Here is a 71,178-nt window from a genome sequence, read left to right on the forward strand (position 1 = left end):
TCACTCCACAGTTGTGCTTCTCCTCTGAGTCCCTTGTAAGGGTGGCTGGCCCTAAACTTGTCCTTCTTTTCACCCCGAGACTCCACATTTGGTCTCATCTTCACTGCAGCCTAGAAAACCTTATAGGGCAGTTCTACTCTGTCCCATAGAGTCGCTATGAGCCAAAACAAGCTCAATGGCACCCGATAACAACCACCGACACCCAGCAAGGTGGTGGGGATTCTCCTTAAACCACCAGCAACAGCTCAACCCGGGGCTGGGCAGGAAACTGCAAACTCAGAGTCGGAGGGCTTTGGAAGGGATTTTCAGGTCCAGCTCCATCATTTCATAGATGAGAAAACTGAGGACACACAGAGAGGAAGAAACATCTACCGTTAAAGTACAGTGGATGAGGAAGACATACTCCCTTCCCACTCCACCCCAGGAAAAAAAAAAAAAAAGTATTTATACAGAGTTTTATATTTTTATATTCATCCATGTTGCCTTTTTATGTGATATTTTCCTTTTTTTTAGAGAACTGAGAATCCCTGTGAAGGGCTCTTTCTAGAAAGGGCGTTTTACTTATCAGATTTTGCCTCTATTGCTGTCAGTCACAAACAGCTGCCCTTCTGTTCTTGAACATGGAAACAAAGGAGCCCCAAGAAGCCTCACCTCTTGCTTGGGAGGGAGGGGTGTAGGTAAAGAATGAAGGGCGAAGGGCCCTGGTCTCCCATAGGAGGAAGTTTGGGTCCTTTGACTGCTTGTGCTCTTTTCCTACCTCATAAACCTGGAACCTATGCAAAACTGAAGCATGTAAAACCTGAGATGCTGACTCAGTACCAGTTAGAGGCAGAGGCTCATTTACTTAATATGTCTAGGGTAATTTAGATGTGGTTGCTTGACGGTAACAAGAGCGGCCCTTGTTTCTGACCCATACCTCCTATGTCTTTCCTTCCAGTGGCCCCAGCCTTTGCTTGTGCACTGTCAAACTTGTAATGATGATATTACTTTGTGCTGGGTATCTATGCTAAGCATGAGTAATTCAAAGATGAAGCCAACCTGTAGCTCCTGGGAAGTCAGGCCTGTGGCTTGCAGGCAGGTGAGTGTTTGGAGGGGATCACTCAAAGTTAAACCTATTGGTGCCCCTAATTCGGATAGAGAGCCCCACAGCCTAGGCCCATCTTACTGTGCCTGCTTGGATGACCAATTTTCTACCTACAAACAGCTAGAATTACCTGTTCTAAACATCTGGCATTACCTGCCTCCTTAGTCATCTCCCCTCTGGCTTCAAACAGCTGTAGGGCCCCACCTCCTCCCACCTCCTATCCATCTGGGGTCCCTCCCTCCCCTTTTTCCTTCCTGAAAGGATGTGGAGGTACCAGATCTACAAGCTCTGATGTCTTTAAAAGGATTAGCCTAGGAAATAAGGCTCATTTGAGAGCTGCGGCTTTCACCTTGACTCCAGTGAAAGTCCAAGGCCAACACCTCTTTGGCCTCCAGTTGAGCACCATGAGGGCCTGTGTCCCCCTGATAGTGGCCATGCTCTGTGGCTTGGCCTGGGCTGGTAAGTCACTGTCTGGTGGGGATGGGAGAAGGGATGGCAGGGGCTCTTGCATAAAGAATGGGAGAGTTGGAGAACTTGGTGGAGGGTGAGGGCAATAGGGTAAGGGGTCAGTTCTGTCCCACAGCTGTGGAATATCTTAGGCCTGTCCTTGTCTGAGGCTGCAGGAGTTGTCTCTGTAGTGGATTGTACTGTGTGAAGGCAGTTCCAGGGCTGATGGACCAATGTCATGGAAGCCCCTTCTCGACCCCTTGGAGGACCACCCCAAACATCCCTTCATCCAACCTGACTTTTGATCTAACCAAGGTTTTGTTTTCCTGGACCATTTATACTGTGAAGCTGGGACTGTGGTCTGTTGGGTTTGAGTGGCGTGGTTGTCCTTGGTCACTCCCTGTACTGCCTGGTGATGGGTGAGGTTGTCTGAGGTGGTGATCTTTCTCTGGATAATGCCTCAGAAGATGGGCAGTCTTAGGAGGAAACCAGAAGTTTCCCTGGCCTGGAGGTGGGCAACATCCTATCTGGGGCTATACAAGTGGTCAGAAGAATTGGTCTTAGTCCCAATGTCAGGTTAACTAAAGAACAAAGAAGGGACCTGGCTCACAGTCAGTGGTAGTACTGGGAATGGGAGCAGCAGAAAATTCATTTTCCTGTTTAGTTATTGTGCAAAATACTGATGCTGATGTGTTCATTGGTGGCTAGCAGGTGGGTAGGGATGAGTACCAAGGGGGAGGGCTGAACTGAGGGATGTGGGAAGAATCTTCTTCTACCCCAGGGGAGAAAGAATCAGAGCCTGATGCTCATTCCACCCACCCAGGTTGTTCCTCCATAGGACTGTCAGCATGAGAAGCACCCTGCAGGGAGTGAGAACTCAATGAATTGGACCTTTGATTAGCACTGTGATTAGAAATATTCCTGGGAGAAACTTGGGGTCATTTCCAATTAGCTTGTGGATAAGGAGACCCATGGTGCAAATGGTTTGATCTCAGCTACTAACTGAAAGGTTGGTAGTTCAAACTCATCCAGGGCACCATGAAAGAAAGAACTGGTGATCTGTTTCCATAAAGATTACAGCCAAGAAAACCCTATGAGCTCATTTCTCCTGTATAGCACACAGGGTTGCTATGAGATGAAATCAGCTCAACAGCAGTGGGTTTGGTTTTCTTCTTTTTGGTTAAGGGGATTCCTTAAGGGGAAACTGTTGGAGTTAGGAAGCTATCCTGAGGCCTCCCAATACTGGATGGGATGGTGTACCTCCACCCCGGCACCCAGCACCAGTAGCCAGCTCTGCCTAGGCCCTGGGTGGTGAGAGGCAATGGCAGAGAGTGAGGGAGGGTGTGGGACACTCTGGTCTCAGGCCTGCTGGTGTGGAGGAAAGGGAGAGCACTTCAGGGCCTTGTATGGAGGAGAGACCGGAGTGTCAGCACATCCCAGTCTCAGGAGAGGAATGCAACTCAGGACACCTGACCCCTACAGCGGCCATCCCTGAAGGCAGAGGCAGCAGTAGTATCACAAATACAGCTGGAGTCCTTGCAGCTGGATAGGAAGAGCAGCTGTCTGATTGGCTGTGAGACTAGTGGGGAAGCAAGGGTCAAGTGGGTGATGTTGCCTTCTTTCCTCAGGTGGGAGAGCGGAGACTCTTCCCTTGTCTATACTATTCCCAATATTTCAGAACTTTATTTTTTTTTTAATTTTTATTATGTTTTAAGTGAAAGTTTACAAATCCAGTCAGACTCCCATACAAAAATTTATATACACCTTGCTATATACTCCTAGTTGCTGTCCCACTAATAAGACAGCACACTCCTTCTCTCCACCCTGTATTCCCATGTCCATTCAGCCAGCTTCTGTCCCCCTCTGCCTTTTTATTTCCCCTCCAGACAGGAGCTGCGCACATAGTCTCTTGTGTCTGCTTAAGCCAAGAAGCTCACTCCTCACCAGTATCATCTTCTATCTTATCCGACATTTTAGAGGCTTTGATGCAAGCATCTGAATCATAATGGGGAGTCACTGCCAGCCTCAGGTACTCATTTATGAGCTTGGCACTAAAAGCCTTCCTGTTTTAAGTGGACTGAGGCAGAAAGCCGGTCCTGGAAATGAATCTTTTTGGTTGACTAGGTCTCCAGGGAAACAGCATCTTGGGTCCCTGGATGGCACAGATGTAGGATACCCAAACCATCAGAGGGGCTGATGGGTTGGCGTATAGGGAAACTATAACCACCCAGACTTGGGGCCAATCTTTCTTGGTGGGCAAGATAAGGAGTAGACATTCTGGAATATTGATGTCTTCGAGGGCACAGAGAAATTTTGCACTTCATGGGAGGCTCTAAGCTTTTCATGGGGCGAATGGAGGGAGACTATGAGACCAAGACAGGAAAAGGCAAAATAAAGAAAGGTAGAAGGAGAGAGTCAGAGAGAGGAGGCAGAGGAGGAGGAGCAGAGGGGAGCTAGAGCTGTGATTCAGGCCCCTGGCTTGGTGAGGGAGGTATGAATAGAGCGTTTGTGTGATGGGAGGGACAGGGTGGGGGCGCTGGAGTGAGTAGTCAGGCTGTCTTGTCCTCTGAGTGTCCCCAGAGCAGCACAGGGAGGTGCCAACGAGGAAAAGTTCCTCCCCCTCCTGCCCTTTACGATCAACTCCCAAGGTTGTCTTGAAGCACACCAAGTTCACAGAGAAATGTGAAGAACCCTGGGCAGGAGGCTCCTACTGGGACAGAGTACTTGAAGAGAGATGAAAAAGTCTACTCAGCTTGGGCCAGTGGGGGGTATTCCCCATCCTACAGAGCTGACTATTCACTTGCAGCCCTTCTCAACTGGTGCCAGTTGCTGGAATGGAGTGAATTCGTTCCTTGGACTCGTTGATCTGGCCCATTAAAAACACTGACCTGATTTGCCTGAATCCCCTCTCTTTGGATTCTGAGTGCAGGCTGACTGAGCGAGCAGGCTGTAGACGCAGCCTTCCTCCTGGGCTGGAAATTTTTCCTTAAGATCTTTGTATTTGGGTTCCAAGGGAGCATCACTTTAAGATTCAAGAGGGTTTCTGGTGGACTTGAAGGGAAAATGGACTTGGGCTTGGTCTTTTCTTAGGGACAATCCACTGGATCAGAAAGTCCCTGAGTGGCACAAACGGTTTGCACTCAACTACTAACTGAAAGGTTGGTGGTTGGCGGTTCAAGCCCACTCAGTGGTGTCAGGAAAGAAAGGCCTGGTGACCTGCTTCCATTAAGATTACAGCCAAGAAAACCTTACAGGGCAGTTCTACTCTGTAACGCCTGGGGTTGCCAGGAGTTGGAATTGACTCTATGGCATTTTTTTTCCCCACTGGATCAAAGGCTTGCCTGCATGGAGGCCTGTACACACGTGAAGTTGCCTCAGGACCTGGTTAACCTTGACCTGACGTGCCTTGATGTAAAGAACACATGCCCATAGTGATGCTGTCAGTCAGGAAAGCGTCGGCAACCACACGTGTGCTGTTACCCCAGCCTAAGGGCGTCAGCTAGATTGAGTATGTCAGCAGGGCGACTGCACAGGGAGGACTGCTCCACCCGGTCTGGGCACTTGTCACCTTGCAGGCAGGCACGGACTACTGCCACCATTTATTTATTTAACAAACACTTGTATGGCACCACTGTGTGCCACACACAGGCTTAAGTGATTTACAAAATTGACTCATTAAATTTTCATAAATATTCTACGAGGTGAGTTCCATTATTACCTCATTTTATAGATAAGGAAACTGAGGCACAGAAGTTCAAGGAACTTGCCCAAGATCACATAGTTCAAAAGCAGCAGAACCAGAATTCCAGCCCCAAGCGGGTTGGTGCCAGAGTCCAGGCTCTTCATCTTCTGCTAAACCACTCCTCATTATAAACCCTAATCCCAGAATCTAAACCCGTAGCTAAACGCAAATCCCTAATATTCACCTCCAGTCCAATCCAAGTTTAAACTGAGATTCTATACCTGTATCTAATAGCAACCAGAATCAAATTCCAAATCCAATTTGAAGCAAAACTGGGATTATTTCTCTTCTTGTAATCCTGACACATTTGTCAACCCTGAATGTCACCTTAAACTTAACCCTATCCCTTACCCAAACATCAATACAAAATTCTTACATACCAAAGAATGTAACTCAAACCCAAATCTTAACTATAGCTCTTAATCTAAACTTAACTAACCCCAACCCTGGTACAAATTAGGTTTCTGTTTCCTCATTGATACAAATTCTGATGCTAATGGTAACTCTGTCTGTGATCTTGATGTTCTCTGTAACCCACAGCCTGACCCCTAAACCCAGCATTAGCCAAATCCAAACCTCAGGAACCTCAAATGGAAACAAAGACTCTGTTATCGCGCTTAAAGCCCACGGTGGAAGGAAATGGCCCCCAGGCTAGCTGTCACCCTGGCATGCACTCTCTGCTGCCCTTGGCTGTCTTCACTGTGGTGGGAATGAGGGCTGACCTGGCCTCGACAGGGAGGGTTGGGAGCTTGTTTTTTCAGGAGTGGTAGTGGGTTCATACTCTTTCTTTCAAAAATTTCATGTCTTATGCCCCTTGTAACCAAAAGCTTACTTCTGCAAACCATTTGGCTCGAGTCAGGGATGTGGTCTGTGGTTACACAAAAGAATCCCAAAGCCCATTTCTCACCCACAGCCGCCTCCTTCCCCACCCTGAGCACAAACTAATCCGAATGCATTCCAAAGACTGGAAGGAACAGAAGGCTGTGACACAGGGGAAAAGGGGTGCAGAGGAGACAGGATGAAGGGGAGGGAACAAAAATGCTGAAAACATAAAAGGGACAGGGTGGAAAGAGAAGAAGGGTGGTCAGCGGGGAGAGGCCAGGACAGCACCGCAGTGTGACTGACCTTCCTACACCACAGGTGTCCTGTCCAACCCACAAACCTCTCTCTCTCTCGCTTTGAGTTTTTAAATATTGGGAAATTTTACATAAAAATGGAAGTTTCTCTTAGAAAATTGGAGGCTTTGGTGACACTGAGCCTGGTGCCAGCACGGCAACAATGAATTGGAGCGGAGTGGTGGCTGCCAATTGTAGACAGGTCATTTGCTCTCAAATTTGCCAGAGTCCCACTTCTTCCTAGTGTCTTCCTACTGTCCTGCCCCTTGACTCGTCTGTTACCTGCCTGGCCCCGATTAGCACTGGAGTTGTGATCCTGTTTTATATTAACCCGTCGCCATAGAATCAGTTCTGATTCATGGAGACCATGTGTGTCAAGGTAGAACTGCGCTCCATAAGGTTTTCAATGGCTAATTTTTCCAGAATTAGATCGCCAGGTTTTTCTTCTGAGGCACTTCTGGTGGACTTGAACTGCCAAACTTTTGGTTAGCTGCTGAGATCAAACTCCTGTTCTATATTAACCCGTTGGCCATCAAGTTGATTCCAACTCCTAGCTGCCCTGTAAGGCAGGGTAGAACTGCCCCCACAGGGTTTCCAAGGCTGTAAATCTTTGTGGAAGCAGACTGCCACATCTTTCTCTCATGGAACGACTGATGGGTTAGAATCACAGGCCTTTCGGTTAGCAGCTGAGCGCTTAACCACTGTGCCGCAAGGGCTCCCTGTTCTATATTAAAAAAAAAAAAATTTTTTTTTTTTTTTATTAGGAGCCCGGAAATATTTGGTTGATGGCGGGTCGTGGGGAGGAGGCTTATGTGGTATATGGGTGGCTGTGGATGTTCCTGACAGGTGGGGCCTTTGCCCTGTCAGTGAAGGCTCCTATAGAAGGAGACTTTATGAGAAAAATCGGATCTTCATAGGGCTGAATCTGTGACCTTTACTGTCCATAGGAACAACAGAGTCATGTGCATCTCGCTGTAATGAGAAATTTGACCGGGATGCTGCCTGCCAGTGTGACCGCCGGTGCCCTCGGCATGGGGACTGCTGTGAAGACTATGAACAGCTGTGTACTGGTGAGGATCTTGGTGGGATGAAGGGTCACTGGCTTGGGTGTGCAGCTGGCCAGAGGAGGGTCCGGGACTGATGGGAAGGGCTTCAAGGGCACAGAAGGGCACACCGAGGGGCAGAAACCGGGATTAGGGATTTGATGACCACTTGTCCCAGATCTTCTAGGCTGTCACCAATTTAAAACCCCCAACTTTAAATACAATAGAAGGAATATCTGTCTGAACTCTTGGGATTAAAAACATCTTGAAAGTTTAAGTAATTCCCCAGCAACAAAATGCTAAAAATGTATTTTAGCATCTATTAGGTTACCAATTATTATTCAACACCTTAAATCACAAAAACATAACAATGGCAAGGGATTTTCACAACTTACGTGGCACCAGGAACACTGCCACGGTGCACAGTGACTGTCACAGCTCACACTGTCTTCTTATATTGAGTGGACAGAATGGCCCAACATCTCCTACCAGTCATTCCCTGCCCAGCAATTAAAACAAAACATGCACCGCCCTTTAAAACAGACCATTGGAAAAAAAATAATTTTTGAATAGTCTTCTTGTTTGGATGCCTCCAATGTTTCAGACTCCCAGAAAAATCATCTTCTTCTGCAGCATGACACAAAGCCTTGCTAAGTTTACTGACAAACCATGTGCCCCGGCTCCCAGGTTGGAAAACATGGTCGCTGAAGCCCTAATTGACCAGCAAGATGACTGCATATGGTTGTGCAGGTTGGGCACCGCACAGAGGTACCTGGCTGAGAGGGCAAGTGATGTCCAGCCCTTCTCGCCAAGCCATGGGCCCTGGTGCAGCGCTGTGCCTGCTGAGAGAAAGCAGTGCCTTCCCCTCATTCACCCAAAGACGCTGACTCGGCTCTGTGCCCACAAAGCTGCTTCCATCCAAAGGAAACTTTTCCTAATTTACGCAAAAGCCCCGCATATACTGGAAGAGGCCTGGGTGATCAGGCCCAGGCAGGGAGGCCTAGGCCCAGAGCTCCATGCCCAGAATCACAGCCCACTCCTCTTCCACTGCTCCTGTGCCTCTGCTTTTTACCATTCAGCAGACACAGGAAGGCCCGTTCACCTTGGGCCACCAGGCTAGCATTTAATGATAGAGACGATGCCCTGCTTAAGAGCCATTTCATCTTTAAGTCTCTACACACTTGTACCTGAGGCGTGGAGTGCTGAGAACTAGAGAAAAAGGGGAGGAGAAACTTTGGGTCTGGCTGGTGACTTTATTTTTCTGACCAACAGCTGAGGAGAACCCCAAAGAGCCGAAGGCATTCCTGGAGCTGGAGGAGGAGACAGAGGAGGCTCCTGCTAGCAGTGAGTCTACCTTACCGACGGGGGACTTCAGGATAAAGAAGGAGGGATGTGAGGGGGTGACAAGGAGGGAATGGCCATAGCAGCAGCAACAGGCCCAGGCCTAAGCCAGACAGACCCCAAAGCCAGAGCTGGGAGGTGGAGAGAGAGGCTCCTGCAGACCTAGGGCCTGGCCCAGGAGGGAAGAAGCCTCAGGGGCTCCCCAGCCTAGAGGTATCCAGAGAAGAACATCTGAGGCCTGGACAGAGGCCAGGAGCGGGAAGTGGAAGAGGTTTTATTTTTAGCTGGGGAGATTATAAAAACAACAGGCCAGAAAGTAAAGTTGGGCATCAGAAAGGACTTCCTGCCTGTGAAGGGTGTGCACGAACTAAGCTTGTTTATTTTCCTCCCCTGGGGACCTTTAGTATGAAGAGTGACAAGAGGAAGGCTAAGGGTGGGACTGAGGGAGGGAGCCTGTGGGACATTGAGAGCGACCCCTAGAGGTCTCCTTGAGACACACCAGCCCCTTGTTCCCTCAGACCTGTACTCGGCACCCAGCTCCTGCCAGGGCCGCTGCTATGAAGCTGTTGACAAGCACCACCCATGCCACTGTGATGCCCGCTGCCAAGAGTTTGGAAACTGCTGTGATGATTTTGAGATCCTGTGTGGCCACGGTCAGTCCCTACTCCCTGTAGCATAGACCCTGAGAGACAGAGGGGCTCACTAGAGCAGTGGTTCTCAAAATGTAGTCTCTGGCTAGCAGCACCAGGTCATCTGAGAATTTATTAGGAATGCAAAATCTAGGCCTTTATCCTAGACCTGCAGAATCAGAAACACTAGGATGCGGCTCAGCAATCCGTTTTTAACAAGCCCTAAACGAGATGGAGATGCATGCCAAGGTTCGAGAACCTTCCTAGAGGGAAGAGGCAGTGTGGACAATTTGTGGACATTCTGCAGCAATGCCTTGTAATGTTTTTAAGGGTCCTTTAGACCCTACTGCTCTGCCCTCCAACCCCAGGGTGTCTGACTGTGACCCCTCTCCCGTATGACCCTACCCTCGCTGCTAGCTTCTAGAAGGTGCCCAGGAGCGGATGCACACAGGGAGCTGCCCTATCCTGGTCTTTCCTCCAGCTCTGAGACCATCCTTCCCCCAATTCCTTCCAGAGGGCTTCTCCCACAGCAGTGATGCCATAACCAAGGAGGAGCTTCGGAGCATCTCTGAGAAGATCTACAAAGCAGACACCAACAAGGCCCAGAAGGCAGACATTGTCCTCAATAGCCAAAAGCGCATCCCCCGTTCCGAGACCAGAGACCGAGTGGATTGCTGCCCAGAGCCGTGAGTTTCCCTCATTCCTCTTCCTGCCCCCACCCCCCAGCCGAAGTCTCTCCCTCATCCTTGACGCTTTTTCTGCCTTATTTCTTTTCTCTTTTGGAGCCCTGGTGGTACAGTGGTTAAGAGCTTGGCTGCCAACCAAAAGGTTGGCTGTTCAAATCCACCAGTCACTCCTTGGAAACCCTATGCGGCAGTTCTATTCTGTCCTACGGGATCGCTATGAGTCAGAACCGACTCGACAGCAACAAGTTTGGTTTAAGTTTTTTCTTTTCTCTTCGAATCAGGCAGAATCAAAGGAAGAGGAAAAAATAGGCCCCCAGAGATAAATAAAGTCATCTCGAGGGATTGAGGGTATACAGTTGGGAGGGTTTCTGTGATTGGCCAGGCTGATGATAGAAGTGACCTTCCAAGGGACGAAATAGAAGAAAAGAATGACCTCATGAGTAGCCATCAAGAGTATCTAAAGCCCTCAGCTTTGCTCCTGAAGCTACCCTGGCCCACCCAGAAGTTCTTGGAGTAGTTTCTGTTCCATATTCAGGTGTGTCAGTGAGTCTCCCTCCACCTCCCCCAGGCTTTTCACCTATGTCAATGAGAAGCTGTTTTCTAAACCAACTTATGCTGCCTTCATCAACCTCCTCAACAACTACCAGCGGGCGACAGGCCATGGGGAGCACTTCAGTGCCCAGCAGCTGGCTGAGCAGGATGCCTTCCTCAGGGAGATCATGAAGACGGCCGTCATGAAGGAACTCTATGGCTTTCTCCACCACCAGAGTGAGTGAGACATCCCAGGTGCCATGAGGCAGCATGGAGGGCTCAGGTCTATCTGCAGGAGAGCCAGGCACCCCTGGCATCTCCATGGTGGGGGGGAGGTTAAGACAGCTGGTGGGGAAACAGTAGGGACTACCTGGAGGTCAGTGTACCTCTGGGAAGGATCAGGGAGGAGGTCAGAGAGGAGCCCAGAGGAGGTTATGGACCCAATTAGGAGTTGAAAAATTGTCTGCCTGGCTTGGAAATCACTCCATCTTTTGCCTTGATCTTAGCTGTCCCATTTAACCCTGCCCCCTCCCTTTTTTTTTTTTTTTTTTCCTCCCTACTTAGTAGACTCCAGCTTCTGTCTCAGGATCCTCCCCATGGTCCTGAACCACGCCCACTCCCATCCCAGGGCACTTCTCCACCCCCTCGCTGATCCCAGTGTCAGCACCACTTTAGGCAGGTAGAGTCTCTGATTTTACTCCCTCTTCCTGCACTAAGTTCAGGAAGGTGGTTGGTTGACTCCACATTTTTACTAGGGAAGCAGCAACAGAAAATCAACAAAGGTTCAGAGGGGGAAGTTCTACCGGTAAGGGTTCTGGCTGGAGCAACTCCAGATACATTCAAATCAGACCAAAAAAGGTTTTGGCCATGGGACTTCTTGGCACCGGGTTGTGTTTGTTAGTGTCCTCCGGATTCCTTTCCCGAACTCCAGGCCGCTGGGCTGTGTTTCAGGGCTGCGCTCTGCAGGTCTTCAGTCACTGGCAGTGGGATCGCCTCTGCTCAGAGCTGCTGCAGGCCTTCCTTAGAGTTGCTAACAAGGCTCTGTTTGTACGTGAAGCAGGGGGCACACAGCCGGCCCTATGAAAAGGATGCAATCCTGTACTGCCCCCTGGTGTTCTCTTTGGAGTAAAACCAGGAGAGAATCTTGGAGGTCTAGAGTGAGCCCTTCAATTTTTCTTTTTCCTTTTGTGTGTGCCACTTATTTTTTTAAATATAGTTTTATAAATTGTTGTAAAAAATACATAACACAACACTTACCAAGTCAACATTTTCCAGGTGTACAATTTAGTGATAGCAATTATATTAATCATGTTGTGGCACCCATCACCCACAATCATTGCCAAATATCCTATCGCCATAAGTGAACACTCACTGTTTACTAAACAGTGGCTCCCCCTCTTCTCCTCCCTCTCACCCCTGGTAACCACTAACATACTTTGGTCTCTATACATTTTGGACCCCTGGCTGTGTAGTCTAGTTGTTAAGAGCTTGGCTGCTAACCAAAAGGTCGGCAGTTCAAATCCACCAGCTACTCCTTGGAAACCCTATGGGGCAGTTCTACAACTGGCTTGACAGCAACAGGTTTGATGTTTTATACATTTCCCTTCACTTTTCAAATCACAAAAATGGAGACAGGCTAAGGTGACTTGTGTGAGGCCACAAAGGAGGTTGGAAGCAGAGCCGGGGCTGGAACCCAGGGTTCCCACACTATTGTTGCACCCTCTTCTCGACTCTCTCATTGCTCAAATACCATTTAGTACACATCCCACCACATTTATGAAAGCTGTCCCCTTACCCCAGCTCACAGCTAGCTTTCAGCAGGCTGAGGGTTTGGGATGTGGCCTTGGGCCAAAGAGACTTGGTTTGACTCCTGGCTCTGCCACCTACCATTAGTGTGACCCTGGACAAGCTATTTTACCTTTCTGAGTCTTATCTGTGAAATGTGGTTTTTTAGGATTAATCCATGTAAAGCACCCAGAAGAAAGCCTGGCACACAGTTAAGTGTCTAGTAAGTGGTAACTATTCAGTTTGTGAAATCACTCTCCATTCTGTTGCATATATTTAGTCTTGTTTTCCAGTTGTATTTTAAGTTTTTGAAAGGAGGGAGTATATGTGGTATTTCTTTTGTGCCTTCCACACATTATTCTGGGCCTCCTTTCCTACTACTCTCCCCTCCTGTTCACTATGCTCCAGCTACACTGACCTTCTTTCAGTTATTTGAACACCAAGCTCATTCCTACCTCAAAGCCTTTGTGCTTGCCGTTCTGTCTACGTGAAAGAATCTTTCCCAAGATCTTTGCGTGGCTGACTTCTTATCATTCAGGTCTCAGAAAGAGAAGACTTTCTGATCTTCTTCTCTAGAAGAACCCTGTCATTATGGGCTAAAAAACCAAACCCACTGCCATTGAGTCGATTCTGACTCATAGCAACCCTATACAGACCCTATAGGACAGAGTAGAACTGCCCCATAGAGTTTCCAAGGAGCACCTGGCAGATTTGAACTGCCGACCTCTTGGTTAGCAGCCATAGCACTTAAACACTATACCACCAGGGCTTCCCATTATGGACTAGTCCGATTTATTTTCTTCATAGCAATTATCTGATATCATATTATTTATGCATTGCTTGTTTATTATCTGTCTCCTCCACTGGAATGTAAACTACAAAGACAGGAACTTTGTCTTTGTTATCCCCTGCTCAATTCCCGGCCTTTAGATCTGGGCCTGGCACAAAATAGATGCCCTGTAGGTCATTGTTGAATGAATAATTGAATACATTTGTTGATTGAACCCATATGTCTCTCGATGTACCGGAGCAGATAGCTCTTCCTTGCTTCCCAGGACCTGGGGTAGGTGTCCCCTCTCCTAAGTCCTCTGTGTTCCCCTCCCCAGATCGCTACAGCTCGGAGCAAGAGTTTGTCAATGACTTGAAGAACATGTGGTTTGGACTTTATTCAAGAGGCAATGAAGAAGGAGACTCAAGTGGCTTTGAACACGTCTTCTCAGGTGGGATCACTCTGCTTGGAAGGAGAGAGTTGGAGGTAGAGGGATGAAGAGAAACCACTTCAGTCAGGAGCAGGGCAGCATTGGGCACTGATGTATCAGCAGCCAAACCCGCTGGCAGGGAAGGACACTTCCGTTCTCAGACTAAGAGGGAGGCGTTTGAGCAGCCATTCCGAGGAACAGTGTCTTCTGGAGTATGTAAAGAGAAAGAATACCAGATACTGGGGCTCCCAACTGATCTGTCTAGGACAGGAGAAGTTTTAGGGGCGAGGTTGTCTGCCTCTGAATAGTCCTCTGCCTCCAGTGCTTGGTAAGCTGCTTCCCAGAAGGGCCAAGGTCTTTCTTCCCACCATCCCACCCCATAAAGCTCCCACCAACTCTGGCTGGCTCCTAGAGAAATGGTTGAGAGGAGTATCCCAGTGTGGTCAACACGGTTAGCAGAGAGTAAACTATAAACTACGCAAACTATAAAGACAGGAATTCTCCCAAGGGCTTGAGATGAGAAGTGTGAGAGACAGGAATGGGAGGTACTCTGGGGAGTCAGAGGCGGGATTCCTACCTATGAAGGTTAGGTGGTCATTCTAGGAGTCAGAGGCTTGGAGAATGGAGACAGCCTTGGTGTAGGGTGGGAGGGATTAGAGGGTAAGCGTAGAGAAGGAAGCACCGATCACCCACCTTGGACTTCTTTGTTGTTATAGGTGAAGTCAAAAAAGGCAAGGTCACTGGCTTCCACAACTGGATCCGCTTCTACCTGCAGGAGAAGGAAGGCCTGGTTGACTACTACAGTCACATCTATGATGGGCCCGTGAGTGCTGAACCCTGACCTCTTGGCCTGGGAAAACCTTCTTAGTGCCCGGACTTTCTGCCCTCCTCCCATGTTCCAAACAGTCGTGGAACTGACAAGTAAGGCTTGTCTCTCACCCAACTCTCATCGGTAGCCTAATGGGGATTGTGACTCCGACTTCCCCATCTCTGGAGAGTAGGCTTAACCAGCCAAGACACTGGGATTCCCTTCCAAATAGTGAAGGCTGGAGAACTGCAGGGGGCAGGGGCAGAGGGCAGCATTTCTGGGTGGGAGGGCAGGGGCAGGGTAGGACTCTCAGAGGGGAGAATCTGTTACCCTGTCTGAGTTTCCTTAGTATGGTCAGTCATCCGGAAGCTTCAGCCTGGCTACTCTGAGTTAAACACCATACAGTTAATAAAAAAGAAACCTTTGCTGCCTTGTGCTAAGAAATGAGTTGGGGGCAAGAAATTGTCCTTGCCTTCCAATGTGAGGCGCCCCCTGGGATGGGTTGTGTGGATGCTGACTCTGGCCTCTCTGGTGGATGTGCACCAGCAGCTCCAGTCACAGGGTCCACCGAGCGGGGCTCAGACACTTTAGCCGGGCAGACCATTTCCTCTATTGAAAGAATCCAGTCACCTCAGAGAGCCCACGCAAACCCCCTGTGGGCCCTCAACAAAGAGTGGCTGACTGTTATATTTGGCACCTGCCTGCCTGACTCCACCTTGTGGGAGTCACCAGACCCCCTCGCCGCCCTTCTCTCCGCAGTGGGACTCCTACCCTGATGTGTTGGCAATGCAGTTTGACTGGGACGGCTACTATAAGGAAGTGGGCTCCGCTTTCATCGGCAGCAGCCCCGAGTTTGAGTTTGCGCTCTACTCGCTGTGTTTTATCGCCAGGCCAGGCAAAGTGTGAGTACTGGGCCAGCCAGGCTTAGAGAGCGGGGCTGGGGCCATGGGCTGTCCTCGGCCAGGGGAGATTCCAGAGACCTGGATTCTGCCGCTAAATGGCTGTGTGGGCATGGACAAATCATCTTCTGGGCCCCAGTTTTATCACTTAGAAAATGAAGTTGTTGGATTTAGACAGTGGCCGCCAAACTTCATCTTAGCAGCAGAACCATCGCCCCTGTTCCCCCAAGTAGAATCTGCTGCAGGACCCTACTATGTAAAACAGGTAGAAATGGAGTTGGGCCTCCAAGTCACGTCCATGTGGTCCAAGTCAGCTTGGAGAGCCCTGGAGCCCCAGGGAATACCGTTTGGAACCACTGGGCCTCGTATTCTGGAGGCCTCTTCTGGGTTTAACATTTAGGGTGTCTGGGACCTACCACTTCTGTAGCCCCAGGCAGACATTTAATTTTTTTTTTTTTTTTTGTGGGGAGGGTTTCAGCCCTAGAATCTGAGGTTTTAGGATTCTGGAGTACTGCTCTGGGAAAGATGAAGAGCAGTGTTCTTTAAGAAGATGAAAAATGAGACACAGATTTTGGAAGGGCTCCTTGCCTGTGGCTGAGAAAACCTGTGGCAGTTCTTTCTTAAAACCCCTTTAAAACAGGAGGAACCCCTTCTGCTTGGGTTGGGGTTAATCCCTCCAGCCGGGGCCAGGGCCAGGGTGAAGTGGAGAGCCCCTATGATTTGGTGATCTTTTCCCACAGGTGCCAGTTAAGCCTGGGTGGGTATCCCCTGGCTATCCAGACCTATACCTGGAACAAGTCCACCTATGGAAATGGCAAGAAGTACATCGCCACGGCCTATGTGGTGTCTTCCACCTAGTAGAACTCTGAGCCAGAAAGGGGCATGAGGGCAGTGAGGATTCTCCCAGGAGTCGGGGGCTATCTGCTTTGGGCTGGAGAGCGGAGGGAGGGGACTGGGTTACTGAGATGGATTCTCCAATCCAGAAATGCCCATATGGGAAAGAGGAAAAAGATATGAATTAGAAAAATGCAGAGAAAGTCAAATCTTTGTGCTCCAGCATTTTGGCAACATAGGCTAAGAACCAGAATCTAGACAGAAGGTGGGAACCCTCGATAGCTCTTTGCCCTGATGTATACTGGAACGGTGAACATGTCCTTTTATCTCTCTAGGCCACGTTTCCCTTTCATGTAAAGAAAAGAGAACTTCTCCCTTTCCTCTTTCTGGGGTTGGTGAGAGGGCAAACTTGATATTATTACTTTGAAAGGGTTTTCAATTGTTCTCAGGAAGAACGGCTGATAGAAATTCAAGGTTACTATAATGGCTGTTATTGTATACAGCTCTACAAACTACAACTCCCCCTTTGCTGGGGGCCTCAAAGAAATCAGGCCGTGGAAACCAAGCAGTGAGGATTTAATCTTTTTTGGGGTTAGATCTTCTGAGACAGGGTCTGGGGAAACTCTGATGTGGGACGGAGAAGAGTAAAGGGCTACTGTGAGTGTGTAGGCTGGGGAGGGGAGGACTTCTCCAGGCCTGAGTGCTTTTGTTGCCAGCTCAGTATCTGCATCAAGGAGCTTCCCCCTTGTGCAGCTACAGAGCTGGGTTTTGATCCTGGATAATTTTTTGAAAGAGTTCAACTCACAGGAAGAAGATTTAGCATCAGAAGAAGAAAGGAACCTATAGCTTGGTATTATTAACATAATTGTTTTAAGGCTTATCCAACAGCCATAATTTGCTTCAAACGGACTCCAGAATGGGAGACCTGGGAGACCGGGGCTCCTTATCTCAACCTCAATTATGCATTTCTCCCCTGACCCCATGGGGAACCAGATGACGTCCCAGAGCCAGGCTTGAACATAAGATTTAATTCAAGTCTCCAAATAAAGTCATTTGAGAAAACTTGAAATGTGTCTCTTCTTTTCATTCCCACCCTTCTCAATTGTTGGTCTCCCTGTCTTTTCCATGGAGGTCTTGAGTAGAGATAAGAGTAGTGTTTGAGGCTTCAGGGTTTCTTCAGGATGGCTTGAAGCATGCGTTATCTTGGTGAAGTCCCTGGTGACTTAACAAATCTCTCTAACCAATAGGGAGAGAGAATTCTTGCTGGTGCACCTATGATTTGAAGGATAGAAGGAGCATCACACATGGACTATGGGGGGGGGTAAATGAAGACTGGTGCTCTCCCACTCGCACAAACCAGGCCCTCCTGACCACACAGATAAGGAGGACAACGATTCCTATGGATGCATCTTCTGCGCTTGCAGAGATGGACCAAACTGAGGAAGAAGAAATGCTAAAGAGGTATGTAAGACGAGTTCTCAAACCTGTAAACACATGTTTTAGGACTCAGATGCTAGGAAAAGGCCAGGATTGAACGGATACTTCAAGCAGGTCACATTGCGCAGATGGATGAAACAGGGCCTCCTCCTTGCCCTTCCCCAGGGGAGCTCAGTCAAATGAGCAAGACAGGGGAGTCACTAGAGCATAGGATTTTTAGGTGAATGACATATCGTTAGACACCACAAAGCAAGTATCGGGGATAAAATTGTTGAGGGGGTCCTGGAGGAGTCCTGGTGGCGCAAATGGTTAAGCGCTCGGCTGCCAACCGAATTGGTGGTTCGAGCTCATCCAGTGCAGTCCTACTCTGCCATATGCGGTCACTATGAGTCAGAATCGACTCGATGGCAACGGGTTTGGTTTTTCATGAGTCGGAACAGACTGCACCCCACAACAACAGGGGGATACTCAAGACTTTATTATTTTGGAAGTGAGAATGTGACAGGATGACCCTGCAGTTTTTGGGTTATATCACGTTAAGATAAGTCATACTAGAAGCTGAGCTAAGCGTCACATTTTTTCTCAAACTCACTAAGTTTGTCCCACAGGTAAGGCTTCCCGCATCTGACTCTCTGCGCACGCTCGGGCCCCGGCTCCAGGGGGCGGGGCAAGGGCACGCACGGGATTCTGGGAGAGCCTAGGAAGGCGGGGCCCAGCGTGAGTAGCTGCTGGTCTGATCGGGCGGCCGTGCGGTGGGTAACGGCCTGGTGAGCTGTGCACACTTTGCGGTTATCGGGGCTGGAGGAGCCGAGGAGGCCTATGGGGTTGCTTAGGGGGAAGAGGGGAGCGACCGTGGGTCCCGGGTGAGATGAAGGGGCGAGGGCGGGCGGTGTTGAGGGCGGCGCAGCGGTGTCCAGGGTAGCGGCGTCTTGGGGACCGCGTTCCCGGGAGGGGCTCGCCCCACGCACCCCAGGCCTCAACGTTTGGCTTTGCTGACGTCCCTGCTGCGCGGCTGCAGATGAGGCGATTTGCGGTGGTCGGGACGGCGTGTCCACCTTCCCAAGGGGACCAGGGTGGGGCCCCGCCCCCTTTCGGCTTGGCCGTGCGGTGTTCGCCCGGAGACGGGTGTGAAAGCGATACCTCCAGCCCTGGGTGTTTCTAGTTGCTCGTCCCGCCCCCGCCCCTTGGGAGGTTTCACGGGGGCATTCGGGTCTGCGGGAGCAGCAGAGGTGATAGGTGAAATGAAAAACATTTCGCTCCCTCCTCATCTCAGAGGCTTGCTGGGTTTATACTCATTTTTTGAGTCCTAAGCAAAGCAAAGCATTGTAATTGTTTTGTTTTTAAATGAGCTCTACATAACGTGATCGGATTTGGCTCGAACAGCAACACGTATATAATCAAACGTAGATGCTCTTGGAAAGAAGTTTAAACGGTTTAGGCTGGGAATAAGAAGGCCTGTCTGCATCTGCATCCATCTCTTTCTTCTTCCTCACAGTGAGGCCTTTTTTTAAAAATAATTTTTATTGTGCCTTCAGTGAAAGTTTACAAATCAAGTCAGTCTCTCACACAAAAACCCGTATACACCTTGCTACACCCAATTACTCTCCCCTAATGTTTTTTTTTTTAATGAACAGCTGGCTCTCTCCCTGCACACTCTGTTTTCGTGTCCATTTCGCCAGCTTTTAACCCCCTACGGTGAGGCCTTTTTAACTGAGGCCTGTTCTAAACTAATCCTTCTCTCTGCCCCATCCTCCCTCTCCTAACCTCTTAAGCTTTGAATCCCCTCCCATCTTCTTAGGAACCTTGCCCCAACCCTCAACTTCTTTTATCTTCTCCACAGCCAGCCTCCCCTACCTCCAGTCTATCCTTATGAACATATCTTCTGTCTAGATATCTTTTATCTTAGTTATCTAGTGCTGTTATAACAGAAGTACCACAATTGGATGGCTTTAACAAATAAATTTATTTTCTCACAGTTTAGGAGGCTAGAAGTCCAAATTCAGGGCATCAGCTCTAGGTTAAGGCTTTTTTTCTTTTTTGGCTCTGGGGGAAGATCCTCGTTTCCTTTCAACATCTGTGGGCCTAGCATCCCTTGGAGATCTCCACGTGTCTTGGCATCAGTCCTCTCCTAGGTCTAGGAGGTTCTTAGCATAGGGACCCCAAGTCCAAAGCATGTGCTTCACCCCTGGCTCTTCTTTTTTGGTGATAGTCAGGTCCCTGTCTATGCACTACTGCAACCATTTTTTAATTATGTTCAGTAAAATTTTACATGCATGTGATATTAATGATATAATGTCCATAATTGGATCATCTTTCTCTTGGAGTGGGGATAAATATGGATCTCTTCCAGTTGGTTGGCCAGGTAGCTGTCTTCCAAATTCCTTAGCATAGACGAGTGAGCATTTCCAGTGTCGCATCCATTTGTTGAAACATCTCAGTTGATACTCCGTCAATTCCTGGAGCCTCTTTTTTCGCCAGTGCCTTTAGTGCTTAATCTCCATATGTCTCACTTGTTTAGCTTATTTCAGCCTCTTTTTTTCCCTTTTATCCCATTAAAACTCTCAGTTATCTTCATAGGCTATAATGCACTTTTCTTTCCCCTGTATGATCTCTGTGGTGTTTGACACTGCTAATCTGTCCCACTTTCTTGGACTCATTTTCTCTGATTTTCTGTGACAGTACTCCCTAGATTTTGCTTTTAACTCTTGGTGCAACTGCTGAGTTTTTCTATATTGACATCTCTTCCTCTGTTCACTAAATATTGGTGTTCTTCAGCCGCCCCCCCACCATGGTCACCCTAATTGGACATATACAAATCCAATTATGGCCCATCTTTGGGCTGATAACACCAAAATTTGTATTTCCAGCCATACATAGCTAACTCCCTACTGTATATCTTTCCCCTAATGTCTTATAACCACTCAAATTCAGCATGTCTCAAACTGGAATAATCTGCCTTTCCATTTCCTGTAAAACCATCAAACCTCTTTTCCTTTTCAGATTATATTTCTTGACTCAGAACGTCATCACTCATCTTAGGCTCCCAAACAAGATGTCTAGGATGTTTGAATCTTTATCAGCTCCCCAACTCCTCAGTACAATCAGGCACAAGTCCTTTTTATTTTTCCACCTTAATACCTTTACATTACTTTCAGAATGTAGATCCGGCTACATGGTCGGGCATTTTAAGATATGTCACATATTTACGTCTTTTAGCCTTGTCTTCCATTGTTCTCCCTCCCTCCAACTCTGCCTGCCAACTCCTCCCTGTTAGTCACTTGGCTTGCCTCGTTTAAAAGTCAGCTCAACCTACCTCTGGGGATTCCTTCCTTGAACGCAACACCCATCTGACTTATGCCTGTTCTTTGTAGTCAGTCCTGTAACATCTATACATACTTCTGTGTAGAGTCCGTGGTAATTTTGCCCCCCCCCCCAGGAGACATTCGGCGTTTTCATTGACCTTTTCGGTTGTCATAATCAGGAAAGTGGGGTGGATATTGGCATCTAGTGGGTAAAGGCCAGGGATGTTGCCAACCATCCTACAGTGTACAGCAGTTTCCCACAACAAAAAATTATCTGGCACAAAATGTCAGTAGTATCAAGGTTGAGAACCTACTTTGCATAATATTTGTTACTCAGTATTCTGATTATTTTCTTCTCTACTTGACAAGGGATCTTGTCTTATTTCGCATTCCTAACTATTGATGCAGGAGCTGTTACATGGTAGAAGCTTAAAGGAAAAAGAGGAGTAAAGGAGGTAGTTAGAGCGTCCTTATTGGCTGAGCATCCAATCGGTTACCTTAGGCTACTCGCTAGTGTCTGTGATTGCTTCCGCATTGCTTTGCCTTGGTGATGGATTGCTGGGATGTCCATACTTGTCTGATTTTCATTCCTTTATTCAGCAAAAGTTTATTGACTCATTTTAAAAATACTATACACCTGTTCTTCACTTACTATCTCCTTATCTGACATTTTGCCTTTATAACAATAGTAAAAAATCTACCATCCAACGATTTTGTGCATTAATGAGGCGGGGGCACGGTGGCAGTGGCTGCTGAACATCCCCTTGCTTGAGCAGGGTCTCCGGGGTGGCCTCCGGGAAGCTGGGCCACGCTGCCCTGCACCGTCCTCTCCCTTCTGCTGGGGGGTGAGGGGAGGAGCTTCGTGTTCAGTGGCTTTGTGGGGCGGACTCCTCTGCAGCCCTGGCCTCCAGGCAGATACACAGGGAGCACTGAGTCAGTGGGTGCCTGTCCTGGGTCCCCAGCTCTTGGGCGGCCTGAGGCCCTGCAGCTCAAAATTGCTGTGGGGTGAGAAGGGAGAAAAGAAAGAGGCATCAGAGAGGGTGTTTGGAAGAAATACTTGTGAGTTTAGTGACATCCCAAAGCAAGCCAAACTGGGCCTGAAGCCTCCGCCTGGGTGGGAGCCCCTAGCACCCATGTAGGAAGCCCCGAGCTTTGGTGACTCGCTAGGCCCAGAGGGCAGAACAGTCTCTGGGATCCTGAACTCAGGGCTTGCAGGGGTGGGCGTGGAGCCCTGAAAGCAGCTCTTCCAGGGTGGATCTGACCCACCACAGTAGGAAGGTGAAGTGGTTAAGCCTTGCACCCTCCACTCACTCAGCCCACCTTTATCAGATTTGTCTCCTCTATGCCTCCTTCTCTGCAGAGGAATAATCCATAACTGGACTCATCAAAGTTATGAGCACGTCACTAAATCTTAGCTGTTATTATTTCTGTGATCATAGTTTTGTAAATTAAAAAAAAAATGAGACAAATGGATGGTCTGAAAACAGGAAGAAATTCTCCATTTTTGCGTGTCACCCTGGTCCTTGGGACCCAGTCGTGTTGTAAGTGCGGAGCGGGTATGCTGACATTTTCTTTCCTCGGCGTCATGTTAGGCTTTCTCCCATCTGTGTATCTTGGCCGTTCACGAAGTGAAGTTATCGATTAGCTAGGTTTCAGAAAAATAAATCAAATAATTTAATTTGATTCTTACCAAAGGTTGTTCAGAACTCTGCAGGCCATAATGACTTCAAGTAAAGCGATTGAATTACAACTACAAGTGAAACAAAATGCAGAAGAACTACAAGACTTTATGAGGGATTTAGAAACCTGGGAAAAAGACATTAAACAAAAGGATATGGAACTAAGAAAACAAAATGGTGTTCTTGAAGAGGTAAATTAAGAATTTCTAGTTTCAATCCAACAAAGCTCTTTATTTTAAAATAAAGCACAGCCTTTTAAAATGTTTTGTGATAATACAGAAATTGATTTGTTTTAATGTAAACATTTTTAAAAATTCTGCTTTATAAAAAACCTTCGTAATGATGGTATTAATTACAGTAGAAGACATTTTGAAAAATGGCTTAGTGACTAGTTATTGAAAGGAAGACCATGTGATAGTACTTCAAGGTAAATGAATAGCATTATAAAAAAAATCTTGGGGTGTGTGGTATATATGTTTAATGATATGTGAACATACAATACATCAGCATAAAAACGCAGATAGTACCATGGCTCAACCAAATATTTTTCCTAAGACAGTTCATTTAAACATGGATAGACTTTTCATGCTATACATAATGACATGGAGGCAAATTTTTGTTAAATGTAGAAAGGATATTGTTTATATGATTAAAGATTTTAAGTTTGCCTTTGTTTTACTGCTAATTCGTTATACCAAAGCTGAAGATAGGTAGTTTATGAAGTTTGAATTTAGGATCGTAAATTAAATTTATAATTAGAATTTCTAGGTAATACAGTTCTAGTGACTGATCAATCAAGATGAATTACACTTTTCAAACAAATTATCGTTATGAGTAAGGATGGTAAATTGATACCTACAAACCTTTGAAAATTAAATTAAAAAATTACTTACGTCTTAAATATATAGTTCAGTAAGAATTTTAAACATTACTAGTTATACAAAAAAGTTATATAATAGTGGTCACAACTGTGTGTGTGTTTGTGTTTTCTTTCTTTTCCCCTAGAATTTACCTCCTATTAGAAATGGGAATTTTAGGAAAAAGAAGAAAGGCAAAGCCAAAGAGTCTTCTAAAAAAACCAAAGAGGAAAACACCAAAAACAGGATAAAATCATATGATTACGAGGCATGGGCAAAACTGGATGTGGTAAGTTAATCTAGTGCTTCTTAATAGGTAAATAAAATTTTCTTGAAGTTAGCCCAATAGTTATGGATTAAATGAAAAATATTAGAGTTCTTATAATTTGTTTTGTTCATTTATAGACTATTTTTTGTGGAATAAAAATTTAATTATATGGCTCTTAAATTAACTGGAAACCCTGGTGGCATAATGGTTAAGAGCTACAGCTGCTAACGAGAAGGCCAGCAGCTGTAATCCACCAGGCACTCTTTGGAAACTCTGGGGCAGTTCTGCTCTGTCCTGTAGGGTCACTGTGAGTCAGAATCGACTCTGTGGCAACAAGTTTTGTTTTTTTGGTTTTAAATTAACTAGATTATTTTTTTCTCTTTCAGTCTTCATTTTTGCCTAAGACAACCAAAACCAAAATAAAAAAACCAAACCCAGTGCCCCATAGAGTTTCCCAGGAGCGCCTGGCGGATTTGAACTGCCGACCCTTTGGTTAGCAGCCGTAGCACTTAACCACTACACCACCACGGTCTTTTTTCTTTCTGTTTGCAAAAATAATACAGAGAGGTCCAGTGTGCTCTTTACCCAGCTTCCCCCACTGGTTACATCTTACTTGACTAGTACAATATCAAAGCCAAGAAGCTGATGTTGGTGCAATGTGCTAATTCCCTTGCGCTAATTCCTCTGTAGTCACACCCACCCCCTTCTTCTCCATCATCCCTAACCTCTAAACAGCCAGGAGTCTAAGATCATAATACTTCCAGGAGAGAATAACCCTGCCAATACCCTTTTTATAGACTGAAGGACCTACCTGTCTAGTTTTAGGGCAGAGGGTGTGTGATAATAAAAGTAGGGCCTGTCTTGATCCCAGGAAGGTGGTACTTTTGGTTTGTATGTGTTCGTAACAAAAGCAGAGTTTTGTATGTAGGTTTTAAAAATTTACAGAAATGGTGTAACTCATTCTCTTTCTCTTTTCAAACTATTAAAATCCACCGATTTTGCTTTTTGTAAATCTAATCTGATCATCTGACTAGTACTGACACTGTATTCCATGGCATGTATTCACCACATTTTACCTCTTCATTCTCTTCTCACTGATAGACACGGTATACGTGTTTGCCTCTGTATAGGATAAGGCGTTTATTTAGCATTCCGTTTCTAGTTCTGATCTGAGTAGCTGCTTTAGTTTTCTGCTGCTGTTAGTTTTCTACACATAACCAGAGCAGGGTTGTGCAATCTTGGCTTCGGCTTTTACAGCGGTCACGCAGTATTCCTAGACTCCTTGAGATAAAACAGTTAATTTCAGTCTGCGTTTTAATGTTCATTCAGAGAAACAACACGGATTTCATTTTATTTTTTTAAATTTATCAACATTTTTTTCTTAAATTGAAACAGTATGCTATTTGTTAAATGCAAAAAGGACGTTTATGTAATGATTAAAGATTTTAAGTGAGCTCTAATGAAGACTCATGTTTACTGTTTTAAAATACCTTACTAAAATTAATTTTTTATCATGTATGATAAAAAAAATGACATGATTTAAAGAAATGGTGTTGTGGTCAATGAGGAAAGTAGTGTGTGAATGTTTAATGATAGTAGTAGTAGTGTTAGGACTTGTCTAGGTTCCTTAGGGATAAGAACCAGGAAGAGCTCAAAGTTGATCCCTGTGAGGTAGAGGTCAGACATAGCCTGGTCTCCAACCTTTTTACCAATTCTGACACTAGCCATCCTCCCCATGGCACTTTATTTCTCCGCTGGCTTTGATAATTCATCGCAATGGCCACACAGACCTCACAGATTGTACTTACAGTTAAGTGGTTTATTAAGGAAGTAATAGGCTACAACTCAGAATCAGGAAGCATGGAGGCAAAGTCTGGAAGCCTCCGCTGAAGAGGAGAGCGCTCCTTCCCTTTCTTTTGTGTAGGACAGCTCTCCTAGCTCTTCTTGGCTGTGCAAACAAGTGGCCCCTTCTCTTTGCTGTGTAGCTGCGGAGGCCTCATCTCAGCTTCCTCAGGACAGGCTTTTTTTGGCCCTGCACACCCCTCTTAGCCCCCTCAGGACAGACCTCTCAGCCCCCTCAGGACAGCCTTCTCCTCAGCCCCTTCAGGACAGGCCTTCTCTACTTTTGACCTCCCTGTTAACTGACTCATCTAGCCAGCGTAGCATCAGTTTTAATTCAGCTCTCTTAGCCGCATTCCTAGCAGTGGGTTTCTGTCATCACCACTGACTGCCACAGGGCACAGGGGCCTGTTGTTGCTGGCTCTGCTTTAGGACCTCTTCCAGGTCTCTTGTCTTCAGTGTTACAGCCCTTGATTTGTGTTACAGCTCTTTTAGGTTTCTCAATTCCTGTCTTTCTGCTTCTCTCTTGCCTCTTGTATTTTCTCCTTTCTGCTTTTTTCTTCCTTCTTTCTGTCTCCTTATCTTTGGTAAAACTTCTGGTCACTTTCAAGGCATGCAGTCCCACTAGGGCCACGAACCCTGTCAGTAGGCCACAGTCACTTCATTTGCATATTACGCTATATGCATTTCATTTGCATAGTATTTTGACCAATCCCTGCAAGGTGAGTAAAATAGACCAATCACGGGGCAGGCTGCAGCCCAGGGCCAGACAAAAGTATCAAACAAGTTGTTTTACAGCTTACCCAAGAAATGTCAGTCAACCTGGACAAAAGTAACAAACTCTCTGGGGTAGAAAACTAGGGCAAAGTTAACTCCTCAGGACTTCATGGGGAAAATCTCTCAAGATGTTTTTCCAGAGAACCAAGGCAGAACACCACATAAAGGAACTCATTTCACCACAGTAAGCAAAAGAGATTGAGAACTGCCAGGCTAGCATATTATATTTTTCTTTGGTGGAGTCAGCTATATCTTGGAATACACGAGAGGCAGAATAACATGGTGATTCAGAGCTCTCTAGAGGAGCCAGACTGCCTGGGTTCAAATCCTAAAAAAACTTGACTACTTACTAGTTAATCTGTTTTTCAGTTTTGCTCAAGGGAAAAACATGAGTAATTACACCTACCTCTTAGCTGTTGTGAATATCAGGAGTTAATGCTCTACGAGCAGTTTTTGTTGTCTTAAAATAAGGAAGAAAGAAGTTTTAGAAAAATATTTTTGCTGCTTTTGGGTGTCAGTTACATTGTTGTTAGCTGCTGTAGAGTTGGCCCCTGACTCATGGTGAGCCCATGTATAAGGGAAGGAAATGCTGCCTGGTCCGTAGGGTTTTCATTGGCTGATTTTTGGAGATCTCCAGTCCTTTCTTCCTACTCTGTCTTAGTCTAGAAGCTCTGCTGAAGCCTGTTCAGTATCATAGCAACATGAAGCCCACCACAGACAGACAGGTGGTAGCTGTGCATGAGGTACATCAGCCAGAAATTGAACCCAGGTCTTCCATATGGAAAGCAAGAATTCCACCACTGACCCACCATAGTTCCCTTAATTACATTAGTGTAGGGTTATTTGCACACTTCTCTTGGGTCAATCCTTAATACTTTACTGCTGATAGTTTGTGATTTAAGGGTGATTCGTAGATCCTATTGACTTAGATTATTTTTTGAGTTGAGAATCAGAATCTCTAAGTGGTTTGGGTCTTAATTTTCTAAACATGAGCTCCTTTTTCTTTGGGTATAATCTTAACAGTAAGAGGTTATTTGGATTACTTTTATAGCTGTTTATGTCGTTAGGTCATAACAAGCCCTTTTGAGTGTACTTTTTCATTTTGAGTATATCTCTAAATCATGAGTGTTGTTCTCCTACTTCCGACTTTAGGACAGTATCCTTGATGAGCTTGACAAAGAAGATAGTACCCATGATTCTGTGTCTCAAGAATCAGAGTCAGAAGAAGATGGGATTCATGTAGACTCACAGAAGGCTCTTGCCCTAAAAGAAAAGGTACTGTTTAGGTTTCTTCAGATAGGCAGAATATGTGGAAAATCATGTGGATCTCAAGATTTCACCAACAGAGTTTAGAGAGTATTCAAACTTGAAGTTGTCATTGCCTGTATCCCTGTTGGGAGGCAGTATTGTGTAGTTATTCCACATGCACTGGAACCAGAATGCCTTGGTGCAGATCCTGCCTTGGTTGTCTCAGCTATAAAATGAGATTAATAATAGTACTGCGTCTCAGTGGGTATTAAGTGAACTTAATTTTGTGAGTGTTAAGTGAACTATTATATGTAAAGTGCTTGGACTGTACCTGGAGTTGCTCTAGGCATAGTAGACTGAAGTAACTTGAAATCAGCACAAGATTTTTGGCATGAGTATTATATTTCAGTCCTCCATATCACAGGCCATCTTTGGTTACTTTCTGGAACAGTCAGCTCCCTAAGGGATGCCTGATTATTACAAAACCAGCCGTTGTGCTCTACAAAAAGATGAAACTCTTTTAAGATTAAATCTCTTAATGTGTTTATAGTGTTGCATTTTACTTTTGGGGTTAATATTGTCAATAAAAAGTATAATGCTAGGTATTTTACTCATTTTTCTGCCAGGGTGCTGGAGTTGTGCCGATATATTGATTATATACAGTGAATTTCAAGCACTTCTAGGAAGATTATTTGGCTGAATTCTCTTTTCTTTCCTGTTATCCTTGGTTACATAGTTAATGAGCTAGAAAGAGAGGAGTAACATTGAAAAAAAATGACTCTGGAATTTAGTGCCAGTATGTAGCTGACTCATGCTTTTTCAGGGCAATAAATACTTCAAACAAGGGAAATATGATGAAGCAATTGATTGCTACACAAGAGGCATGGATGCCGACCCATATAATCCTGTGTTACCAACAAACAGAGCTTCAGCATACTTCAGAATGAGAAAGTAAGGCATTTCCATAATGTGTGTGAATGTTTTGTGTGTACTTGGAGACTGATTTAAAAAAAAAACAAACTTTAATGATAAAACGTGGGGAAGATTAAAAATGTATTACTTTTTCTTTTTAACTGTAAATTCTTAAACTCACTCGCTTTTACTGAGTTATGCTTCAGTAGCTCACTTTACTGAGCTGTTCCTCCTCTAAAAACTGAGTAATGATGTTCTCTATGTCATTCACAAAAGAATAAGAAAGGTAGATGGAGAAACATTTTTAGGAATTAACATTCCCACATTATTTTGATAAACCATTTATCCACTATTTAAGCTAGAGAACTTTAATTATGGTAAACATAAAAATGTTCTACTGTTTAAGTCATATTAACTCTTTAAATACATATTTAATGACAAAGAACATGAATATGTTATGATCTTATTAAAAGCAAGGACTGACCTATCAAGATATCAAAAGAATTTTTAAAACAAATACTATCAAGGAAAATATTCTTACATGTTTTAATTATTATTTGGAAATATAAATTAAATACATATTATATATACATAAATTATAATAGTTCTTATTTAGGTAACATAATGTTAGATCTTTGAAATTTATGGCATTAATATCCTCACAAGCCGGGGGAGTGTTGCATTGTATAGTATTTGATATCTATTGTGTGTGTATCTTATGCAAGTTATGAAACATAATTTTAAATAAACCCATATAAACTTAAAAACTGGAATATTACTATTATTATTGAAGCTACTTTGATGTTCCTTTCTATATCCTGTGGTGAATACATGAGCCTACACATGAGATAAAATTGTACAGAACTGAACGCACAAATGCACTGCATACCAGAAAAACTGGGGAGATTTGAGTAAGATTAGTGGTTGGTCCAAACCAAACCAAACCAAACCCAGTGCTGTCGAGCCGATTCCGACTCATAGCGACTTTATAGGACAGAGTAGAACTGCCCCATAGAGTTTCCAAGGAGTGCCTGGCAAATTTGAACTGCCGACCCTTTGGTTAGCAGCTGTAGCACTTAACCACTATGCCACCAGGGTTTCCTAGTGGTTCGTATCAATGTCAGTATCTTTGTTGCGATAATATACTATAGTTTTGCAACTGTTACCATTTGGGGAAACCGGGTAAAGTGTATACGATCTGTTATTTCTTAAACTGCCTGTGAATCTACAATTATCTCAGTAAAAATTTCAATTAGAAAAAAAATGGAACGAAATAGAGAGCCCAGAAATAGACCCATAGAATATGTTCAGTTGATTTTTGACAGAGGAGAAAGGATAGTCTTTTCAGCATACGGTGCTGGAACAATTGAACATCTACATGCAGAAAAAGAATCTAGACACAGACCTTACATCTTTCACAACAATTAACTCAAAATGGATCATAGACCTAAATGTGTAAAATACGAAACCATGAAACTTCTAGAGGATAACATAAGAGAAAATCTGGGTGACCTTGGGTTTGGCAATGACTTTCTAGGTACATGATTCAAAAAGGAAAAAAATAGATAACTTCATTAAAATTAAGAATTTCTTCCCTGCCAAAGACATTGTGAAGAGAATGAAACGACAAGTCACAGTCTGAGAGGACATGCTTGGAAAATACACATCAGACAAAAGATTTGTATTCACAATATACAAAACCCAAACCCATCGCCATTGAGTGGATTCCAACTCATAGCGACCCTATAGGAAAGGGTAGAACTGCCCCATAGGGTTTCCAAGGCTGTAATCTTTATGGAAGCAGACTGCCACATCTCTCTCCCGAGGAGCAGCTGGAGGATTCAAACTGCTGACCTTTCAGTTTGCAGCCAAGTGCTTAACTACTGCGCAACCAGGGTTCCTTGCAAAATATACAAAGAACCCTTAAAACTCAGCAGTAAGAAAACCAACAACCCAATTAAAAAATGGATAAAAGATCTGCATAGACACCTCACCAGAGAAGATATACAGATGGCAAAAAAGCATATGAAAAGACGCACAACATATTATATATCCTTACTGTCCTGTATCTGTTGCTATTGAGTCAATTTCAACTCATAGCGACCCTATAGGACAGAGTAGAACTGCCCCATACGGTTTCCAAGGAGCACCTGGTGGATTCATATTGCTGACCTTTTGGTTAACAGATGTAGCTCTTAACCACTACGCCACCAGGGTTTCGTATACGTCCTTAGGGAATTCAAAATGAAGACAGTGAGATCTCACTGCACACCTATTGGAATGGCTAAAATTCCAAATACTAACACCGCTGAATGCTGGTGAGTATATGGAGCAACAAAAACTTATTCGTTGCTGGTGGGAATGCAAAATGAAGGTACAGGCAGTTTGGAAAACAGTCAGGAAGTTTCTTAGAAAGCTAAAGATAGGCCTCCCATACAGCCCAGCATTCACACTCTTAGGCATTTACCCAAATGAATTGGAAACTAAGGTCAACACAAAAAGTTGCGCATGGATGTTTATCGTAGCTTTATTCATAATTGCCCCAAACTGGAAGTAACCAAGATGTCCTTACAATAGGTGAATGAATAAATAAACTTTGATATATGCATAAAAATGGAGTAGTATTTAGCAATAAAAAGAAATGAGCTATCCAGCCATGAAAAGACATGGAGGAGCCTTAAATGCATATTGCTAAGCTGAAAGAAGCCAGCCTGAAAAGCTAATGATTTGAACTATATGGCATTCTGGAAAAGGCAAGACTATCCAGAGGGTAAAAAGATCAGTGGTAGCCAGGGCAAGGGGAAGACAGAGGGATGAATAGCTAGAGCACAGGGGGTTTTTAGGTTGGTGAAACTATTCTCTATGATACTGCTGTGTGAAACTCTAATGGTGGACACAGAGTGTATCCTAATGTAGACTGTGGACTGTAGTTAGTAATAATGTATCGGTCTTGGTTCAGCATTTGTAACAAATATGCCACACCAATGCAAAATGGTAATAGAGGAGACTGTTTTAGAGGGGTGGTATATGTCAACTCTCTGTACTCTGCTCAGTTTTTCTGTAAATCTGAAACTGATCTTAAAAAAAAAAACCTATTAAAATTAAAAAAGGAATAAAGAGGACCTTGACCTAGAAATAAGAATTGGGTTCTGCTCTGAAACACATGGGGTCACCATGAGTTGGAATGGACTTGGCAGCAACTGGTTTGGTTTTCAGGGATTTCAGAAACACATTTTGAAGTTTTGGTTTAATGAACGATTTTTATTAACTTTAATTTTTTTACATTGCAGATTTGCTGTTGCTGAGTCCGATTGTAATTTAGCAATTGCCTTGAATAGGAGTTATACAAAGGCATATGCTAGACGAGGGGCGGCCCGATTTGCTTTGCAAAAACTAGAGGATGCCAAAAAAGGTATTAATGTTTTCAAGGTCATCATTATCTGAAAAACTCTCCCAATAGTTTAATTTATCAGATACAATGAGTTCAAATAGACTTGAGGGCAGTGGGGTTGGTGTTTTCGTTTTTTATACAAAATATACTAGGTAAGCACAGTTAGTACCTTCAGAGAGTTCTGTATTTGAACAAAGCTCATTTCTGCGCTTTAAAAGGCATCTTGTTTTGGCGAGATTGCGTTATTTGCCACCAATCAGGCCTTGGTTCACATTCTCATTTCACCCTGTACTAGCTTTGTGACCAGAAGAAGGTTGTATATCTTCTCTGATTTTCAGTTTCTCATCTCTAAAGTAGGGTTTAAAACACCTTGTTGACCATTGTGAGGCTAGAGGTAATACGTGTAAGCTCTTACCACAAGTTTTTATTTATTCGTAAATTCTAAGCCTTTTATTATTCCATAAAACAGGTTTATCTGAATAAAGCTGATATAGGAGTCTCTTGCTTCTTGGTTTTATCAAGTACAGCTTATGACAGCAAGTATTATTTGTGGGGCTGGTGGGAGAAGGATGCTGTCAGAATTTTGTAAGGATTCTTTTCTAGGGAGACTGGAGAAAGTCCAGTAGCCTAATGTTAGTATTTCTTAGTTCCCCGTTCATTTTGCTGTAGGACAGTTGCCTGTTTGTCACATGTAGCAAATTATTATTGTTTTGTATATGGTTTTTAATATCATATCTTTTAAAGATTCTTTATCATCTAATTTACTCAGATTATGAAAAAGTATTAGAATTGGAACCAAGTAACTTTGAAGCAACAAATGAACTCAGGAAAATTAATCAGGTAAACTATAGTAATTTAAATAAACGCATTATTTGTGACTTTTATCTGACAAAACTTTTTAAATAGACTTTGTACTGTAGATTACCATATGTAAATATAGAGATTTTCTGATTTTAATTCTTCATACTATAGAGTCTTGAAGCTAGAGGTAGTGTAATGGTAAGAGCATTAATTGATCATTACCTTAAGAAGTTGTCTGAGACCTTTAGAACTACTGCTGCTTTACTTTTTCCTAGACAAAAAAAATATTTTTTCCTTTATTGCACTGGTTTCTTTCTTTTTTGGCTTGTGCTCCGATTTCTGTTCTAAACTTCTGCGTGTTTCTTTGATTTTGTAATTGTAAAGTTGCTCCATCTTTATAGTTTGTATGGTACCAAAAATAATTTTTTTAACAGTGAGAACATGGTTATTACTTAAAGGTAAAGTTAGCTTCACAGAGTACTGAGCAGTTACATATTCCTTTTACTTTGCCTTTGAATCATGGTTATAATGGTTTTACTATCTGTTGAAACGCTGAGAAAAACGTAGCAATGATTGGGGAAAATCTGCTCTTAAATATTATCATTAATTATCGCACATAAAATCTGTTGGTAAATATATCCGCTTGATGGTAATTGCAAACTGTATTATCTTGCATATTTTTGCATTTCATCTTAAATCAAATAAAGACTAAATATTAACTGAGAAATTCAGTGATGTGGTTTTACTTACCTGCTCATGTTTGAAAACAGCTCCTAGAAAGTGCCTGGCCTGTGTAGTAATTCAGTAAGTATTTGTTGAATAAATAAATGAACAGCTGCCTTTAGTGGGTACGAAATTTAAGTAAGATGTACATTAAATTTGTTATATACTTTTTTGTTTTTTATGTTAATAAATATAAGAACTTCGAATTAGAGTACAAAATTATTAATTTCAAATATGAGAACTTCTAGTATATTTGAGGAATTTAATATTTTAAAATCAAATGTGCATGTGTCTTGCATTACTTGTTTTATCTAAGGGGACTATTATGTCTCCCAGGCTTTAACATCCAAAGAAAACTCATATCCAAAGGAAGCTGACACAGTAATAAAGTCAACTGAAGGAGAGAAAAAACAAATTGAAGAACAACAGCATAAGCAGCAGGCCATTTCAGAGAAAGATCTGGTAATTCAGAGAGATTCCAACATATAATGTATATTTTTTGCTGAGTGTTTATTAGTTAGGTTTCCACCTTATATTAGAATTCTTCTTGCGTCCCAGCTATGTAAGAACTGGATGTTAAATACACTGAAATTTCTGGAGCCTACTAATTCAAAATTTGAATAATTGATAACTTCCATGTAAATTAAAAAAAAAATACAATTATAGAAACATATTTAAGTTTAGGGAACAAACTGCTTTTGATTGTTTCGTCATGTATTTACATGTAGCTAGATTTTTTTTTTTTACTATGTAAAATTAACAGAATAACAGTTCATTCTTATTTGTAATTTACTGTTTTCGTTAATTCACACTGGACCATTTCTGACTGAAATTCCCTTACAGATCCTTAATTGAGGAAATTCAATTTAATACATTTATAGTCTTCCAAATGACCCCACGGATTCCTAACAAATACTTATGGAATGATTATTGATTATATCTGACTCTGATCATAAATGAGCCATGTTACAATGAAATCTAGTATGCACATTCCAGTACAGTTTAATTTATCCTGTGTTTATACACGTTAATATTACCAAAGAATAGGCTGTGCAAGTCTGGTAGTATGTGCTTTCACAACAATTGCTTGGGTTATAAAATTTTTTGTATAGCTTTTAAAAAACTAAAGTCTTAGTATAATATTTACGCCTCTATTTATTAAAATGAGTTGTTAAATTTAAACTTTGTATAATATTTAATTAGAATAATGCTGGATGCTGCTACCTTTTTAGTACTGGCAAGAGTAACACCATTAAAGAAAACAATTAATCCATACTATACGAGCCCTGGTGGCGCAGTGGTTAAGAGCTTGGCTGCTAACCAAGAGGTTGGCTGTTCACATTTACCAGCTGTTCCTTGGAAACTGTATGGCTGTTCTACTCTGTCCTGTAGGGATCGCTATGAGTCAGAATTAACGGCAGTGGGTTTCATTTTGTTTTGGTTTTTAACAGATTATAAAACAGCTCTTAAACTAGATTTTCAGCAATTAAAATGCACATTTATTATTGGTGTAATATTTTATAGTGTTCCTTAAGATATGAATTAATTATTTGTATATTTTTTGTTTTTCTCCACATGTCTCTCCAAAATGATAGGGGAATGGATTTTTCAAAGAGGGGAAGTATGAAAGAGCAATTGAATGCTATACTCGAGGGATAGCAGCAGATGGCACTAATGCCCTTCTTCCAGCAAACAGAGCAATGGCCTATTTGAAGATTCAGAAGTACGTATTGGTTACATTTTAATGCTTTTTTGGATGAAAATGAAATTTACCAGAAATTGGCATATTGGCTAAGCAGTAAATTCAGATTTCGTTTATTCTTGAGGATTAAGTTAAGGTTAAATAAGATTGTGTGTGTGTGTGTGCGTGTGTGCGCATGCGAGCAGGCACATAGTACGTACTTGGTAATGTTAGCTCTTGTTAATAATATTTTCCCACTTTTAATAGCCTTGTTGTTGTTGTGTGCCATCAAGTGGATTCCGACTCATAGCAACCCTGTAGAACAGGGTAGAACTGTCCCATAGGGTTTCCAAGGAGCACCTGGTGGAATTGAACCGATGACCTTTTGGTTAGCAGCTGCAGCTCTTAACCGCTAAGCCACCAGGGTTCCAACTTTAATAGCCTGGCGTCACACAATTTAACACTTCTTCTCAATTGTTTTATGTATGTGAAATTATTTTAACTTTAGAACCCTTTGGACAGAGTCTTATCTGGAAGTGTTTTTTGTATTTATAACAAAAGGGAACTGTTATCATTGAAACTGCTGATCGACTAAATATGTAATTAAAACTTGGTCTAGTGACACTAACTAGCTGTTTCTAGATATCCTTGGGGGCTCCAAGTTGGACAATTAGTAGGATAATGTCTGATGGCAGAAACGGTATCTTATCTTTTTTTGTATCTTGTAGTAATACCTTACACATGAGTGCCAGAATAAAAAAGAAAAAAACAAAACAAAAAAATCTCTTGATAGGGCAGCATGGTGAAGCCTATGACTCCCAATTATGTTTTTATGTGCATAATTGTACATTTAAGATTACAAAGAAATATTAAAATTTATGAAATGTTCATTTATATACTTTTTTATTAATACACTACAGAATAAGAAAATACATTTAAAATACAGGCATATTAATACAAAGACTAGACTAAGGGCATTACCCTGTGGGGTGATCTTTGGCACATGTCCTTCCACATGTTAATGAACAGGCAGGTGTGGATAGGGAATACCTGAAAGCAGCATAGATGCTGAGGTGTCTAGTGTGATAGCACCTGACTTCACTCTTTGGTACCTGAATGGCTTCTGGGGGCAGAGTTGCCCCATCATCAGCCAGCTGTATCGCAGGAGCACTGTAGACAGGGGTACTGCAAGCGCATGCTCACAAGCAGCAGGTTAAATTCCTGTGTAATTCCAAAATAGTGATGAGCGTAAGCCGCATTTTGATTTGTCTGTGGCAGTTGCAATATGATGTGAAAATATCTGTGATTTTTATTGTGACAAAGTCATAGGTAACTGCCTTTACTACTGTGGTTTGTTGTATACATTCATAATAGAAAGAAAAGGTAAATTTCATTTAAAAGCCAGTGAAAGAGGATTTTTCCCCTCTCAAATTTTCAGATCCCTTGAGGGACCCCAGGTTAAGAATTCCTGTCATAGAAGTAAGTTTTGATTGTATACTTAACCTCATTTGAACTAATAGGCAGAGCTACAATATTTTATTGGTTAAAGATCATTGTCTCTTCCTAGCTTATGAAAATTCTGATTTTTGCTTGAAGATTTGTGCTTTAATTTAAAATTGTAAGGCCTGAATTCTTAGGCTTGATGAATGGTAAGAATAGTACTTCCTATGAGTAAGAGGCTACATCTATACTTATGAATCCTCTAATTTATTGGGCCAGTTTTATTGCTATAGTTGATCAGGTTAATAGAGTATGTTATAGCATGTTATTTAGGAGAGCATATTTTAAATTGAAAGAACTATGTGACTCTTACTTGTATCTTTTTCTAGTATGTCTGTTAGATTTCCGTTTGATAACAGCAGCTTTCTCCACTACTTGAGGTGGGTTATATTACCAGCTAGATGAAGATCATAAAAAGGAGCAACTTTTCAAACTTAAATAAGGTCCTACTTTAGGTAACCAGACTGTAGCTTGAGTTCCTCCAAACCATGTGTCAAATTAGGGCTGAAGAGATTGCGTGGTGGAGGCAGAGGTGATAACTAGCAGCATAGTCTCATCTGCCAGGTAGGGTAGCAGTAGAGATGAAGAAGAGATTTACTTAGGCCAAACAAAGTATCTGTAGGACGTGTTTTTTAGAGGTGATAGCCTAGGTGGTAGTTGACATCAGGGAGATCAGCAAGAGGCACTTGAGTTACAGTGAGCTGGCAAACTGTGGGAGTGCAGGCTGGTAGATGGGTATCTTCAGAGAGTCTGAACAGGTAGTAGGATATCAGAAATGGGGCCAGAAGTTTGAGGCAGGAATCTGAAGCGATTCGATCAAGGACAAATGTGAGTCCGATTCTTAAATGGAGTAAAACATGGATTTAGGCATAGGATAACAAGAAAGAGACCCAATTTTATTCGATATTAGATCTGGGGAACAGAGTTGAGAGTTGCTCACAAGAATCAAGTAGAATCTTTGTTGCTAGTACTGGAACCAGAGTAAGATGTAGTTTAGCAGAGGGTTCACTTCATGCTGATTAGGAATGGGATGGACATTAGAAATGGCGTAGAACTAGGGCAAGTACCTACCTGTAAGTTACAAGGAAAACAGGTTTAGGGGCTAAGGAGCTAGGCGAGGATTTACTGTTTTCTGTAATAGCCATCTTTATTACTTCTGTTCTTTTATTTATTTTTCTGCCATTTAAATAGTGTTTAGAGATTGGATTTTTCTGAATCCAGTTTACACTTTTAAGTATGTGTAAGGGATATTTAGTGATTTTAAAGGACTCTGGCCGAGTCTGTTGTCAGAGAATAAATCATCTTCTACCTATCTGAAACTTCAGATTTTTAGTATTTGGATTTTCTTCAAATGTACAGTAGAACATAGTTTTTGAATATATAATTAAAATGGCTTCCTTAACATTTGCCTTCTAAATTTTCTTTGAATTAGCATGCTTGGAAGTTTTCTGATTTACTTACGTATTCACCAAACATTTATGAACTCTAAAATGTGTCAGGTGGTTTGCTGGGCACCAGGGAAGGTATTAAGCATACAGATATTAGATACATAGTTGCTGTTTTTAAGAAACTTGAAGTTTAAAGGTAGAGAGAGAAAAGGAGACCAGTAATTATTAAAGTACACTGTGATAATGCCGGGGAGTACAGGGAGGGAAGAACATTGGTACAGGCTGAGTTCAGGTTGGGGGATTCATGAAGGCATCTTTAAGGAGTGTAGACTGAACTGAGATCTAAAGAAGGAATGGTATGAGTTAGTGGGGTGAGAAAACTGGTTGACCGTTCCAGTGGAAGTTACAGGCTTAGGAGTGGGGAAGTTCATGATACTCCGGGGAGGTGCCTGTGGTCTGTATTATGGCTGTTAATGCATGGATCAGTGGCAGATAGGAGGCACGACCCTGACTCTCTTTATCCTGAACATTGTGGGGGCCATGCAGGTATTTTGAATTGGAAAATTATGTAATTAGTCAAGTAGAAAATACATTGGTAGGGGAATGAACACACACACACGTGTGTACATACAGAAATATTCTTACTGAAAAGTTAATTAAAAAGTTGAAGGATGATTAAGTTCAGTAGAAATTTCATTTTGTTCATACGAGGCCTTGTTTTGAGGATAGGAAGGTGTCTTAGTTATCTAGTGTTGCTATAACACACACCACAAGTGGATGGCTTTAACAAACAAATTCATTCTCTCATAGTCTTGGAGGCTAGAAATCTTAATTCAGGGTACCAGTTCTAGGGGAAGGCTTTCTCTCTATGTCAGTTCTGGGGAAAGATCCTGGTCATCAATCTTCCGCTGGTCTAGGAGCTTCTCAGTGCAAGAACCCTGGGTCCAAAGGACGTTCTCTGTTCCCAGTGCTGCTTTCTTGGTGGCATGAGGATCCTATCTTCTCTGCTTCCCTGCTAGCTTCTCTCTTTTATATCTTGAAAGAGATTGACTCAAAATACAACCTAATCCTGTAGATTGAGTCCTGCCTCATTAATATAACTGCCTCTAATCCTGCCTCATTAACATCATGGAGGTAGGATTTACAACACATAGGAAAATCACATCAGATCGCAAAATGGTAGACAATCACACAATGCTGGGGATTATGACACACATTTTGGGAGACACAGTTCAATCTGTAACAGAGGGCATTCATTTTGGCACTGAGGAGAAGGTAATCACAGGATATATGTATATTTTAAGTCTTATTAGGAAACTTTTCTAGCTTTTGTTAAAGTCATATACTGTATTTTACACAAATAATGCAGGCCTTCCATGTTTGTTTGCTCAACCATACCCTTTACATGTTGCTGTAAAAAAAATTAGCAAAGCGTGCTTACAAAAATACCTGGGGGCAGAGGGTGCAGTTGGCAAACAAACGTCGAAGGTGTGCATTATTTTCGTAAAGATACGGTAAAATAAAGCCCATTTTCTATCATTTAGTTTTAATAAGACTTACCTTGTCATTTGTTTCCACTTTTTTTTTTTCTGAATTGTTTTAAAGCAAATAACAGACATTGTGACATTTAATCCCTGGAGAAAAGAGTATTTTCATAATGCACTATCACTATCACTCCTAATAAATTAATCATAATTCATTAAGGATGTTTTAATACATTGGAATGTCTCAAGTTGTTATTGTTTTAGTTTTAGCTCTTTTCCTTCAGTCTCTGTTATAGAGCAGTACCCAGTCCATCTGAATGATTGCCGGCTACCTGGCTGAGTAGCATTTATGAAAAGTGTCAGATGATATGCTGTCACATGCATGTTGTTAGTTGCTGTTGATTTTGACTTGTGGTGACCCCACGTGTACAGAGTAGAACTGCTCTATAGAGTTTGCGAGGCTGTGCCCTTTTGGAAGCAGATCACCAGGACTTAGTTCTGAGGTACGCCTGGGTGGGTTTGAATCGCCAGCCTTTCAGTTAGTAGTCCAGTGCTTAACCATGTGTGCCATGCAGAGACTCCCGTCACAGACATACTGAGTCCTAAATTTTGTGTGGGTTGTTTTTTCTCAAGGAGCCCTGGTAGTGAGTGCAGTTAGTTAAGCGCTTGACTGAAGTTCGAACCCACCAGCCATTCTGTGGGAGAAAGATGTGGCAGTCTGCTTCTGTAAAGATTTCAGCTTTGGAAACCCAAGGGACAGTTCTGCTCCGTCCTATAGGGTCGCTATGAATCAGAATCAACTTGACGGCAACACTGTTTGTTTTTCCTTAGGGTAAATATGCTATGGGTAAAGGTTAAGGAAGTTTTATTAGAAAAGTAATGTGAGTTAAAATTGTTAACCTAGCGTCTGTGCAAATTGAGGGCTGAAACGGAACTAGGCTGCCAGCAGCGATATTCTTTTATCTGTTCTACTCCTATATTACCATCATTAATTCTGTCCTTCTAATGGACTGTTTCCTGACTTTCCCTTAATCTGGAACCTTATCTGTTTTTACCACATAATTCCCAGTTTTGGTAACAATGAAAAATAAAAAAATGGTCCTTCCCCTCAAACAAAGATTTGGGAGTTGGTAATTGAAATTATATGTATGTATTTTTTTTTATTTTAAAGTAGAAACTCAGTTTATGAAGAAGTTTTTCTATAAGCTTCATTTTTTGTATTTGGTAATTTTATGTTCGATAGATATGAAGAAGCTGAAAAAGACTGCACGCAAGCTATTTTATTAGATGGCTCATATTCTAAAGCTTTTGCCAGAAGAGGAACTGCAAGAACATTTTTGGGAAAGCTAAGTGAAGCCAAACAAGGTATTTCTACTTGTGTTATAAAGCCCGTAGCAATACATTGTTATTATTTTTGCTTTAGGGATTAACTATCTTTTAAAGAAATTTTCAAAATGAGAAAAGAAACCTTTAATACCCATCTATTTACCACTTCTGGGGCTTTTCATTCCTTCATGAAGATGTGAGTTACCACATGGTATTTTTTTTTAATCTGAAGTCCTTTAACATTCCCTATAGTGCAGCTCTGTGGTGACAGATTCTCTCAATTTTTATCTGAAAATATCTTTATTTTGCCTTCACTTTTGAAGGATATTTTCACTAAATATAAAATTGTAGGTTGACATCCTTTTTCTTTCAGCACTTTAAAGATATTCCATTTTTTTCTGGCTTTATTGTTTCTAATGAAAAACTAGTGAGTGTTCTTACATCTTCTCTTGTGTGTAATGTCTTTTATTGTTGTTTACTTTTAAGATTTTCTCTTTCTCACTGATATTTCAGCAGTTTGGTTATGATGTACCTTGATGTGGTTTTCTTTGTAGTGTATTTTTTGGAGGCCTTGTGATTTTCTGAGTTTAAAGTTTTTATCAAATTTGGAAAATTTCTGGCCGTTACTTCCTTAAATATTTTTTTCTGAACTCCCTGCCGCTACCCCCCGGTTGGTGTTGGGATAGGACATCCTATTTTAGATTGGGAGAGAAGGGCTCTCTGAAGTGGTGATATTTAATCAGACCTTCTCAGGATTGAGAAGAACCCGAGGTAAAAAAAAAAAAGCTTGGTGCGTGTATTAGTTTCCTAGGGCTGCTGTAACAAAGTTCCATAAATTGGGTGCCTTAAAAAACAGAAATTTATTCTCTCACAGTTCTGGAGGCTCCAAGTCAAAATCAAGGTGTCAGCAGAGCTATGCTTTCTCTCAAGACTCTGGGGAAGAATTCTTTGCTTTTCTCTAGCTTCTGATGGTTGCCGGCAATCCTTGGCATTCCTTGGCTTGTGGCAGTATCACGCCAATCTCTGCCTCCATCATCACATGGCCTTCCTGTGTGTGTGTGTGTCTCCACATGGTCTTATAAGGATACCAGTCATTGGATTTAGGGGCCACCCTAACCCAAGTTGACTTTATCTTAATTATATCTGTAAAATGCTACTTCTAGATAAGGCCACATTCTAAGGCTCCAGATGGGCATAAATTTTGGGGGGACACTGTTCAATCCAGTATAGCATGTTGAAAGAGCTAAAAGAAAGCCAGTGTAGCTGGATCATAACAAGAAAGACTGGGGGTCTTAAGAGAAGAAGGTTGAGAAGTAGGCGGGGGCCAGGTTACGTAGCCCTTATTGGTTATATAGGACTCCCTGGGGGTGCAAACGGCTAACATGATCAGCTGCTAACTGAAAGGTTGAGGTTCAAGTCTACTCAGGTACCTTGGAAGAAAGGCCTGGCGATCTTCCAAAAAATCAGCCATTAAAAACCCAGTGGAGCGCAGTTCTACTCTGATGCACAAGGGGTCACCATGAGTTGGAGTTGACTCAATGGTAACTGTTTTATTGGTTTTGTGTGTTATTAAGGAACCACTTCTGGTTAGGAGTGTTGGAAACACTCAAGGTAGGTTAAGCAAAGGGGAGTTTATTAATTCACTTAACCAAATCATGGAGAGCTAGATGTGGAGCCATCCTTAGGAAAACCTGGATCCCAGAACTCACTCAAATTTCTGATTCCTTATTTTTCATCTTGACCTCTCTTAGTTTGTTGGTGTTACTCTCTCAGTCTTATCCAGTGTAGTGGCAGACATTGTTACTGGCAGCTTTGAGATAGTATTCTTAAGGCTCAGCACTCCAAGTAAGAAGAGAGCTTCCCACTTTCCTTATACAAAATCTTGGGAAAGGTCTCTGGTTAGTTTGGCTTGAAACAATCATGTTCCCTTTTCTGAGCCAGTCAGCTGTGGCCAGAGAATGGAAAACTCTTGTCTGGTCAGACCTGGATCATATGTTCACTGTGTGGCTGGGGTGGGGTACTGTGATTGGCAGAACCACATAGACTTGGGGCGTAGGGTAGTTTCTCAAAGGAATTAGAGGTTCTTTTCCTAGAAGAAGAAGAGGAAGGAATGTTGAGCAGTAAAAAACAACAAATGTTCACCACACAATGTTAAGGAGTTTGGATATTATTCTGAGAGTTGTTGTTCGTTGCTGTCTAGTTGATCCTGACTCATAGCAACTCCATAGAATAGGGTAGAACTGCCCCATAGTGTTTACTAGGCTGTAATCTTTACAGGGGCAGATCGCCAGGTCTTTCTCCTGCAGAGCCTCTGGGGTGGGTTTAAACTGCTGACCTTTTGGTTAGCAGCCGAGCGCTTAACCACTGTGTCACCAGAGCTCGTTATTCTAAGGGTACCAAAATCCATTGCCATCGAGTCAATTCTGACTCTTAGTGACCCGATAGTCCAGAGTAGAACAGCCCCATAGGGTTTCCAAGGAGTGGCTGGTGGATGCGAACTGCAGACCTTTTGGTTAGTAGTCAAGTTCTTAACCACTGCACCATAAAGGTAGTGGAAAGCAATTTTTTTTTTTTTTAATGTAGGAGAGTGTCGCTATTTGATTTACCTTTGTTGATGGTCACCTTAACTGCAGTGTGAAGAATGGTTTTGGAGGGGTTAGGAGTAGTGAGGTCTGGGTGTAGGGAACCAGTTAGAATGCGATTGCAGTAACTAGATGAGAGGTAATGCGATTAAACCAGAGTGATTATAGTAAAGATGGGGAGAAGTGCGTGAACTTAAGATCTAGTGAATTTAAGATCTATTTTAGAGACATAGGCAATGGTGCCTGGAGTCAGTTTGCACCAGGTTGGAAGAGCCAATATCATATCTTGAATTCCATAAAGTATTTTCATTACTTTATTATATTTTTTAAAAATTCACTTTAGATTTTGAAACTGTTTTACTTCTGGAACCTGGAAATAAGCAAGCAGTAACTGAACTTTGCAAAATTAAAAAGGTAATGTATTCTTTTCACTAAACTATTGGTTTACTTCCTGAAATATTAACACATTTATTTGTTACATAATTAACTTGAGAATATTTTGATAGTCATGATTCCGAATTTATTTTGAAGGAGTTAATTGAGAAAGGACACTGGGATGAAGTCTTCCTTGATTCTACACAAAGGCAAAACGTGATAAAACCCATTGAAAATCCACCTCATCTTGGATCAGCTGTAAGTATTGCACCTTTTTTTTCATTTTTTCCTTGCCATTGAAATATCAGTGTTATTAATATTTGGAAACAGACCGTTGAATTGCTAAGGCCATTTTTAGAACCTTTAAAAATACTGCCTAGGACAGAATAGAACAGGGGAAAATTCAGCTGTTAAGAGCTCTGGGGTAACTTTTTAAGTGACTGTTTTAGTTTAACATTATAAATTTAAATATTTCTACATATTTTTCTGATATTAAAGGAATCTGAGACATTTTTATATTTTACAGTAACTCAGTATTTTTATTTCCATTCTTTTCTGAGGCTGAGTTTGTATTATAATAGCTTTGCATCTTGTAGGGGGTTAGATCTAAAATTAGCACCTAAGGCAAAAATCTAGTGTAGGTAAAATTACCCTTAAAAAATACAGTGTGTGTTATTTTGGGTATAGCCTACTATTTCTCGTTAAAAAAAAAGTCCAACAAAGCCAGTTTTATTCTGCAATATTGGAACAGAAAGTACCTGGCACGAATTTAGCAGTTTGGTTTTTGCTGAACCTTTACAGTTCAGTTCATTTCAGTCAAATATATGTATGATGTGACTCTATTGTAATTTTTAACGTTTACGTAATTATTTCGTATGTAAATAATGAAATAAAAAATACATACAGAAAAGTACTTAAGACATAAGATTTAAAGAATAATTGAAACGTGAACACCCATGAAACCACCAACCGGGTCAGAAAATTGAATGGCATCCGCCTCCCAAAATCTTCTTGTGTGCCCCTCACTGATCATGATCTTCTCCCTGCCCCCTAGAAGTAACTGTTACGCATGGATGATGCTTTGGTAGAAATAACACTTTTATAGGGAAGTCAGGGCAGGTATTTTTATCCTCCTTTTACAAAGGAACAGAGTGAGGCAAAACAAAGTTTGTGTTTTGCCAAGTCATATTTGAGGTAGGTGACATAGAGAACCATGATTCTGTTTTTGGTTTAATTTAATACTTCTTCCAGTGTTCTTTTTGTGACCTTATTCTTAAAATTTTTTTTTTTTTTTTTTTGAACAACACTGGTTTTCATGCACCAGGCATAAAATCTAGTTGCTTTCATACGTTATATTCATTTTTATACATGACATTCATTTGCTATTATTCTGTTCTTTTCAGTAAAGCTGACTAACTAAATGTTCAGTTAAATGTGGGATTTATAGTTTTACATCTAAGTAAGACTTTCTCACAAAAATTAATTCTGAAGTTTAAAAAAGCCTTTGTCAGACTTTTCTGTCTGTAATTACATGTCGTAAATCAAATTATCTGTATATGTAATGTCCCATGGTTAATATACCTGAAGCATCATCAGGTTCTTTTCTCCTTTAGTTGAAAAAACAATTTATACCAGTAGTTGTGAAAATGAAGTGTGAATTTAAATCTTTTGTGACGATATCTCAGAACAAAACAAAACACCTCTATGAAATGAGAGCATTTACCTGGGAATAAACCATTCTGTAATATGTTCCAACACAAATAAAATCAGTGTCTTAGTGGGAAAGGAAAAAAATTAAAATTGCTCTTTTTGTGTAATAGGTCTCCGTGATAAACATGTGAGCATTATTTAAAAAAAATAGAAGGCAGGTTGTTTGGCCTAATGCCTTGGAAACTTGCCACTTTATAAGCTTTGAAATCTTTGGCAAGTTACCTAACCCCTGTATGTTCCTCAGCTTTTCTCCTTAAGTTGAGAATAACTCACAGGTTAGTTTGGATCAAAGAAAATAACATCCTTAAATGTTAAGGCAATTTCAGGTGGAACAAATATTAGTTTCTTTTTCGGTAACATATTTGTGAGACCACCTGGTCACTAGAGAGTGTGGTCAGGTAAAAAAGGAAGGCCACAGGAAGTGGGGAGAGGGCTAGGGTAATTTACTCAAGTGAGAGGCTGTCATCTATACTGCAAGGGCTGACAGCTTGGAAACAAACCTCTAGAGAGTGTGATTGGGTTGAGGCAGGAGAGCAGAGATGTACATCAGTTGGGGTCTGGGATTCTTGGTTAGAGTGGTGGTCAGTTAAAGTTTTTTTCTGATACATTTTCCTCTGCTTTTATTTTATTTTCATTTTTCTGTCTCTCCATGTCAGAACTTGATCTTTTTACTTGGTTCTGTTCTTTCTTTCTCTTCCTGTTTATGTTCATTATTCTCATATGCTCATAATACAGAGCTAAATAAAATTTTATGTTTCTGAGTCTTAATTTTTAAAAGAGAGTTGAGGCTTTTGAATTTTTTAAATCCTTTTTATAATGATATCTTTTGTGTTTTACCAGTACCTCCCACCCCTCCAGTCCCACCTAACTATCATCAGTGGCCCTCAGCCACTTAGTACCCACTAGTCTACACTTAACAGAGACTGTCTCTTAAGAAATTCATTAATTAGGATCATGTTTACACATCTGTTGTCAATGAGGAATTTAGTTTTAAATGGGGCCACTTTGATTTAGTTCTGTAACTACTGCCTGTCAGAATTTATAGTTTTAGGTAAAACCCTAATATGTGTTCATTCTCAGTATCTTGATAGAAAACAATTGCTGATGGTAGTTCTCAACAAAGTAAAGGCCTTAACGTGATTGCCATTTAGAGCTGCCGAAAGGACTCTGGTAACAAATTTGCTAATAGCTTTTTAATTTGTTCATTTGTCCAGTAATACTCAATTTTTGCCTTAAATCTTAGCTGTGTTAATAGAATGTCTGATTTTTTGACATTGAATTTAGTGTATATGTCAAAAGTTTCTGTACAACTTTCTCATGTATAATTCAAGTGTACTGTTGGAATGAACCCTTGGAGTATATTGAAGAAAGTTCCTGTGTTTTTAAAATTTAAACTTCAAAAATATACAGAGTAGAAAAAAAGAGTTCCCATTTTGTCATGTAACTGCAGCTATTACCAATATTTTGCAAGTTTTGGAAGGAGGTTTTCTTTAGCTGTTTGATTTTCAGTACCCCTGTGGAACGATAGCTCCCTGAGTGTCATTTCTGTTTGTGTGGTATAATAATAGAGTTAAAGATACTGGTATATTTTGTTAAAAATGAAAGAGTCTGTATATACATTTATGAAGAAATCGAAAATATTTGACATTTGAAATGATTGAAATAAACCTGTTGCCATCAAGTTGGTTCTGACTCATAGGGACCCTATAGGACAGAGTAAAACTGCCCCATAGGGCTTCCAGGGCATAGCTGGTAGATTCAGACTGCCAACCTTTTGGTTAGCAGCCAGGTTCTTAACCAGTGGGCCACCAGGGCTTCAGTGACTGAATAGTGAATGCCATTTTTTTTTTTCTGTATTAAATTGAAAAACCATTATGTTTCCTCAAAAATTCTACGAAAACTTTTCAAAAACTCTTAACAATCTTGTGAACAGTATTTGATAAATCTTTGGTCCTGGACTGTTTTTATCCAGCTGCTACACGTTCAGAGTTCTAATGTTAGTCTGTGTCATACACAATGCAGGCTATCTCCTGGGCTTGTTCTGCTTACCTCCAGTTGGCCTACCATACTGCTGTTATTGGCCGTTTTTTTTTTTTCCTGGTTTATGGTCTTCGGGATAAAATCCAGGCTTCTTGACATGACACACAAATCCCTTTGTAAGCTTTCAGGCTTTGTCTCCCACCACTGCTCCTCTTGCGCCAGCCCCACTGGTCTTTTTCCCTTTTCACTGCCCATGCCTTACCCTTCCACATTGCTATTGTCTAGTGCTTTTTCTGGGAGGGCTTCCCCGATGCTGATGTTTATCTTCCCTTTTCTGTGCTCTCTTAACATTCTGTGTTTTCACCTTTTATTGTATATGTCCCATTGCTTTGTAATTATTCATATATACACATCTCTCTTCCCATTTAGACTCTTGAGGGTAGATGCTATGCGTGACTTTTTACTCTTGGTATTCTTAGACAGACTATGACAGCTAAGTCTTTCTATCCACCAAATTGAATTTACTTATAACTGGGATAGTGACTGTGAGAACACTGGAATCTTTTAACTTGTGACCCTTATATATGAACCCTTTAACATGTTGATTTAAAGAATTGACTTTTAATTGTTTTAGAAGCCACTGAAGAAGGTTGTTATTGAAGAAACCGGTAACTTGATAGAGACAATTGATGTGCCAGATATCACTACTGCTGCTGCTCCAGAGAGTAATCCTCCTAACCCAGCAAATGCAATAGCAGCCACAGGCACTGCGAGTAAGAAGAATTCCAGCCAGGATGACCTTTTGCCCACAAGTGATATTCCAAGAGCAAAAGTTTTGAAAATAGAAGAAATCAGTAATACTTCAGCCCTGCAGTGAGTAGAACTATTCCTCTTTGATGATCATCTAGAATGGGATGAGTCTACTAGAAAGTTGATATTACTGATAAACTTAGGGTTTTTACTCATCACTATCATTTTTTGAACTGCCCAACTTCAAGTTCTAGTTTCTCTTTTTTATTCATATTTAAGGTGAGAGAGATTTTGCTTAAGGATGACCAGCCCTATGTCACTCTTCCTTTACCATAATGGGGACTTAGGAATCAGTGTCTTGAACAAATTGGTTCCATTCATTTCCTTTTTTAGGACTTTAGCATATATGTTTCACTTTTTAATTCATCAAAATAATTTTAATTTTTAAAAGAAAGTTTCATAAAAAGGTAGACTGGCCTTACAATTATTCCAGCCATTAAAATTTATTTGTTTGGAATTTTTAAAAGTAGTCATGTGCATTTCTTTAATGATGAGAATATAGAGGGAGGATATAGGCTAATTAGGTTTATTTTTGGATGTTGAAACTTTATTCATATATTTTTTAAATTTATTTTTGTTGTTGAAAGAACACACAGCAGAACATACACAATTCAACAATTTCTACATGTACATCACATTCTTCAAGTTGTGCGACCCTCCTTTTCCCATTTGTGTATTCTTGCATTTTCTCTTAAAAGACCTTTTAACTGTACCTAGCAATTAAATAAAATTAATTAAAAGTTTGCTTTTTCTTTTACTTTGAACGTTAGCAGTAGTTCTAATTAAAGCATGTGAATTGTGGGAAGGCACTCGATGGGCAGCTCTTTTTTAAGGGGGAAGAAAGCATTTCTTTCTTCTTGGAATGTCTTCCTTGAAATTGTGAATTCAGATTTCTGAAAGGCTGAGTCGTGAGTATATGTGATGTAGTAATGCAGCATATAGAAATGGTGTGCCCAAGAGACGGCCTAGCTGTCGCCCAACCCATGAGGATAGTTCTTATTACATAGCCAGCATGTGGAAGTTTGCAAAGGCATAATCTGTTTTGCCAAAGAGTGGTGAAAGAGTTTTCTACTTGTAGAATGTAAATCAAACCCAAACCAAACCCAGTGCTGTCGAGTTGATTCCGACTCATAGCGACCCTATAGGACAGAGTAGAACTGCCCCATAGAGTTTCCAAGGAGCCCCTGGCGGATTTGAACTGTGCTGACCCTTTGATTAGCAGCCATAGCACTTAACACTACGCCGCCAGGGTTTCCTGAATGTAAATAGGTGATATAATATTAATAAAGTCAGAAAAGTTTTAAAATCTGTATTGTTTCCTTGTATGAGCTTTGACTATTTGTGATTATTTTCTGATTGTTTGACTAATGCCTCTGAAATATTTTTAGACCTCAAGCCAGTTTGAAACAAGATGTATGTCAGTCTTTCAGTGAGAAGATCTCCACAGAGGTAGAAAAAGCACCTGCTCAGTTTATTACAACTGTTCTTCCTCCAGTTCCTGCGAACTCATTCCAGCTTGAATCTGATTTCAGACAACTGAAAAGTTCTCCAGATATGCTGTATCAGTATTTAAAGGTAAGAGTGAGGACATTAGTAGTTACATTGTAAGGAGAAGGTCAAACAACTTTTTTTTTTGTCAACTATATAATAATAGTGGGAGAAAGATGTGATGACAGCCTTGGAAGCCCTATGGGGCAGTTCTGCTCTGCCCTATAGACTGAGTCAGAATTGACTTGATGGCTGTGGGTTTGGTTTTGGTATAGCGATAGTGCTGTATTTGCTTTTGTATGACTGTAAGATGCTTTTATCCCTTGCCTAACACATACATCACCCCAGCCAGAGCGTTTTTATGGTTTGCAACCAGGGAACCTCAATGGTCTCCTTGAGAAATATGTTCTGTGTTAAATTCTGTTGTCTAAAATAACTTAATCTAATTTCATCTATAATAATTTAAGCTTAATTTAATCCTTCATCCTTTGAAATGGGGAAGGGAAGCTAAAATACATTGAGTATCTTCTGTGTGCTAAGCAGTGCTTCCAATATTTAGACAGTCATTCTCCTGAAAATGAGCTTTATTTGCTCTAAGAAAAAGAATCAAATCATAGGAAATTTAGCAAATAGTGGATTAGTATTGTCTTTTTTAAGTGTAATGATAGTCATAATTCCTTATAATTATGTAGTGTATAACTACTTCCAAAGGTAGTTATGTTCTTTTTTTTTTTTTAACTTCTGGTTATTTTTATTGCTCTTTGGGAGCTGACTCAAGCCCCCTGTCCCTCTTAAGGTGGTGTACATCTCTTCTGTTCATGAGATTTTTGTCTGGCTTGAACAGAGTGATTATCTTGCTTTCATTCTTTTATCCTGCTTGAATTTTAGTGTGACTCCATTATTATTCGTAAAGTACTAACGTTGTTGTACGATAGTAATTCTTTACTATTTTTACCTAAGTAATTACTACATAATTAATTTTGATACGCGAATGTTTCCATAATTTAATTTTCTAACTCTTTATATTTCTCCCAAGCAAATTGAACCATCCTTGTATCCTAAGTTGTTCCAGAAAAATCTAGATCCAGATGTATTCAATCAGATCATTAAAATTCTGCATGACTTTTACATTGAGTAAGTTGAAATTTTTTAGTTATACTCTTATATCGTAATGCTATGCTATTTCCAGGGATTTGAGAAATGTGTATTACCTTTGGTATCATGTTAAAATGTCTTGTATGTAGCAACGTTAGCTTTCTAGTCGATTTTATTGTTGCAGAAGTTGTGAAGAAATGCAAACAAAGGGAAATGGTTAAGTGGGAGGAAAAAGGGCGTTTAAATTTTTTTTGTAGAGAAAGGTGGGGTATGAAAGTGACAAGTATAATAGCAGATTAGTAACTTCTTTGCTAAACCCTCATTTAAGAATATTATAAATTCTTCAATTGACTTGATAAATATCTTTATTTGGGAACTTAAAATATAGGCAGTCTCTAAGAAAAAAAGGTTATAACTGTTTACCTTATTTATACATAATTAGAAATGTAATGGTAAAGAGAATTAAATAAGCTACCTTTAATTGTTTATATTTGGATTATTTCAGGAAAGAGAACCCATCACTCATCTTTGAAATCTTACAGAGACTTTCTGAACTGAAAAGGTTTGATATGGCAGTGATGTTTATGTCAGAACCTGAAAAAAAAAGTAAGTTCCAAGAAAGGAAGTTTATTAGTTTCCTAGAGCTGCTGTAACAAAGTGCCACAAATTAGGTGGCTTATAAGGACAGAGACATACTGTCTCACAGTTCTGGAGGCTAGGAGTCCAAAATCAGGATGTTGGTGTTGATTCCTTCTGAGGGCTCTAGGGAGAATCTATGCCGTGCTTCTCTCCTAACTTCTGGTGATGGCCGATGATCCGTGGCATTCGTGAGCTTATACTTGTATCACTCCAAGTCTCTGCCTCTGTCTTCACATGGCCATCTTCCCTCTGTTATCTCTAAGGCCCTTGTCTCATAAGGACACCATTCATCCTGGATTAGGACTCACCCTGTTGTAGCAAGACCTCATGTTAACTTATCACAATTTCAAAGACCCTGTTTCCAAGTAAGGTCATGCTCACAGGTGCCAAGCGTTAGGACTTCAGCATATCTCTTTGGGGAGTGCAATTTAATCTCTGACAGAAAGCTTTTCCATGTCTCATTATTCTTGCATGTTCCTTTATTTATTCAATGAATTGTAGCAAATACTTTTTGAATGTTACTATGTACAGGTGTTCTAATTAAAATTAATTTTTTAAATCCTGACAACAGTATTATGAGGTATAGGTACTATTATTATCCTCCTTGTTTTACAAATGGGGAAACTGAGGTACAGAGAAGTTAAGGAACTTGCGCAAGGTCACATAGGTAGGAAGTCAGACCCAGAATTTGAACTGAGGCAGTCTGACTCCATAGCTTGTGCTTTTCTACTTGAAAATGCAGTGATAGCGTAATGGTTGAGTTGGAACATGAAATGAGTCCCTGCCACAGGAGCATATAATAGGGCGGGGTTGTTGGGGAGGTCTAACTCATTCTGAGAGACCATAGTTAACTTCCTTGAGTTAGCCTGATTGAAATGGAAACCTCGGATAAAACCAGCAATCACTTCGACAATCGGAGAGCTCTTACGCATTCTGAGAGGTCATAGTTAACTTCCTTGAGCTAGCCTGACTGAAATCGAAACCTCAAGGAAGAGCAGAAATCTGAAATCGAAACCTCAAAGAGCGGGAGTCACTTAGGTGAAGGAGGGTTGTGGAGTTTTAGACTGAGGGAATGAGTTGCAGGGCAGTAAAGAGCAGACTGAGCTCAACATGTTACAGGCAGTGCATGTGGCTGAATCGTAGAGTCAAGCCAGGAAGAGTGGTGGGCCAGAAGAAATATGTCTTTTGTTTATCTTCATATTGGTGTTTGGCTTAAAGAGTCAGTTTTGGGTAAGTGTAATTTAAGTAAAACCAAACTATGCAGAAACTTCAGTTACTCAGAGTTTCGGGTATACAGGAAAAAGAGAAAAATCATTAGAATATAAGAGTGATTGAGTGAGTGATTCTGAATCATTAAGAAAGATATTCTTTACATTGTACTTAGGGAAGTGGACATGTAATTTAGAGATTTTTTAAATAGGGTTTAAACCTAAAGAAGTTTCTGCTTTATCTTAGTTAAGGAAAAACATTCCCCAAAATCCCTGAGAAATACTACTTCCTACTAGTACTCTGACTTCTAACCACTTTTTTGGCTCACTCTGCCCCTCCACACTGGCCTTATTTTGTTAGTATTCCAAACTGCCTGACTGTTTTGGCTTCAGGGGCTTTGCGTTTGGTTGTTCCCTTAGTTTAGAATATCTTCCCTCATTGCTTCCTCACTTCATTCTGTTTTTCCTTGTCACCACTTCAGCCTCCTCTCCTTACCACCCCTAGTGAAAATAACTGCCAGCCTCTTCTCCCATCACCATCTGTCTTCTTACTTTGCCTTGTTTTCATAGCACCTGACTAGGTAACAGTGTTCATGTATTTGTTTATCTGTTATTTCTCTCTCCCTAATAGGAATGCAAGCTCCATGAGAGCAAGGATTTTGCCCACCTTGTTGACTAGTATTCCCAGAGCTAGGACAGTGCTTAGTGCATGATAAGTTCTGAGTATAAAAGTATTGAGTGAATGAATGACTTTCTGGCCACTGTAATGGGTAAGTTCCAGGTGTATGCAGAAGAATATGAGTTAGGTTTTCATACTGGCCTACCATTGTGTCACCACTGTAAGTTAAACATGGAAAGCGCTTAGAATGGTTCCTGGCATATAACTAAGCATTCAGTAAGTATCAGCTATTGTTATCTTTTACTATAGTCATTATTAGTAAAAACTCTTAGCTAGTTTTAATGTTGAAAAACCTATGAACTATAACAGTATTTTCCAGAATGTTGACTATGGACCAGTCAGTGGTATGAAAGATGATTTTATATTATTCCTAGACAAACCTTTTCATAACTTTTAATATATATTTTATGACATATCATAAAAATATGTATCACCAGGCCATCAAACATGGGATTGTGTAGATACTATTGCTAATTTTCAGTTTATGGTAGCAATAGAATTTTCTTTTAAAATAAAATTTAAGTTCAAGGTTTAAAGCCAATTAAAAAGTTAATTGAAATAAAAATATTAAAAGTACATTTGTTACACAGGGCAAAATTTTTGAAGTAGCATAGAATGAGTTAAATTCAGTCTGTAAAATTAATGTCACTCAGGATGTAGGGGAAATTTTATACTTCTAAAGCAAAATATTCTGGTAAGAAACGTCATTGGATTGCTGTGTAATATTCCATTCTAATGTTGGCTTTTAAATATCTGAATTAGAATTTATAAATAATTCTAATGATTATCCCTTTAAAATGTAAAAAGTTCTTACTTTACAGGTTAGAGTACCACTTTGTATTTGCTTGTTTTCCTTAGTTTAAAAATGGAGATTAAAATGAATTTTTTTTTTTTTCAGTTGCACATGTATTGTTCAATCACATAGACAAATCAGGATTGAAAGATAAGTCTGTTGAAGAGCTCAAGAAAAGATACGGTGGTTGATTTCCATTTTTACTGAAATTATTGTCTTCGACTTTCATATGTAAATTGTTTTTTCTACTGAAAATAAAGTGTTTTGCTTTTTTAAAAAAGGACTATCTTTGGACATAAGTATAGAGTGGATTGTGATTTCACCAGTGAGAAATGTACTCAAGTGAACTATTTATAAATCTTTTTGTGAAAATAAAATATATAAATAATGTTTATATGTGAGAATTGGCATTTTATAAGTAATTTTAAATGTTTAATTTGCATAGCCTTCACTGCCCCACAAATGTGATTATTTTTATATTTTCATGAATTTTTGTAACTACATGGAAAGGCTGCTATATTAGCATACGAATAAATTATTTTGTATAGAGGACTTAAGAACATAACAATATTGTTTCTTTATATAGTTTTTTAGTATTGGGCCAATCCACCAACATAAAATTATTGAGTTGCAAGATATTTACTGTTTGTATTAAGAGGAGACCTTTAGCTACACTTTTAAAGTAGGTCAGCTGAAGAGTCACAGCTTCCTTAAATCTTAGTGTAAGTTTTTTTCCTCATGATATCCATGTTATGTGTCAACTAAAGACAAGTAACCTAAAGCAAATCGTAGAAAAAAGTAGAGATCTTTATAAGTAGTAATTAGCATGTCATAGCGCTATGAGTTGGTAATCGACTCAATGGAAGTGGTTTTTGGTTTTAATTAGCATGTAGTTTGTGGGTATGTGTTGCATGTGAGGTGGGGGCCTTTAAGTGTCTTGAAAGCAGGGATGATATCCTGCTCATCTTTGTATTCTGCACAGTATGTTGCACAGCCCTTTGCACATAGATGCTTAGTATTTAATACTTAAAAAATTTAATTGAATTTCACATCAGAAATTCTATTGAGTAAATGTTCAAAGTAGCAACCGAGCATATTTTGGGCATCCTGTAAATGTTGGTAAAATCACTTAATTTTAGACACTTGGGTTGCTGTGTCTCAGAATTGACTCAGTGGCAGTGGGCTATCCAGTTTAAAAAAAATAGTAAGGTCACATCCTATAGTTAGCCATATCAAGGAGACAGTCAAATATAAGACCTTATTTTATATGTTGGTAATTTTTATTGCCATCGTACATGTTATTATGCTTACAAATTGCTTAAGAATAATCATAATCTATTTACAAGGATGATTTCCTTGTCGTTGCTGTTAGGGGCTGTAGAGTTGGTTCCGACTCACAGCTGCCGTACGTACATCAGAGCAAAATGCTGCCCAGTCCTACGCCGTCCAAACAGTTGTTGTTATGCTTGATCCCATTGTTGTAGCCACTGTGTTAATCCATCTCATTGAGGGTCTTCCTCTTTTTCATTGACCCTCTACTTTACTGAGCATGATGTCCTTCTCCAGGCGCTGGTCCTTCCTGATAACATCCTCAAAGTACGTGAGATGAAGTCTTAACCATCCTTGCTTCTAAGGAGCATTCTGATTGTACTTCTTCCAAGATAGATTTGTTTGTTCTTCTGGCAGTCCATGGTGTATTCAGTATTCTTTGCCAACACCACAATTCAAAGGCATCAATTCTTCAGTCTTACTTATTCATTGTCCGGCTTTCCCATGCATAGGAGGCAGTTGAAAATACCATGGCTTGGGGCAAGTTCACCTTACTCCTCAAAGTGACATCTTTGCTTTTTTAACACTTTAAAGAGGTCTTTTGCAGAGGATTTGCCCAATGCAGTGCATCTTTTGGTTCTTGACTACTGTGTCCATGGGCGTTAATTGTGGATCCAAGTAAAAGGCAATCCTTGGCAACTTTATATTTTTTCCATTTATTATGTTGCGTATTGGTCCCATTGTGAGGATTTTTGTTTTCTTTATGTTGAAGTGCAGTCCATGCTGAAGGGTATAGTCTTTGATCTACATCAGTAAGTGCTTCGAGTCCTCTTCACTTTCAGCAAGCAAGGTTGTGTCATCTGCTATCACAGGTTTATGCATGAGTCGTCCTTCAATCCTGATCCTGCATTCTTCTTCATGTAGTCCAACTTCTCAGATTATTTGCTCAGCATACAGACTGAATAAGTATGGGAAAGGATACAACCCTGGTACATACCTTTGCTGATTTTAAACCCCTCAGTGTTTCCTCGTTCCGTTCGTATGACTGCCTCTTGATCTATGTACAGGTTCCTCAAGAGCACAATTAAGTGTTCTGGAATTTCCATTCTTTGCAGTGTTATCCATAATTTGTTTTGATCCACACAGTCGAATGCCTTTACATAGTCAATAAAACATAGGTAAATATCGCTTTATGGTTTATTTCCTTAGTTCCTGGTAGAACTATTTTGAATAAGCTTATTATTGAGATGATGATAATTAGAGTAAAATTTAACATTCATTGCTAAATATCTTATGATACAATTACAAGCAATGAAATTTAGTCTTTTATATATAGCACATAGTTGTATTTTTCTCAAGTCATTAGTAAGAAGTTGAAACGTCGAAAGCATTCTACAGGCAAAAAGGTTTTCACGTACGGTCAGTCCCTGGGTTACAAACATCAGAAAACTGTACTTGCCCTTTAATGTTACGTAAATTTGCTCTCACTTTGAAACCATTGAACTAACCCCTGCTTGCAACAAATTCTTTATCACAATCACCTTCACTTGTTGCACGTGCAACTTTCACATGATTGAAAAGGCTTCAAGCCTTTTCTTACACTAAGGCTAAATCAGAACCGTATGCATCTGCTCTGACTTGACTACAAATTCAACTTAAAGACTCGGGAACTGCCTGTGTATTCTTTTGTGATCCTTAGCAGAAACTTGTGGTCAGGGTAGGTAGTCTTACTGCCATTTTTAAGCTCAGAGAAGGAGGCTCGGAGTAAGTACATGATTGTTCAGCTAAAAAACAGCAAATCAGGCCCACAACAGGCTCTCTTCAACTCTTAATCCAGAGCTATTTGAACTACTCCAAGCTGCAATTTTATTTATGTTGTATTACCTGTGTAGAGACTGAACTGAAGGAGTGCACATCTCAAGATTGACCTTAGATTTGCATTTAAAAATTTTTGTAATGTTAGCCTGTTTTTCTCCCAGAGACAATTTCCTGTGGTGATTAAGAGCAAAGATTCTGGAGTCAGACTTCCCAGTGGTGGAATTCTGGCTCCTTCTGGCTTTGGTTCCGTCTGTGCTTTCATTTCCTAATCTGTTGAATGTGTATAATAATAGTTTCCACCTCATCGGTAGTAGGAGTGTAAAGATTAAAGGAATGGGTGTATTTCATGGGTTTGGAACAGATCCAGATATATAGTAAGCATATACTAAGCTACTGTTGTCAATCTTGTTAGTATTAAAATGATTATCATCAGTTTTAAAAAGTGGTTGGAATAAAGTGCAGTCTTCAGGGAATATCATATTGTTGCCTTACTACAAAATAGCATAGTGGTCAATAGAGTTATTTCTGGATCAAATGACCTGGGTGTACATTCTGTTCCACTTAACTAGTTTGTGACACATTGCTCAACCCCTTTTAAGCCTCAGTTTTCTTTTACATAAAATTAGAATGACAAGAAGTACCTGCCTTCAGGGTTCTTGGAAAGATTACATGTGCTAATACATGTAAGCATTTAGTACAGTGCCTGTCTCACAGTGCTCAGTCATAGTGACTGACATGAGAGCACAAGAGCAGTACTTTGCCAGGTGATTGTCTTTCTAGAAATCACAGTTCTTCACTGTTAATTGTGTCTTTTGCCTTGCTACCAAACCAAAAACTAAACCCATTGTCCTCGAGTTGATTAGAAAGCATTTAAATCACCATTTTTGTATTGTTGACAGAAAACGCTATGCCCCCATTATTGGCCTCGTCACAGTCTTTTGTTCTTTTTTTTACACTAAGTTCAGCAAATTGATGAGGTTAACCCAGGTCTTCACCACTTCAATAATTTGTGTTAATGCATATAAGAAAGATTTTATCCTCAACCTGTAATTCCTTTATCTGTATCATCAGAAGGCATTTCTGAACACAATACCAAGGCACAGTTTACTTTTTTACAATTCCTGTTTCATGTTTGATCTTAAGAGTTGTTTTAGGTAATAGTAAAAAAAAAAAAACAAACTTAGTGATTAATGTTAATGAAACTTGATTGATAGATTTATCACTTTACAGATCTTTATTGAGTGCATTTATAAGGTGCCAGGCACTGCTAACCAAACCAACCCACTGATGTTGAGTCAATACCAACTCATAGTGACCCTATAGGACAGGGTAGAACAGGATTTCCAAGGAGTGCCTAGTGGATTTGAACTGCCGACCTTTTGGTTAGCAGCTGTAGCTCTTAATCACTACACCACTAGGGTTTCCTAGGCACTGGAAATACAAAAATGAACAAAGTAAACATGGTTTCTGCCCTCAAAAAGCTGAAAGTGGGATAGGGGACACAAACAGGCAAATAGAATGTGATAAAAGTTATGGTGGGTAACTTCAAGGAATCATGGGAAGTAACAGGAATAGCAGATAGGAAAATGTAAGACAGTTTTGAGAAACTTTAATTTTGCTAGAGCTTAGAGTGGGAGCTAGGTAGCGGTAACAAATATGCCTGGAGAGGAAAGCATACCGGATAGTTGGACTTTATTCTGAGAATACTGGGGACCTAGTGATTGTTTAGTGGGAGAGTGACCATCAACTTGTATTTTATAAGTTTACTTTGGCTACCATGGGAAGAACAGTCGGATGGCAACTGGAGGCAGCGAAACTTGTTTAGAAGACTTTTTGGTTAATTAAGACAAGATTACAGTAGCCTGAACTAGAGTACTAGCCATGAGAATGGAGAGAAGTGATCAAAATGGAGACATACTAGGAAGTAGAATGGGCAAGACTTGGTGATGGATTTAGGGCCACCATTCAGGGCATAACTCCAAGGAGTACCGCTTCGCATTGTAGTCTTTGTGAAGGGCACCCCCAGAGCACAACGTGAATGCTTCTTGATTTGTGCAAGATGGGAGACTGTGAATTGGATATTGGGGGTGGAAGGCAAGTTGAGAAGTAGAAGTAAGTGTAAAGGTTCGTGCCCAGATATTTTCCCAAGGACATTGATTCCATTACTGAAACAGAGACCACGGGGTGACACTGTCTGCGTTAGCTTGGTGGGATGCAAGAGTGATGGAAAGGTTCAATTTGAGATCTATTGGCTTCTTGATCCCTTGGGGCACTGAGGCAGATGTGGGCTGGTGATTTGGATTTGGGAGTTAAAAGCATTTAATTGAAGCCTTAGGATTGGGTGAGATTGCATGAGAAACGTAGAGCTGATTTTGACTCATGGCAACCTCATGTGTTACAGAGTAGAATTGCTCCACGGGTTTTCTTCACTGCATTCTTTACAGAAGCAGATGGCCAGGCATTTCTTCCACAGCGACACTGAGTTTGAATCAACCTTTAGGTTAGTAGTTGAGTGCAAACCATTTGCACCACCTAGGGACCTAAATAGGAGAGTGAAAAGATATTACCTGGTGTGTAGTCAAGAAAATAGAGGCCTGATACAGGTCCAAATTTTTCCACTGACCCTAAGGTAAGGCAGTGTTAACTATCAGATGCTGCTGAGAGGTCAGGTAAAACAAAAACTGAAAAGGGTTTCAAGTTTTGGCAAAAGGAGGGTATTGGCACTGGCAAGAGTAGCTTTCAATGACATCTTAGGGACAGAAACCATATAGCAGAGGGCTGAGACTGAGAGGCGGGAGTGGACACGGGAAAAAAATATAGGCCACTTTCCACAAGTTAGGCTATAAACAGAGATGGTGGCTGGAGGGAGATGTGAATCAAAAAAAGGACCTTTTAAAAAAAGAATACACCTACTCACTTACCAACTGTCATGTTATCCAACATTGTGCATTTACGACAATAGTAAAAAATCCATTTTGCACATTAACAACATACGCCTGACAGTAACGAATATCTGACAGTAACGAATGCCCAGGTGTGAGGTGAGAGTAACGCTGGCTGTGATGGTTAAGATTTTGTGTCAGCTTGGCTGGGCCATGATGTGCAGTGGTTTGGCAGTTATGTAAGGATGTAATTTGGCAGTTTGTAATGATGTAATTTGGCAGCTATGCAATGATGTAGTCATTCTCCATTTTGTGACCTGATGTGGTCATCCTCATTTTTTTTTTTTAAATTGTGCGTCAGGTGAAAGTTTACAGCTCAATTTAATTTCTCATACAAAAATTTACACACATATTGTTATGTGACCCTAGTTGCAGTCCCTATATGTGACAGCACACTCTGCCTTTTTGCTCTGGGTTTCCCATGTCCATTTAACCAGCTCCTACACCTTTCTGCCTTCTCATTCTGCTTCCAGACAGGATCTGTCCATTTAGTCTTGTGTATTTCCTTGAACTAAGAAGCACACTCTTCACGAGTATTATTTCATGTTTTATAGTCCAGTCTGATCTTTGTCTGAAGAGTTGGCTTTGGGAATGTTTTAGTTCTGGGTTAACAGAGAGTCTGAGGGCCATGTCTTCTGGGGTTCCTCCAGTCTCAGTCAGACCATTAAGTCTGGTCTTTGTACATGAATTTGACTTTGGCACCACACTTTTCTCCTGCTCTATGAGGGACTCTTTGTTGTATTCCCTGTCAGGGCAGTCATTGGTGGTCGCTGGGCATCATCTAGTTCTTCTGGTCTCAGGCTGATGGAGCCTCTGGTTTAGATAACCCTTTTGTCTCTTGGGCTAATATTTTCCTTGTGTCTTTGGTGTTCTTCATTCTCCTTTGCTCCAGGTGGGCTGGGACGAATTGATGCATCTTAGAAGGCCGCTCACAAGCTTTTAAGACCTCAGACGCCACACTCCAAAGTGGGATGCAGGACATTTTCTTAAGAAACTTTGTTGTGCCAGTTGACCTAGATATCTCCCGAAACCATGGTCCCCAGACCCCCGCCCCTGCTACTTTGTCCCTCGAAGTGTTTGGTTGTGTTCAGGAAAATTGTTAGCTTTTAGCTTCGTCCAGTTGTGTTTGTGTTGTTCTTCTCTTCACCTAAAATAATTCTTGTCTACTATCTAGTTAGTGAATTCCCCTCCCCCCCATCCTTGTGACCATTAAAGAATGTTTTCTTTTGAGCTCTTGTAATAGTGGTCTCACACAATATTTGTCCTTTTGCGACTGACTAATTTCACTCAGCATAATGCCTTCCAGATTGATCCATGTTGTGAGATGTTTTGCGGGTTCATCATTGCTCTTTTTCGTTGCACAGTATTTCATTGTGTGAATATACCATAATTTGTTTACCCATTCATCTGTTGATGGGCACCTAAGTTGTTTCCATCTCTTTGCTATTGTGAACACAGCTGCAATGAACATGGGTGTGCATATATCTGTTCGTGTGATGGTTCTTATTTCTCTAGGATGTATTCCAAGGAATGAGACTGTTGGATCATTGGTAATTCTATTTCTAGCTTTTTAAGGCAGCGCCAAACCTATTTCCAAAGTGGTTGTACCGTTTTACATTCCCACTGTATAAGTGTTCCAGTCTGTCCACAACCTCTCCAACATTTATTATTTTGTGTTGTTTGGATTAATGCCATTCTTATTGGGGTGAGATGGAATCTCATTGTAGTTTTGATTTGCATTTCTCTAAATCCATTAGATTGTATTTCCTCGTGTATCTGTTTGCTGCCTGAATGTCTTTTTTGGTGAAGTGCCTGTTCGTATCCTGAGCCCCTTTTTTAATTGGGTTGTTTGTCTTTTTGTTGTTGAGAGGTTTTGCAGTATCCTGTAGATTTTAGAGATTAGATGCCGATCAGATTTGTTGTAGCTAGAAACTTTTTCCCAGTCTGGTAGGTCGTCTTTTTACTCTTTTGGCGAAGTCTTTGGATGAGCATAAGTGTTTGATTTTTAGGAGCTCCCAGTTATCTAGTTTCTCTTGTGGTGTTTGTGCATTGTTAGTTATAGTTTGTATTCTGTTTATGCCATGTATTAGGGCTGCTACCATTATCCCATTTTTTCTTCCATGATCTTTATCGTTTTAGATTTTATATTTAGGTCCTCGATCCATTTTGAGTTAGTTTTTGTACATGGTGCGAGGTGTGGGTCTTGTTTCATTTTTTGTGCAGATGGATATCCAGTTTCACCAGCACCATTTGTTAAAGAGACTGTCTTTTCCTCATTTAACAGCCTTTGGGCCTTTATCAAATCTGAGCTGCTCACAGGTGAATGGTTTTACATCTGGATTCTCAATCCTGTTCCACTGGTCTGTGTATCTGTTGTTGTACCAATACCAGGCTGTTTTGAGTACCGCGGCAGTATAGTAAATTCTAAACTCAGGTAGTGTGAGGCGTCCCACTTTGTACTTTTTCTTCAGTAATGCTTTACTTATCCAGGGCCTCTTCCCTTTCCATATGAAGTTGGTGATTTATTTCTCCATCTCATTAAAAAAGGTTGTTGAAATTTGAATCGGGATTGCATAGTATCTGTAGATCGCTTTGGGTAGAATTGACGCCTTCGCAGTGTTGAGTCTTCCTATCCATGAACAAGGTACGTTTTTCCACTTACGTAGGTCTCTCTTGGTTTTTGCATTAGTGTCTTGTAGTTTTCTTTGTATGGGTCTTTTATGTCTCTGGTTAGATTTATTTCTAAGTATTTTATCTTCTTGGGGGCTATTGTAAGTGGTATTGATTTAGTGATTTCTTCTTTGAAGTTCTCTTTGTTCGTGTAGAGGAATCCAACTGATTTTTATATGTTTATCTTGTATCCTGGTACTTTGCTGAAATATTCTATGGTTCCAGTAGTTTTCTTGTGGATTCTTGGGAGTTTTCTGTGTATAAGATCATGTTGTTGTTAGGTGCTGTTGAGTTGGTTCGGACTCATAACAACCCTGTGCACAACTGAATGAAACACTGCCTGGTCCTGCGCCATCCTGAAAATCATTGTTATGCTCTGAGCCCATCTTGGCGGGCACTTTGTCAATACATCTCATTGAGGGTCTTCCTCTTTTCCACTGACCCTGTGGAATCATGATGTCCTTCTCCAGGGACTGATGATCCCTCCTTACCAAAGTATGTAAGATGCAATGTTGCCATCTTTGCCTCTAAGGAGCATTCTGGTTGTACTTCTTCCAAGACAGATTTATTCATTCTTTTGGCAGTCCATGGTATATTCAATATTCTTTGCCAGTGCCACAATTCAAAGGTGTCAGTTCTTCTTCAGTTTCCTTATTCATTGTCCAGCTTTAAGATACATATGATGCGACTGAAAATACCATAGCTTGGGTCAGGCACGCCTTAGTCTTCAAGGTGACATCTTTGCTTTTCGACGCTTTAAAGAGGTCCTTTGCAGCAGATTTACCCAATGCAATGCGTCTTTTGATTCTCTTGACTGCCTGCCACTTCCACAGGCATTGATTATAGGTCCAAGTAAAATGAAGTCCTTGGCAACTTCAGTCTTTTCTCCGTTTGTCATGATGTCGCTTATTGGTCCAGTTGTGAGGATTTTTGTTTTCTTTATGTTGAGGTGTAATCCATACTGAAGGCTGTGGTCTTTGATCATCATCAGCAAGCGCTTCAAATCCTCTTTCAGCAAGGAAGGTTGTGTCATCTGCATAGTGCAGGTTGTTAACAAGTCTTCCTCCAATCCTGATGCCCCATTCTTCATATAGTCCAGTTTCTTGGATTATTTGCACAGCATATGGATTGAATAGGTACGGTGAAAGGATACAACCCTGACACACACTTTTCTTGACTTTAAGCCACTTGGTATCCCCTTGTTCTGTCCAAACAGCTGCCTTTTGATCTATGTAAAGGTTCCTTGTAAGCATAATTAAGTGTTCTGGAATTCCCATTCTTTGCAATGTTACCCATAATTTGTTATGGTCCACACAGTTGCATGCCTTTGCATAGTCAATAAAACATAGGTAAACATCCTTCTGGTATTCTCTGCTTTCAGCCAGGATCCATCTGACATCAGCAATGATATCCCTGGTTCCACATCCTCTTCTGAATTTGGCCTGAATTCCTGGCAGTTCCTTGTCAATATACTGCTGCAGCCACTTTTTTTTTTTAATAATTTTTATTGTGCTTTAAGTGAAAGTTTACAAATCAAGTCAGTCTGTCACATGTAAGCTTACATACACCTTACTCCATACTCCCACTTACTCTCCCCCTAATGAGTCAGCCCGCTCCCTCCTTCCAGTCTCTCCTTTCGTGACAATTTTGTCAGTTTCTAACCATCTCTACCCTCCTATCTCCCCTCCAGACAGGAGGTGCCAACACAGTCTCAAGTGTCCACCTGATACAAGTAGCTCACTCTTCATCAGCATCTCTCTCCTACCCTTTGTCCAGTCCGTTCCATGTCTGATGAGTTGTCTTCGGGAATGGTTCTTGTCCTGGGCCAACAGAAGGTTTGGGGACCATGACCACCGGGATTCCTCTAGTCTCAGTCAGACCATTAAGTCTGGTCTTTTTATGAGAATTTGGGATCTGCATCCCACTGTTCTCCTGCTCCCTCAGGGGTTCTCTGTTGTGCTCCCTGTCAGGGCAGTCATCGATTGTGGCCGGGCATCATCTAGTTCTTCTGGTCTCAGGATGATGTAAGTCTCTGGTTCACGTGGCCCTTTCCGTCTCTTGGGCCCATAGTTATCCTGTGACCTTGGTGTTCTTCATTTTCCTTTGCTCCAGGTGGGTTGAGACCAATTGATGCATCTTAGATGGCCACTTGTTAGCATTTAAGACCCCAGATGCCACATTTCAAAGTGGGATGCAGAATGTTTTCATAATACAATTATTTTGCCAATTAACTTAGAAGTCCCCTTAAGCCGTAGTCCCCAAAACCCCGCCCTTGCTTCACTGACCTTTGAAGCATTCAGTTTATCCCGGAAACTGCTTTTGGTCCAGTCCAGTTGAGCTGACCTTCCGTGTATTGAGTATTGACCTTCCCTTCACCTAAAGTAGTTCTTATCTACTAACTAATCAGTAAATAACCCTCTCCCACCCTCCCTCCCCCCCTCGTAACCACAAAAGTATGTGTTCTTCTCAGTTTATACTGTTTCTCAAGATCTTATAATAGTGGTCTTATACGATATTTGTCCTTTTGCCTCTAATTTCACTCAGCATAATGCCTTCCAGGTTCCTCCATGTTATGAAATGTTTCACAGATTCGTCACTGTTCTTTATTGATGCATAGTATTCCATTGTGTGAATATACCACAATTTATTTAACCATTCATCCATTGATGGACACCTTGGTTGCTTCCAGCTTTTTGCTATTGTAAACAGAGCTGCAGTAAACATGGGTGTGCATATATCTGTTCGTGTAAAGGCTCTTATTTCTCTAGGGTATATCCCGAGGAGTGGGATTTCTGGGTTGTATGATAGTTCTATTTCTAACTTTTTAAGAAAACGCCAGATAGATTTCCAAAGTGGTTGTACCATTTTACATTCCCACCAGCACTGTATAAGAGTTCTAGTCTCTCCACAGCCTTTCCAACATTTATTATTTTGTGTTTTTTGGGTTAATGCCAGCCTTGTTAGAGTGAGATGGAATCTCATCGTAGTTTTAATTTGCATTTCTCTAATGGCTAATGATCGAGAGCATTTTCTCATGTATCTGTTAGCTGCCTGAATATCTTCTTTAGTGAAGTGTGTGTTCATATCCTTTGCCCACTTTTTGATTGGGTTGTTTGTCTTTTTGTGGTTGAGTTTTAACAGAATCACATAGATTTTAGAGATCCGGCGCTGGTCGGAGATGTCATAGCTGAAAATTCTTTCCCAATCTGTAGGTGGTCTTTTTACTCTTTTGGTGAAATCTTTAGATGAGCATAGGTGTTTGATTTTTAGGAGCTCGCAGTTATCTGGTTTCTCTTCATCATTTTTAGTAATGTTTTGTATTCTGTTTATGCCTTGTATTAGGGCTCCTAACGTTGTCCCTATTTTTTCTTCCATGATCTTTATCGTTTTAGTCTTTATGTTTAGGTCCTTGATCCACTTGGAGTTAGTTTTTGTGCATGGTGTGAGGTATGGGTCTTGTTTCATTTGTTTTGCAAATGGATATCCAGTTATGCCAGCACCATTTGTTAAAACTATCTTTTCCTCAGTTGACTGACACTGGGCCTTTGCCAGATATCAGCTGCTCATATGTGGATGGATTTATATCTGGGTTCTCAATTCTGTTCCATTGGTCTATGTGCCTGTTGTTGTACCAGTACCAGGCTGTTCTGACTACTGTGGCTGTATAATATGTTCTAAAATCAGGTAGATTGAGGCCTCCCACTTTCTTCTTCTTTTTCAGTAATGCTTTACTTATCTGGGGCTTCTTTCCCTTCCATATGAAGTTGGTGATTTGTTTCTCCATCACATTAAAAAATATCATTAGAATTTGGATCGAAAGTGCATTGTATGTATAGATGGCTTTTGGTTGAATAGACATTTTTACTATGTTAAGTCTTCCTATCCATGAGCAAGGTATGTTTTTCCACTTATATAGGTCCTTTTTAGTTTCTTGCACTAGTACTTTGTAGTTTTCTTTGTGTAGGTCTTTTACATCTTTGGTAAGATTTATTCTTAAGCATTTTATCTTCTTGGGGGCTACTGTGGATGGTATTGATTTGGTGATTTCCTCTTCGATGTTCTTTTTGTTGATGTAGAGGAATCCGAGTGATTTTTCTATGTTTATCTTATAACCTGAGACTCTGCCAAACTCTTCTATTAGTTTCAGTAGTTTTCTGGAGGATTCCTTAGGGTTTTCTGGGTATAAGATCATGTCATCTGCAAATAGAGATAATTTTTCTTCCTTCTTGCCAATCCGTATGCCCTTTATTTCTTTGTCTAGCCTAAGTGCTCTGGCTAGGACCTCTAGCATAATGTTGAATAAGAGCGGTGATAAAGGGCATCCTTGTCTGGTTCCCGTTCTCAAGGGAAGTGCTTTCAGGCTCTCTCCATTTAGAGTGATGTTGGCTGTTGGCTTTGTATAGATGCCCTTTATTATGTTGAGGAATTTTCCTTCAATTCCTGTTTTGGTGAGAGTTTTTATCATAAATGGGCGTTGGACTTTGTCAAATGCCTTTTCTGCATCAATTGATAAGATCATGTGGTTTTTGTCTTTTGTTTTATTTATATGGTGGATTACATTAATGGTTTTTCTAATATTAAACCAGCCTTGCATACCTGGTATAAATCCCACTTGGTCATGGTGGATTATTTTTTTGATATGTTGTTGAATTCTATTGGCTAGAATTTTGTTGAGGATTTTTGCATCTATGTTCATGAGGGATATAGGTCTGTAATTTTGTTTTTTTGTTATGTCTTTACCTGGTTTTTGTATCAGGGATATGGTGGCTTCATAGAATGAGTTAGGTAGTATTCCGTCATTTTCTATGCTTTGAAATCCCTTCAGTAGTAGTGGTGTTAACTCTTCTCTGAAAGTTTGGTAGAACTCTGCAGTAAAGCCGTCCGGGCCAGGGCTTTTTTTTGTTGGGAGTTTTTTGATTACCGTTTCAATCTCTTTTTTTGTTACGGGTCTATTTAGTTGTTCTATTTCTGATTGTGTTAGTTTAGGTAGGTAGTGTTTTTCTAGGAATTTATCCATTTCTTATAGGTTTGCAAATTTGTTAGAGTACAATTTTTGGTAATAATCTGATAGGATTCTTTTAATTTCATTTGGGTCTGTTGTGATGTGGCCCATCTCGTTTCTTATTCGGGTTATTTGTTTCCTGTATTTCTTTAGTCAGTCTAGCCAATGGTTTATCAATTTTGTTAATTTTTTCAAAGAACCAGCTTTTGGCTTTGTTAATTCTTTCAATTGTTTTTCTGTTCTCTAATTCATTTAGTTTAGCTCTAATTTTTATTATTTGTTTTCTTCTGGTGTCCGATGGATTCTTTTGTTGCTCACTTTCTATTTGTTCAAGTTGTAGGGACAGTTCTCTGATTTTGGCTCTTTCTTCTTTATGTATGTGTTTATGTATATAAATTGACCTCTGAGCACTGCTTTTGCTGTGTCCCAGAGGTTTTGATAGGAAGTGTTTTCATTCTCATTGCATTCTATGAATTTCTTTATTCCCTCCTTAATGTCTTCTATAACCCAGTCTTTTTTCAGCAGGGTATTGTTCAATTTCCAAATATTTGATTTCTTTTCCCTAATTTTTCTGTTATTGATTTCCACTTTTATGGCCTTGTGGTCTGAGAAGATGCTTTGTAATATTTCGATGTTTTGGATTCTGCAAAGGTTTGTTTTATGACCTAATATGTGGTGGAGTGTTCTGTATATGCTTATGAGGTCAAGTTGGTTGATTGTAGCAATTAGGTCTTCCGTGTCTCTATTGAGCTTCTTACTAGAAGTCCTGTCCTTCTCTGAAAGTGGTGTATTGAAGTCTCCTACTATAATTGTGGAGGTGTCTATCTCACTTTTCAGTTCTGTTAAAGTTTGTTTTATGTATCTTGCAGCCCTGTCATTGGGTGCATAAATATTTAATATGGTTATATCTTCCTGGTCATTTGTCCCTTTAATCATTATGTAGTGTCCTTCTTTATCCTTTGTGGTGGATTTAACTTTAAAGTCTATTTTGTCAGAAATTAATATTGCTACTCCGCTGCAGCCGCTTTTGAATGATCTTCAGCAAAATTTTGCAGGGGTGTGATATTAACTATATTGTTCGATAATTTCCACATTCGGTTGGATCACCTTTCTCGGGAATAGGCATAAATGTGGATCTCTTCCACTTGGTTGGCCAGGAAGCTGTCTTCCATGTTTCTTGGCATAGATGAGTGAGCACTTACAGCGCTGCATCCATTTGTTGAAACATCTCAATTGATACTCCGTCAATTCCTGGAGCCTTGTTTTTCACCAATGCCTTTAGTGCAGCTTGGACTTATTCCTTCAGTACCATCAGTTCCTGATCATATGCTGCCTGTTGAAATAGTTGAACGTTGACCAATTCTTTTTGGTATAGAGACTCTGTGTATTCCTTGCATCTTCTTTTGATGCTTCATGCATCGTTTAATATTTTCCCCATAGAATCCTTCACTTTTGCAACCCGAGGCTTGAATTTTCTCTTCAGTTGTTTCAGCTTGAGAAATGCTGAGTGTGCTCTTCCCTTTTGATCATATCATCTGAAAATAGGGATACTTCTTCCTTACCAATTTGGATGCCTCCTATTTCTTTTTCTTGCCTTATAGCTCTGGCTAGGACCTCCAGCACAATGTTGAATTAAGAGTGGCGATAAAGGGTATCATTGTCTGGTTCCCATTCTCAAGGCAAGTGCTTTCAGACTCTTTCCATTTAGGATGATGTTGGCTGTTGAGGAATTTTCATCCTCAATTTTTGCACGATGACCTAGTCTTTGCAACCTACCCATGTCGGTAAGTGAGAAATGGGTGTACTTATACCTCCCAGGGAGGGCTGTTTTGAGTGGTTAAGTGAGCTTCTTCATAGTGTTTCCTTTTCCTCCTTTCCATCTTGCCACATTCAGAGCTGTTTCCTCTTACTCTCCACTTGGTCTTCTCTTCCCTCTCTTTGGTTGTCCCTCACCCCTGACATTTTCTTTCCTGTTTCTTCCCCCATTTTCTTGAATCTTCTCCCAATATCTTATAGGTTGGTTTTATTAACCACTATTAGGCAGTGAGTGTAATTCGAGTAGTCTTTGATGCCTCTGTGGCACTATTCTAGATGGTCGAGGTAACCAAAAGTAGGACTGTCACAGATGCATATATAAATTTATACACACATATGCCAGCATGCTTATAGGGCATATATATAAAAAAAAGGTGGTGAGACTCGTTCCTCCACATGTCTAGCACACGTACTGGCACATATGAAGCACTCAAAAACATTGGGAATTGTTATTATTTTCTAGTTACTGAGAATAAAAAAAGGTTCCTACAAATGTGGGAAAAGACTGATTGTTCTGTAGCTATGGTAACAAGTACCCATGAGACCTGGTTTTAAACCTGTCCAATTAATCAACTCACCTCAACAAACACCCTTTTCTAAGCTAATCAGTCAGTGTCAGCCACTGGCTTCTGCAAGTGGGCCAATCAGGAATGAATTATCTCCAATAAACACTTCTGAGTGCCAGCCAATCAAAAACAGGCTCACCTGAGTAATCATCTTCTATAGATGTCAACCTGCTTATAGCTCTGAATGTCAGCCAACCCTTAACTCCACACTCGTCAAAAACCCTGAATAAAGTCAGCCATTTGCTCTGCCTGGCCAGGATACCCCTCTTCTACCAAAGTGAGTAAGTAATTCAGCTTTGTCTTTTAATTTCAGCGGTTGAGTGGTGGATCATCATTTGTGGACATTATGCTTGACTCATATTTGTGTAATCAGAGGTTCAGAACTGGGGGTGTAGTTTGACCCTTTTGTATAAAATTTTAAAAAGAATAAAAGGACATAAATATCCTGATATGTGTGTAGAAAATATTCCTAGAAGAATAGACATGAGATTATTAAGAGTGGCTTCCTGGGGGAAAGGACTGGTGGAAGGAAGGCTTTTAATCTTAACACCCTTTGAAATGGTTTTGAATTTTCTAAGCCTCACCCACCATTTTTTGTTAAGAGGAGTTATCTGGTCATGGTATGGGCCATTTTTGGTTTGTCTTTTTCCATGCTTTTTATGTTTAAAAAAAAAAAAAACTTTATGCTGAAATTTTTAAATAATCAGAGGAGATTGTGGACTGAGGGTAAAAAACATAACCTTACTTAACTGGGGAGTCCTGGAATATTATCTGGGTAATTGGAGGTTAAATAGAAGATCTTATACTGACCCTTTTTGAAAATTTAATACTACTGTAGTATCTTAATAACTATTGGCCGAATCTTTGAGTTCTGCAGTGCTTCCAGATCATTCTGAATTTTCTTATTTTAGTCTATAGTAGTTATAGAAGAGGTAAGAAAAACCTGCAGGCCCTAAGAACAGCTTGCTTTTTTAACTGTGT

At 40.9% G+C, this 71,178-nt stretch overlaps 2 protein-coding genes across 5 annotated transcripts; both read left to right on the top strand.

Annotated features, from left to right (window-relative positions):
- Positions 1-1,488: 1,488 nt before the first annotated feature.
- Positions 1,489-18,155, top strand: ENDOU (endonuclease, poly(U) specific). 3 transcript variants are annotated; one of them, XM_003405739.4, is made up of 10 exons: positions 1,489-1,543; positions 4,112-4,125; positions 8,724-8,775; positions 9,291-9,425; positions 9,916-10,087; positions 10,656-10,855; positions 13,510-13,623; positions 14,319-14,425; positions 15,170-15,312; positions 16,050-18,155. In XM_003405739.4, the coding sequence occupies exons 1-10, from the start codon at positions 1,489-1,491 to the stop codon at positions 16,165-16,167; spliced, it is 1,110 nt and encodes a 369-aa protein (XP_003405787.1). In that variant the 3' UTR covers positions 16,168-18,155. The 3 variants fall into 3 exon arrangements, with proteins under 3 accessions (XP_003405787.1, XP_003405785.1, XP_003405786.1); XM_003405737.4 differs by lacking the exon at positions 4,112-4,125 and adding an exon at positions 7,336-7,458 and having other exon boundaries at positions 8,704-8,775; XM_003405738.4 differs by lacking the exons at positions 4,112-4,125; positions 8,724-8,775.
- Positions 18,156-18,275: 120 nt separating this feature from the next.
- Positions 18,276-54,505, top strand: RPAP3 (RNA polymerase II associated protein 3). 2 transcript variants are annotated; one of them, XM_003405735.4, is made up of 17 exons: positions 18,276-18,347; positions 22,578-22,752; positions 23,567-23,707; positions 27,455-27,577; positions 28,374-28,501; positions 31,753-31,874; positions 32,623-32,693; positions 33,714-33,839; positions 34,973-35,100; positions 40,674-40,795; positions 43,682-43,752; positions 43,870-43,971; positions 48,038-48,276; positions 49,602-49,788; positions 50,738-50,835; positions 51,302-51,402; positions 54,221-54,505. In XM_003405735.4, exons 2-17 carry the CDS (start codon positions 22,603-22,605, stop codon positions 54,304-54,306), a joined length of 1,995 nt encoding a protein of 664 aa, XP_003405783.1. In that variant the 5' UTR covers positions 18,276-18,347; positions 22,578-22,602; the 3' UTR covers positions 54,307-54,505. The 2 variants fall into 2 exon arrangements, with proteins under 2 accessions (XP_003405783.1, XP_010594392.1); XM_010596090.3 differs by having other exon boundaries at positions 18,279-18,332.
- Positions 54,506-71,178: the final 16,673 nt, after the last annotated feature.

This window comes from Loxodonta africana, chromosome 4, assembly GCF_030014295.1.
Source record: "Loxodonta africana isolate mLoxAfr1 chromosome 4, mLoxAfr1.hap2, whole genome shotgun sequence".
Classification (NCBI taxonomy): domain Eukaryota; kingdom Metazoa; phylum Chordata; class Mammalia; order Proboscidea; family Elephantidae; genus Loxodonta; species Loxodonta africana.

What these genes read in the sequence shown, in the direction of transcription:
- RPAP3 (XM_003405735.4), top strand. Translation starts at nt 22,603, where the DNA reads ATGACTTCAAGTAAAGCGATTGAATTACAACTACAAGTGAAACAAAAT. An exon ending in GCTAAGTGAAGCCAAACAAG is followed by an intron (nt 40,796 to 43,681) that starts GTATTTCTACTT and finishes AATTCACTTTAG; the next exon opens with ATTTTGAAACTGTTTTACTT. An exon ending in CTGCATGACTTTTACATTGA is followed by an intron (nt 50,836 to 51,301) that starts GTAAGTTGAAAT and finishes GGATTATTTCAG; the next exon opens with GAAAGAGAACCCATCACTCA.
- ENDOU (XM_003405737.4), top strand. Translation starts at nt 1,489, where the DNA reads ATGAGGGCCTGTGTCCCCCTGATAGTGGCCATGCTCTGTGGCTTGGCC. An exon ending in CTGTGGCTTGGCCTGGGCTG is followed by an intron (nt 1,544 to 7,335) that starts GTAAGTCACTGT and finishes TACTGTCCATAG; the next exon opens with GAACAACAGAGTCATGTGCA. An exon ending in AGAGGAGGCTCCTGCTAGCA is followed by an intron (nt 8,776 to 9,290) that starts GTGAGTCTACCT and finishes TTGTTCCCTCAG; the next exon opens with ACCTGTACTCGGCACCCAGC.